The sequence below is a fragment of the Glandiceps talaboti genome, chromosome 6, assembly GCF_964340395.1.
Source record: "Glandiceps talaboti chromosome 6, keGlaTala1.1, whole genome shotgun sequence".
In the NCBI taxonomy this organism is placed as follows: Eukaryota; Metazoa; Hemichordata; class Enteropneusta; family Spengelidae; genus Glandiceps; species Glandiceps talaboti.
Genome location: NC_135554.1, coordinates 19,246,263 through 19,318,351, shown reverse-complemented (window position 1 = coordinate 19,318,351; position 72,089 = coordinate 19,246,263). Strand labels below are relative to the sequence as shown.

General features: G+C 35.3%; 5 protein-coding genes and 1 pseudogene across 6 annotated transcripts in view; 3 read left to right on the top strand and 3 right to left on the bottom strand.

The window, feature by feature from the left end:
- Positions 1–5,253, top strand: part of LOC144436766 (muscle, skeletal receptor tyrosine-protein kinase-like) — a 23,041-nt gene extending 17,788 nt beyond the window's left edge. For both annotated transcript variants that reach the window (XM_078125625.1, XM_078125624.1), the window contains exon 10: positions 1–5,253. This exon is cut by the window's left edge and continues 3,797 nt beyond it. The gene's annotated coding sequence lies outside the window, so the exon portion shown is untranslated.
- A 9,020-nt stretch (positions 5,254–14,273) lies between these two features.
- LOC144436163 (E3 ubiquitin-protein ligase RNF220-like) lies at positions 14,274–59,817 on the top strand. Its single transcript, XM_078124870.1, has 15 exons — positions 14,274–14,412; positions 15,183–15,834; positions 27,938–27,961; positions 38,270–38,382; positions 45,756–45,786; positions 48,096–48,194; positions 52,637–52,679; positions 53,194–53,390; positions 53,897–54,005; positions 54,351–54,534; positions 54,995–55,056; positions 55,720–55,792; positions 56,210–56,324; positions 58,153–58,227; positions 59,056–59,817. Exons 2-15 carry the CDS (start codon positions 15,232–15,234, stop codon positions 59,125–59,127), a joined length of 1,800 nt encoding a protein of 599 aa, XP_077980996.1. The 5' UTR covers positions 14,274–14,412; positions 15,183–15,231; the 3' UTR covers positions 59,128–59,817.
- A 3,493-nt stretch (positions 59,818–63,310) lies between these two features.
- The window catches only part of LOC144436382 (uncharacterized), a 10,283-nt gene continuing 1,504 nt past the window's right edge, over positions 63,311–72,089 (bottom strand). Inside the window, exons 2-6 of the mRNA XM_078125175.1 lie at positions 71,577–71,644; positions 70,685–71,122; positions 70,072–70,092; positions 64,809–64,921; positions 63,311–64,345 (exon numbers count right to left, since the gene is read on the bottom strand). Of these exons, the coding sequence (XP_077981301.1) occupies positions 64,848–64,921; positions 70,072–70,092; positions 70,685–71,122; positions 71,577–71,637 (594 nt within the window). The 5' untranslated portion in view covers positions 71,638–71,644 and the 3' untranslated portion in view covers positions 63,311–64,345; positions 64,809–64,847. The remainder of the gene's footprint in view (positions 64,346–64,808; positions 64,922–70,071; positions 70,093–70,684; positions 71,123–71,576; positions 71,645–72,089) is intronic.
- On the bottom strand, positions 65,753–66,064 carry LOC144436583 (histone H4). The gene has a single exon (XM_078125407.1). The coding sequence runs from the start codon at positions 66,062–66,064 to the stop codon at positions 65,753–65,755; it is 312 nt and encodes a 103-aa protein (XP_077981533.1).
- LOC144436204 (histone H2B, gonadal pseudogene) lies at positions 68,428–68,796 on the bottom strand (annotated as a pseudogene).
- LOC144436164 (histone H2A) lies at positions 69,159–69,536 on the top strand. The gene has a single exon (XM_078124871.1). It carries the CDS (start codon positions 69,159–69,161, stop codon positions 69,534–69,536), a length of 378 nt encoding a protein of 125 aa, XP_077980997.1.

Genomic DNA, 72,089 nt, shown 5'->3' with positions numbered 1-72,089 from the left:
ATAAAAGGGGAAAAAAACAATATCGGTCGTTTGTCGATTTGCAATGTTTGGTCGTTACACATGTACCAAGGAGTGAATTACATGACCTAAAACCAGCCAATCTCAACCAATTGTTCAAAGTATTTTGACATTTTTTTGGTCAATATTCTAGATTTGTGGTGTTTTTTTTGTCGTACTGCAATGTTTGGTTCTATGTGTGTATAAGCTTGTGTTTGGTGAATTTCATGACATAAAAAGTGGCAGATTTACACAGGCTGTAGCAAGTGTTTTTTGGTGATTTTGTCGTGACATTATAGCTATGTACATGTCCTTTAATTCATGTCAAATTGTGTTACAAAGTCTTCATTCTGAAAAATTGTGGTTTGGAATTTGTGGTATGATATTTGATCTCTCAATAATCCAAATTATGATGTTGTTTGTTTCCTATCAAAAATAAAATTAAGGTGAATCAAAAAGTCAAAATATCACAAATTTTATCAAATTAAGAATTGTCAATTTTGTTTGTGCCTGGAAAAAGTCTTACACTTTTGGGGTGTCAAGTTCCAGTGATTAGAACCCTCATCATCCAACAACTGCAAATATTTTACAACAAACTTCTCCTCAACAATTACCAGTAGATAGTATGAATTATCAGCTCACTTTTTGTACAACTTTTATTTTTAAAATGTCAGCGTGGCTTGACATATGGAAACCTAAAATCAAACTCTACCGACAAAATTGTGATAATTTTATATAATTATTATTAATTGAACAATTACATGCAGATGCCTTTTTTCGGAAACTTGGCCTCCCCAGGCTTACTTACAGCAAATTATTCTGTGAATATTTTGACCCTTTTTTTTTTGAATTTCGGAAAGGAATTCCCAAAGTACCGTGTTACCATCAACAAATTTGTTTTTAGTCAAGTATAAAATAGCCAATTTACATCATTTTCCGCTAGAAAAACTTGCTAGCTGAATTCGTCTTTCTATATTCATGAACATGTTGCAAGTAGAATTAGAATAGAATAACCCTGTAAGACTTGACATATTTATATACTGTCGAGAGAAAAAAAAACCGTGAGAATTGTGCGATTTTTACATCTGTCATTCTAGGAAAAAGGCAAATCTATAATGAATTTTTGTCTTTTTTAATTGTCCAAATTTTTTCAATATTTCAGAGTAAATTTGACTGACTTTTGCAAGGTTTTCATTTTCTGATTATTTATTTCCATTTAAAAGCTGCATTGCAGAGAGTAAAGTGTTCAACTCTAGCCAAACATCAGTCAGTCAGTCGGGCATAAAAAGTTTCCTCAACTCGCCACCCAAAGAACCAATTATTTATTTCAATTCAAAGGCTGTATTGTACTGACTAAAGTGTTCAACTCTAGCCAGACATCACTCACTCACTCAGTCAGTCAGTTAAAAAGTTTCCTCAACTCATCACCAGACAAAGACTTGCCGTGAAGTTGTGTAATTTCTGTATAAATTTACCAAAGTTTGATAATTTCTAGAGACAGCTAACATGAAGGATTAATCATTATTCTTACAATATTATGTTAGATAGACCACAGACAGTGACTACAGAAGTATATTCACATTTGTACATATATAATATTATTTGACAACAATATGATCTCAGCCATACACTTCGTTTTTTTTCTGTGTATGTTTTATTATTTTATTTAGACGAAAGTTGAGTTTTTGTTATATGAAAATTCAAATATGCTCTAAATGAGTTGTAATTGTTCAAATATTATGTGAAAGAGTGAGAATGATTGAAAATTAATTTATAGGGTGTGTTGTCAGAATTCGACACGTTTGTCTGTCTGGCACAAATCTGTGAAAGTTCACCTGACTTTGTACTACTTTTCTTCATTTGTAAAAGAACTGATTTTGAAAACTAAGCAATGTACTGACAAGTATTTTCATAAAATTAAGATGCTATGCGCCTTTCCAAAATTTTAGAAATTTTGTTACGAAAGATTCCAGTGTGTGTTTTTATTCAACACAACAGGAAAGGAATGAACTACGAGTGAAAATTTATAACTCGTCAATTTGCTGATGTCACCAAATGCGATTTTAAGCTCACTTGCTTATATATGCTGGAATTTTAGCGTTCATTTTCCCCATCAATTTTCCACAAACTTGAAACTTGACAACTTAATTCTTTGCAGTGAAAGACTGCAATATATTTTATTTGTGCTGATTGTTTTATTTTTAATCTCTTTTATTTCCATCATTTCTTTCCCTTATGGAATTTACACCAATAGAAACACAGTGTTATGATTTTAACTTCAAAAATGCCACTCTATTGCAACAAGAAAAAGTTTTCAGATATACACAGCTCAGTGCGTTTTCCCGCCAAAATTGTGTTACAGAAATTGTCGCATATCTGCTGTTATTGTGAATGTCTATCAAATTTTTTGACTTTATATAGATATTTTAATATTTCCAGCAGGTTGTATGAATATTTATACAGCTTTCACAGTCTGTGTGTCAAAAATGTCACATTTTTTGCAGATTTTGTAAACTTTACTTCAGATTTTGGATTCTGATGGCAGACATGTTCAATTGTGTAAACTGATAGATATGTTCACAATTTTGTTAATGTCTACTCACATTTTGGACTTGTGTAGATGAGACCTGACCAAACTTAAAGTAGGGAGGGGGAGACTAAGAGAGAGAACGCCCATTGAGTGAGACCTAAATCCAGGCTTCATCTTTTATTGGTGTGTGTATCTTTTTCCATAACAATCATGGTGATGTTATCACTTTTCCCAAAGAGACATTGACTATCATCTCATTATACAAGGAAGTGAACTCCATTCTGAAAGGTCGTGGAAAGTCCCATTTAGCTCACTTGTAATTACAACTCTGACAGCTTCTACAACTGTGCTGTCAGTGAAGATGATAACGACTGTCAATTTGTCTCCACGATGTCTTCATTTTGAACCTTCAAGTGCTGAATTCTTTTACCAAATTTTCTCACTTTAACACAATTGTACGAAATTTTCATGAGAACTGATTGTTCAATTTCAACACTTTCTTGTAAAAGTTTTGCAGAGAAATTGTACCTTAATATTTTCCCACCAAACAGAAATTGTCGTACAACAAAATTTTCCCGCCAAATGTTACATCAACAAAAAAGTGCCGGACAAGATTTTCCCTCCAAATTTTGATAAAATGTAAAATTTTATACTGCTAGAGTTCCTGACTCAATTTTTCAAAAATGGAATTGTACTTTAATACTTTCCCCACCAAATTTTTCCCCAACAAAAAGCCAAATTTTGATATAATATTGCATACAACGAGAGTTAGTGTCTAAATTTTACCAAAGTGGAATTGTACTTTGATACTGTCCCCACCAAAGTTTACCCTATGTTGTTGTATTATTTCCTTCTTGCTTAATTTTACAAATCAAATTAATAATATGCAAGCCTCTCATAATTTTACCGAACAAAAAAATGTACTTTGATGTAATCCCACTAAGTAATCCATTTTCAGACTTACAGCAAAATTTGACACCAAGAAATTTTCTTCTGTAATTTTGAGTTTTATTCAGTTTACACATATCTGATAGAAGCTATTCAAACTTTGAATTCCTAGTTGAAACTTTCTATTTTATCATATGTTTTCTTGATGAAGTGTTGCTGTAACCCATCAAAAAATACACCAAACCTTTACTGGGAATGGTTCAATCCTTTTGATTGATGGTACTGTGTACACTGGCTTGATGTCCATGTGTTAAAAAGTGAAAATAATGACTCTTCAACAAACTGTATCTTATTGGAAGTTGTCAGGGTTTCATTGCTTAAAGCAGACTGCACCTCAGAAATAAACTCCATAAACTTTGCTGTTACTTTGTTCAAGAAAATTCCAACTTATTCTCAGTTCAAATCTATTTTCAAAATGTGGGGTCACCATACAAAGTTTTGAAATATACATCAAAATGATATATAAAAAATTGGTCATTTTCAGAATCCAAAATGGCCGCCAAATACTGTGTTAAGTCTATGGGGAAAATAAAAGATTGATGTTTCCTTGAAAATAGGGCAGTGAACCTCAAAATGGCTTGTTATTATTTCAAAAGGACCAGGAACAAGGTTTCAAACGGCAAAGTTTGGAGAGATTTTTAAGGACTTTGTTTTTCAGTGAAATTCATCCCCGAGGTGCATTCTGACTTGAATGATTGTTTATACATGTAGAACAACCATCAACCATTTACTTGGACTTGTAAACAATTTTACGATATCACGTAAAAGTCTAGGGACATTGTTAGATAGTACAAACCACATTATCCTTTCATCAGGAATTGTATATTTGTAATTTTTAACCATTATTTGATCTTATTATTGATATTTATTTTATGACTTGCCTATCTACCACGACGTATCACTTAAACTGGCACAAATTGCTTGAATTTTAATGTGTGGAGTTGCCAGAAGACAAGTTAGTAACAGCATATATATAATGGCAACTTTATGGGGGGATGTTTGCAGAAAATGAGTTGATTTGTCTGTAGCCAAAGCCAGATTTTTCGGGGGAGGGGAGTGCTTACAAATTGTTCAAACGGTGAGTGCTTAAGATACACGAATTGAAATATTCTTTTTGTGCAGCTTAGAGCAAATTTCTTAAGGGGTGAGTTCTGGGGGGGAGGGGGGAGGGGTCAAGCATGCAAAAAATATCAAATGCTCAAACATTTTTTTTTATTTTAATTTTTTGTCGTATAGAGTGTCTGTTATCTATCAGGTATTGTCAAACATTGAGAAGGAAGGTATCTTATGTTTTCAGTACTGTGTACATATTAACTCAGTCTTCAGTTCTGTGTGACATATTCATAGTCAGACGGTAGGAAAAAAAACAAACCCTAACAAGTATAGTTTATCCTGTGTTCAGAGAAAATATATAATATATATATATTGTCTTCTTTTTTTTCTATGTGCTCGTATTTAGCCTTGTATGGTAACGATGCAACTAGCTTTCCCTTACTGGTGAAATGGGGGTCAAGTAGATGTCCTTTCACTTGAAAATGAAATAGGTAGAAAAAGTATTTGTGGAAAAAGAAAACTGCCATGTACATGTATATTGTACAAAAAAGAACCCAGATTTATTGTGTAGCCGTTTTACAAAAGCTTTGAAAAAGTTGCATGTTTTTTTTTTTTTGAGGTGACTGTTGTACCTGTATATTTGAGAGCAAAGACAAGATGCTCACACAGTATATGTACAAAAAACACTCAGTATGTTTCCATACTAAAAAGCATTAAAACTACAGATGTTATACTAGAACCTTAGTGGACTTGTTTATTTCATGTGCCTCAGCTGAACTGAAGTGTTCTGTTGTGTAGTGCATACATCATCAGAAGTTGTGGATGCGTGTGTGTATGTATGTATGTATTGTGTGTGTGTATGCATGCAATGAAGTGAGGGGTTGGTCTCTGTGTGTATGCATGTATATATTTGTGTGCATATGTATGTATTATGTGTATAGTCTATAGTGTTTATAGTGTTGATTCTGAACGCAGTGTGTATGTATGTATGTATGTATGTATGTATGTATGTATGTATGTATGTATGTATGCATGCATGCATGCATGCAATGATGGGATGGGTTGGTGTGTGTGTGTGTGTGTGTGTGTGTGTGTAAGTAAATTAATTAATTAATGTGTGACATTGCAAGATTGCCACTGTCCAATATCATGATAGAGACATACCTCCATAATCACAGTATATAGAAAGAAGACAAGTACCTTGAAGAAAGTAACCATAAGCTACTCCATTCTTATTCTTATTATGATATGTATTTCTTATCGGTTAGTTTTTAGCACAACTGAACTTGTTCAGTAGTGCTATAGGGATCGCCCGGCGTCTGTCTGTCTGTGTGTGTGTGTGTGTGGATGTGTGTGTGTGTGTGTGTGTGTAAACAACTTAAAGTCAAAAACCGCTGAACCGATTGCCACGATATTTGGTGGGTCCATTACTTTGGGTGTCTAGTTGGGAAATTGTTCAAATCAAAATGATCGCATCACAGGTGTGTGATTTGGGTCAAAAAATGTGATTTTTGGTCAAAAAACTTAAACTCAGAAACTACTGGGCAGATTGGTGCGAAATTTGGTGGGAACATTCTTAAGGGGGTGTAAAGTAAGATTTGTTCATGACGGGATGATTCCATCAGTGATATGCAAATTAGGGCTAAAAATGTGTCTTTTTGGTTAAAAATCTATAATTCTAAAACTACTGAGCAGATTGGGCTGAAATTTAATGGGAATGTATCTAGGGATGTATGGACGAAGAAATATTAAGCATACCATGATTCCATGAGTGATATGCAAATTAGGTGTAAAAATGTTCATTTTTGGTCAAAAACTTATATCTCAAAAAGTACTTGGTCAATTAGTCTGAAACTTGGCAAGATGTTTCTGAAACTGTTATTCTGCAGATTTTCTTAAAAACATTTTGACAAAATTGGCCCTAGCAACCATGACCACACCCTTTAGCAACAACCAAATGACAGTATATTTTGGTCAAATAACAACATCATCTGGTAAGCAAGTGAGTAAACATTCAAAAAATGTATGCAAATACCCTAGCAACCATGACCACGCCCATAGCAACAGCCAAACGGTGGTGTATTTCACAAAGATAACAATAGGGTTTAATAGATAATTGAATAAACATCCAAAAAATGTATGTAAATTTGCATAGCAACAAGACCACGCCCATAACAACAGCCAAATAATCACGTATATTGCAAAGATAACAACAGGAATAGAAAGACAGATGAATAAACATTCAAAAAATGTATGCAAATACCCTAGTAACCATGACCACGCCCATAGCAACAGCCAAACGGTGGTGTATTTCACAAAGATAACAACAGGGTTTAATAGACAATTGAATAAACATTCAAAAAATGTATGTAAATTTTCCTAGCAACAAGACCACGCCCATAGCAACAGCCAAATGATCACGTATATTGCAAAGACAATATCAGGAATTCATACACAAGTGAACAAAAACATACACAAATGTATGCAAATATATCTAACAACATGACCACGCCCATAGCAACAGCCAAATGAGAGCATTTATCGTAAAGATAGCAACATGGTTGGATAGGCAACTGGATAGTTATTCAGCAAATAAACACCTATTGTTAGCATAGACTAGCATATGGATAAACATTTTTAAAAACTACAGTTGTGCTACAACGCCATTGGCGGTATTTTTTAAAAACAAAATACACACTCAAATAATTACACTTGAAATAAACATTTGATAGAACTATCACGACGAATCAATGGATTACATGTAAGTATCAAACTCTAAACGTACGTGTATCAAACAAGCAAGCACAGCAAGCACATCGGAAGGTCTATCCCCGAGAGTGTGGATCGCGCCCTCAACGGCAAATACAGACCGAGCGCGAGTACGATTTCTTATCTATCTCGATTGCATTTGTCGTTTTCGTAATAATATTGCTTGAGGTTGGCGTACTTCCGAGTAATCGCTATTTTGATCGGTATTACTAAAAACTAACTTATATTGCAATATTCAGATATCGTAGTAAAAAAACAACTTGGGGCGATATGATCAAATTTAAAAGAGCAATTCTAAATGTAAGATTAGCACCCAAAGTTCCATTATATTTGCCAGAATTATCAAAGGTGTTTGTAGTAAACGTTGTCCTGTCTCATGTTGCATTGCTTGCATTACTGTTTTCAGGTGGTAAACTTATTTCAGTTAATTTGACGAGTTTGACTTTAATCCCCGCTTTCCTTCGATGTTTTATTTGGGGTTTTTACTATATTATTTTTTAGTGCTAACCCCCTCGCCCCCCCCCCCCATTATACTAACTACTGAACGTATCACAAACAAATGACAAAATGCACTCAGAGGTCTCTGGTTGTTGAATCTATCGATGATTCATCAAATACTAATAAAGTCGATGATACTAGATTCGACTCACCCATACGGTATACATTGGCTGGCATAAAATACTAGCAAAGAGACGGAAATCTTGACATCATCTGATGGTGTATAAGCCTACTAACTTTGATGGAAGTGATTCACTGCACTCACTATATGTCTCGAAGGAATAATTAAAGGTGTTTCTATCGCAGTATTTCCCATACTCTTTCCTATCACAATGATTTGAAACAATACACACACTTCAAGAAGCTCGACTCAAGATAGTTTTCCTGTCTTAATGGATTGAAGATACTATACTAAGATTTCTTACAACGCAGACACTTTCTTATCTGTTATTTAGACATCTATTGAGCAGTATTATCATCTCAATCGTAATTTGAAGCTGGCTTTATCAAAACAAGGAAAATTATCTCAGAATCGCTAATGTTGTGGGGAACGTTGACTTCATATGCTGGCGGTAATGTTAGCAGCGTTCCGAATACGATCAACATAGTAAATGTGTACTAAATGATTTGGAAATATTTTGTGCATTAGATAAACTCATCAACCATTAAGTTGTGTGTACGTATTATTGTTTTTATTTTCTTAGTCTATATAAATAGGACTGAGAACTGTCAATTCAAAAATATTCTCTCTAAAAATACCCTGATCAATGAATCAATCAATCAATCAATCAATCAATCAATTGATCGATCGATCAACCAACTTTATTAACACACACACACACACACACACACACACACGCACGCACGCACGCACGCACGCACGCACGCACGCACGCACGCACGCACGCACACACACACACACACACACACACACACACACACATACATACATACATACATACATACATACATATATGCACTCATTTTGATATTATATCATATATTCATTCATTTCAGACGAAAAATGATGAGTAAGAAATTCTAGTGGATATGATATACACACAGTTAGCTTACAAACCAGTTCTATATACATTCAGGTTGCTGTCGTCTTTTTTTGTTTTATTTGACTTTAAAAACTAAGCTAACCTGTAAGAAATTTGTAAGCTGAACTTTGAGAGAGAGAGAGAGAGAGAGAGAGAGAGAGAGAGAGAGAGAGAGAGAGAGAGAGAGAGAGAGAGAGAGAGAGAGAGAGAGAGAGAGAGAGAGAGAGAGAGAGAGAGAGAGAGAGGGGCAGACAGACAGACAGACAGACAGACAGACAGACAGACAGACAGACAGACAGACAGACAGACAGACAGACAGACAGACATAGTCAAACACAGGGTGAGTCAGAGAAACACAGGAAAAACGTCGAGTTACAATTCTACGCAGAGATAGAATGCAATTCGACCTCATTAAACCTTGTATCTCGACAATTTGCATCTGTAATCCGTGTTGGGAGATTTTTAAAACGTAAGTTATGTGCGATACGTGGATTAACTGGCGGTTTAACCATCACAGTTTGACTAACATGCAACGATTGAGAATTCTTCAACTGAAGTGCGACAAAAGAGTTTCACATAATATATACACGTATGTGTCATACGAAATCTTTCGGGTGGCTGATAAAGATTTAACGCTAGTCTGAATAAACGTTTATCTTTTCTAGCAACATTATATTACTTTCGTTAAGTCCTTGATAACGGTCATAAATTGCTGGGCGATGTTATTACAAGAAAATGTAAAATAAAATCGTAAGTGAACTGGGTGTTAACATGATTTCACGGTCGATTTGTTACGCAGTCACCGGATAGGAAATGATGCATACGGAGTCAAAAAAAAAGTATAAACATCGAAATCGCGTAATTTCTATCGATGTTAAATCCCTTTGTTGTTAAGAGTTAGAGAGAAAAGAAGTTGCACAACCGCAAGTCTGTGATCTTCCGAGTAAACAGCGGAAAAACCTAGGAGTTCTACTGATCGCTGCGAACGATTGGAAAGTCGACAAACAGAGAGTGATATAAAGTGGGCCTGGACACTTTTACTACCAAAATGGAATAATTATTATCTTAATGGGGTAATGGTAATGGATAGCAGTACTGATAGTCCCCATGGACCCCTCTAAACAAACAGCATTTTGAGTTATAATAGGAGAAATCCATCATTCAGAAAATGGTTTTACGCTATCTATGAAGATAATCGGCCACGGAGACTCCAACAGAAAATTGGTGGAGATGGGGAAAAGGTCCGCTTAGGCCGACTCTCTCTTTTATCATGGATGTAGACGATTTCCTCCGTGTTTACTCTGGCTAATGGTTCTTACTCTTTCTCGACTTAACCGGAGACAGCGAGTTATTAAAAAAAGTTGCTCTGTTTACTTAGTCTTAAAAGCCCAGGTTTGTGTAGTTACTACATAAATCTGAAGCCAAAAGACTGTCTCGCTGAGATAGCAAGTGTATCAGCTTTGAAGGCCGTGTATTTTCAGGTGAGCTGTGTACGTCATTGTGACTCGTCTATAGCAACTTGGAGTCGTATAACTGATTAAAAGACTTCCTAGTCTTCGAGTCTCTTTGGAACTTAAATACGGGAATAAATGCAAGGGAAGAAATTATACCATTTTAAAAAACACAAAATTAACACGTTTGACCAATTTACCAATAAAATCTAAATTTTGACAAAATTTGGGCACTTCTTTGAAATATTACGTGGTAGTATATCATTAGTAGCAGAATCACTCATTACAGTACAGCCCACACTGAGATTATTGTGACACGAGGTTAGACGAGTACAAATCCACACAACCAGTAAAACAGACCACTAATTCATTACCTTATACGTCACCTAACACTGTAACAGTTAACAAAACATCAATACATATGAATAAAACGTAACGAATAAAAATAACACCTTGCACACATTTTCCGAAAAAGAAACTACATGTAGTTTGATTTCATAACCCACAGAAGAAAGAATTTTCAATCATTTATTGAACGAACCGAGTGAATTCTGAAAAAAAAAAGTTTGAAAATTCTATGACCGAGAAAAGGTGCGACATTGAAGACGATTGCTGAAACTTTGAGAGGGAAGAAAAGAAGGAGTGCAAATGAAATTGGGAAGGAAAGATGAAATTTAAAAAAGGGAGGGAAAAAATAATAAAAACATCGTTCCGTCAATACAAATCGACTCTCGGTAACTTGTATTGGGAAAGAAAGTTTGAAATTGAAGGCAATGTATGTAGTTTATTCATTTTGGGTAGAATTTGTGTAATATGTATAAACGGTTATGTCGTTTTCTGATACAACTATGATTACATAGGCCTAACGTAATTTTTTTGCGCATTTATTTCATTAGACATATCACTATAATGGAAACCAGTTATTATAAGTTGAAATAAATCGTGGTCTGGCTTAACAAATGTCTTACTAGCATTGCTACATTTTATTGACTCAACAAATATCTTACCAACATTCCTACATTTTATTGTCTGGCTCAGCAAATATATTACCAACATTGCTACATTGTATCATCTGACTGGCAAAAATCTCACTGACATTGCTACATTTTATCATCTGGCAGAACAACAGTTAAAGTACAATAATTACATTTCCATCTATTGACATACCCCCCAGAAAAACAGTATATGATTTGGCGATGATCTGCCAGGATAAACGGTATAGCTAAAACAAATGAAAATGTTGAAAATATTTGTGTCATGCTAGGCGATGAAAAAAAGCAGTGTTAACAAGATTTTTGTCAAGCCAGGCAACATTTTGTTTCAGTTCAACTGGCTTCCACTGTAAATCAGTTGAGATCTTCAAATTTATGTGTCGGAAAAAATTAGTGACGCACACACCAGGGTACTAACTTTTGATACACGTGACAGTATTTCAATTTACTGTGACGTTCTCGAGTCAAATTACACAATTTGAAAAGGCAGCACTCTTGAAAGAGAGTAATTTCAATCGATTTATATAGACTCACGGACCGAGCACTGTCATTCGCCACTGCAAATAACTTTTCATATTACAAACAAAAAGGTTCTGATGAATTGATGGATGACTACATGCACGCATTAAGTGTAGGACCATATTGGCGACCTCTCACGCGTTATGTATTGCAACTGTACGCGATCGACACTATCATTTTTCCACGTACAGTTCAATGCTTTATTATTATGAGAGACATATACCCTCTTTTGTTCACTTTCAATGAAATAAGCACTCGACCAATTTATTATATAGTGAAATAAAACATAGATGGATAGAGCGATTCACTTTTCTGCTCATACTCATAGCGACAATATGGTTTAGCGTTCTGCCTGGCTGCTCTGTACAGTGATGACGGATCCCGGTGACGGATACAGGCCGGTGGTTTCTATACAATGCTGTCGACACTGCTTTGTCGTGTTAATCCCTAGTACATACATATGCTTGATGTCCGACGGTGAATTCTACATAGCTCGAGACTTAAATTCGACTTTTAACATCTTAGACGGCTGTTCCCTAAATAATGCGTCCAAAAAGGAGAGAATAATGATAAAAAACAAGAGAGAAAAATACACAATAAAATATGAATATTAGTATTTGATGAAAATCACGATTTCTGTATGTGTATGGATTATGTTATCGCAATTGTTAATCTACGTCAAGGTGGCTAACTATATGCCAATAGTGTGAATCGAAAAACCATGCACGAAAAATTAGAAGTGTATATATGATAGTTGCGATTGTTTTTCAAGCTTAGCTCTGTTGCCACTGAGTTCATGTTATGATAAAACGAGTCTCGTTATTTCTGTTGAATCATCATCGTGTATAGGATAGCTAAATACCACAGAGGGTAGCGCTCTCAAACAATTATAAACTTAACTGTATATTAGAATAACAATTTTCTTCTCCCCCCCCCCAGTAAAATTATGCATAAAGTGTCGTAAAATCTTCACCGAATGAACGAAACAATTGCAAGCTTACAATCAACTAGAATTTGTTTTAAGCGGGAAACACTGCTAGTCTCAGTCGAGTCTCAGACATTGTCCAGTCCCAGTTATAACGAATTTTATACTGCTCAAACATAATTGTTGGCGATGCTTTTCCCCCGGAGTTGGCCGGTTGTTGAGCAAAACACACTCGTGACATCACTAAAATAAAGCAGAGTTTGTCTTTTCTTCTTCGATTCTTCTTAAATGAGCTGTACTACAATGTATGTGCTTATTGTTGACTTTGAAACTGCCCTTGGTTATGTAAATTAAGCGCAGTTAGTTAGTAGATTTAGTAGATGTTCACTTTCCTCAGTTTATAGATAGATGTATCAACCACTCTCTATGCTAAGTATCCTAACAAGAACATCTTCTACAAAAATCTTTAAATATAAAAAATAAGAAACAAAATTGTAAGTTTTCTTTTAGTGAATTAAATGATAACGGATAGATGTACCTTCGATAAAAGTAGACCGACATGGCTACTGTTCGTACCGTCATCATCAACAACATGTTGTCATGGGCTTTGATATGTCACACGTGTACCCAAGGGACCACTTCAGCACATCACTACCGTCTCCCCTCCTATATGTAGAGCGGCACCATGAATGGGTTTTGTGATGGGTTGGTGGCGACGGTATGTCGAAGCCGTAAAGATGATGCGGGCACGCCCGAACAGGTCACGATTGACCTGCGTCGTGTTCAAGCCGGTGTTTGTATGATAAATGTTAAAAGATTCGTGTTATTGGCACAATCAAGTGAACCAATATTACGGAAGTATTCTTTTCCATTGAAAAACACAATTATAGCTTGTGTGGTGGCCGTGAACACTTTGTCGTACGTGTGTCTCATGTATGCGCATGCACTTCAGTCAATCGTTTCATTCTGGTGGTGTTTTCACGCAGGCAAGTCGTCCACCTCCAAAGATAGGAATTTCTTCGTCAAAGGGATGTATCGCTTTGATATTACAAAAATTAAGATGCTTTATATACCCATCATTTACCAAACATTATTTGATCGCTTTTCTTTCGGAAAATTTTACTTCATCGTTTTAAAAATGAAATTGATGAGCAGTAGATTAAATTCCGATCGGTTGCCCGGGTAACGTTAACAGTTTGGTGAGGAAGTTGTGTGATCCACTAGACCAGAGCTTCCTGAAAACGAGGCTTTTAACATTTGCATAAATCAACAATCATTGATCATGATCGTGTAAGCTTGACTCACCACTCTGACATCCGCGCAGAGCATTGGCATCGTGTGTGTTTTTCGTCCACATCTTCTGTCGCGCTATAGATCGATCTCTCCGCTAGTGATTCAGATAAGTGGTTTCTTTGAGAAAAACGTAAAACTTTCCAGGGTTATCAAATTTATTTCAGTTATCAGTTTTGGATTTAGCGCCATTTTTTTCAAAAGCGTCCAACTTCCGGGATTTGAGTAACACTGTTTACATCGTACGTGTAGACTTGAGGTGGTGTGCGAAAATCGAGTCAGTGCCACTAGCGGCAGCAAACAGGCAGCTGTTTCATACCAACGTCGAATGGACTTTCGTCAACGCGTAACTTTACGATCATAATCCGACTCAGCACCACAGGATAACTTCAAACAGGTTGGTTTTTCCATCAGCGTAAATTTATTTGAGAGAAGTTCTGTTATAATTGTGCGATCGAACTACGGATATAATCTGTCGGAAATTCGCGGGTAGACACGCGTTCACAGGATAGGCGGCACGCCAACGCAAATTACGTTTTCGAAGTTACCTGTAAATCAACGCCCAGGTGATTTTTTTTTAAAACTGAAATTTTCTTTGAGTTGTCTTGTAAGGAAACTGATTTCGTCAACTAAAAAGAAACACCTGCAGTGAAAATGTTCAAAGATATTTTAGACTTTCTTTATTATTGTTTTTTGTGTTAATTTTTTTTCTTGGCTTTTCGCCTGAAATTGTATGTGGTACTACGTCGTCAAATGCATTACTTTACAGCGAAGGCTAGGCAATCAAGCATAGTTTTTTTTTAAATTCACAAAACCAAAGTCGCAAATCATAATTATTTTGTTTCGTTTATAATCTCTTCAAATACGTGAAGCCGTAATATTAGTTAACATAAAAAAATAACGATAAAAAAATTAATAACCTCAGAAAGGAGAAAAGTGAAAGAAAGAAATGATCGTCAAAAAAGCGACCGCGAAAGAAATAACTTGTACCAGTTTTCTTTTGCATTTAATTCGGTTCTTTTGTCAGCTCAGAAACTTCAACATGTGTGTTTGGTGATATTTTTTTTAATTTCCCCAGAAAATTACATTTTTAAATGACAGTGCACTATGATTTAGTTATGGAAATAATTTCAAATATTCATATTATCTTACTTTTATCTTCCTCAGAAACCTGCAAACTTGACTCTGTAAGAGTGTTAAAAAAAGTTGTAAGAGAATGGAAAATTCAACCTTCCTGCCTCAACATTTGGGAACACCAGGGCTTATGGTGTTGGCCTCCACAGCAGAGGCCTCTAGAGATCCAATGCGTCCAGCCTTCCAAGGTGATCAACATCCACCAGGTCTAGACAAAGATTCCTTCCCTGGTTTCCATGCCCTGTTCCACAGGCAGAATATGACTGAATTTTTGTCTCCAAGAGATTTCCCCCCTCATTTTATCTCTCTGCATCCACAGTTGCGACATAGTTTTGAAGCAACTCGCTTCCTCAGTACTGCTGGTGGAGGAGCATTTCGTCGCTTCAACAGTGAAGAACGTGAAAATGTCTATAGCTCGGCATTTATGCCAATGAAAAGATCAAAGCCCAATCATATTTCTAATAGAGAGCTTTCAGCCCATTTTCTTAACTCGGACATTTCACGGGCAAAAGATTTCTCTATGTCTCATGTTTTTGACAAAGAAGATCTAAGTCATAGGGAACGTTCACCCACTGATCTGAAGAAGGAGAAAGATGACCGCATGTCCGTTAGCACATTGGAGATGAGAAGTACCCCAACAGAGTGTGAATCAACCGATCGTTCAAGCCCAGAGGAAGTACACACCGTCAAACGTATGTCAGATCCTACAATTTAATTTGTTTTTGTTGCATTGTGGTGTTTGTGTGTTGTGTTTGATTGATGTGTAAGCCAATGAATGAATGAAAACTTCCCGTAATGAGAAATAGGAAGGGGATTGTGTGCTGAAAACAAGGAAATTAGACTAAAGTATGAATATCAAATAAGGAACTAAGATCGTTTCTGGTTTTTTGCTTTTGTTACCTGTTTATATATGTCTTCCTGTAATCTCTTTTCCTTTTGCTCGTCGACTCTATAGAGTAGTCAAAATAACGGGAAACAGTTTGTTGCAAGAAGGAAATGTTTAATGCTGCATAAGAGGTACTTCTCATTTCCCTCTTCCAACTCACTCGTTTCTTCACCCCATTTGCCTTCCAGTCATTGGGAAAAGAAAATGAGACAAATCCAATATAATTGAGGCTTATTTCAATCTTTTTCCAAGTGTTATAGCCACATTGGAGCCAATTGTGCAGACGTTTTTCCTGTCGTCAGTTCCCTTGCTTTTGTTCAAAAGCCACTTGTTTGTGCATGCACCATTTACTTTCCATTCAACATATTTTAGTCATTCATGGGCTAACTGTGATTTTACTGTGCAGACACCATGCAAAATGGCTTGTAAGTTATATAGTATTCGTCATCGCCCTACCTACCTGTCGTACGTCACTCTAAAATTACATTCATTCAAATCTAACCTACCCTTCTTTTGAGTGCTGTACATACTAGCAGCACTCACTGTGTGCCAGTCGGCCATATTTCTCACACAAACGAGTCAACCAGCTTTCAGTTCTCATCACTCCAGATCACTCTCAGTCATTTTAAGCATCATTTTAATTACAGTTGAAAATTGTGGCTTTTAATAATATATAGTAATTGCAAATCCAATTAATGCTTTACAAGCCACAGTTTCGGAGTCAAAAGGCCATATCAAAATGCCTTCAACTTCCATTTCCATTGGAATATAATTTTTATAGACCACATTGAACAAAAGCCACACATACAAGCCAATATAGTTGGGAATACAACATTGGTTTTCAAATCAGAAATCTTCAGATTGAATCACTCTATTAGCTCTGAAAGCAAATTTGATTTACTGCAGTTCCTAATGACAATTAAGTTCAGATGAGGAATTTAGCTTAGCAGTGTTGCTGATAAAATACGCTTTGTGTTCATTGTCGACTCGTGATGGAAAGTACAAGCATCATTAAAAGTCAGGATAGGCGCTTCTAAGAATATTAAATTCTAACTTAAAACTGTATTGAGACAAAGAGTTAGCCAGTCGCTGTGAATAGGCAGGGAGTTGTATATTCCCTAAAGTCACGAAGGGAATATGTAATCAGTAGTCTCATAGCGTGTACGATATAATAGCTTTAATGCGTGTATAGTTGTCGGGATTACTGTAATGCCTTTTAATGATAACAAAGCCGTACAAGTAGTAGTTTACTGAGAACTCTCTCTGAGCTTCTTGTCGGCAGGTTCTCCAGAGAATCGACGGTGTGTTTCATTTTTCTCTCCAATACATCAGATAAGTTGTTGAATCTCCAACTACAAGAAGTCATCTTGTCTTTTCAATTAACCTTTGAAGCAATCAGACTCTCATTACTGTTTATTCAACAAAATTGAAGTGCTGAACATTAGAATATTTTTGCCATTATTCGGCAAAATCTGATGAATTTGCCAATTATTCTAGGTTAATATTATTCATGGTTTCCTTTCATACGACTGACAGTAATTTTCACGTGAACACTTGATGATGTTGTTAACGGGCAAAAAAATTGATAGACTTGAGAATGATATTTCAGTGAAGTGGAATGCTTTGGCTGTAGCCGTTGGATGTTAGGAATAGTAGAAGCGATGCCAGTATGTGACAGCTTTTGTGTCAGTCTCTCTGCTAATCTGTGGCCTTTGAATGATAAATCATAATGTAGAAATAGTTGATAGGTGTAACTGATTACCCTGGCAGCACTTTGATAAAGTCTGAATTAATCACTAACATTGACAACAATGCTTCTAAAGTTGTACCATACACCTGTCTCAATCATCTCTCCTGCGTCAAAGGAAGACATCACCGAAAGAACTCAACCTCAACTTGTAACAACTCGTTACCAGCTCATCATATTAAAAAAATACACAAACTAGCTGTTAACTTTTCAGCACTATTTTATTTTTCTGTATGTTACTATCTCTAACTCTACTGTTTACTTACATCAGTGTGTAAGTCAACATGTGCATCATAATGTTGGGGAGGGGGAGGGGGGTCAAAAGTAATTTTGGGGTTGTTTATATCGGAAAGACTGAAAATTTTAAACACTTTGTTTTTCTATAAAATTTTAGACACTTTTTGTTTTTCTATGTGTAAAAATGACATAGTGCTTACTTAGATCATCTAGTCAACATGTGAACAATATTTTTTGGGGTAAAAATAGTTTCGAGTTCATCTGTATCTGAAAGACTGAAAATTTTACACAATTTTGTTTTTTTCTATGTTTAAAGATGACTAGTTCCTCTATATAGTGCTTACTTAAATCATTTAGTGCATAAGTCAAGATGTGTACAATATTTTTTGGTTAAAATAGTTTCGAGTTTGTCTGTATGAGAAAGACGGAATTCTTATAAAATTTTGTTTTTTCTGTTAAGATGTCTAACTCCTACTGCTTACTTACATCATGCAACATAATCTAGTGTATAAGTCTACAAACTTGTGCATCACATTTTGGGGTAAAAAATAGTTTTGAGTTCGTCTGTATCAGAAACACTGAATTTTACACAATTTTGTGTTTTCTATATACATGTATAAGAGTCCTCTTCTACAGCTTACTTTGTACAGCATGTGATATTATCAAGTATAGACCACGAGCCTACCTTGTTTGTTGTTTTGAAAATAGTTTTGGTCCTCCTGCATGAAAAAGAAGTAAAATTTTACCTACCGTAATTTTGTTATTTATGTTATGTAACGTTCGTGTTTAAGATGGCCGACAGTTAGTCGTTTTCATCTTATTAAAGCATGTGTTTGCTTTGGTCATCCCATTTTACATTACAGCCCACAAGCCTGGGCCCAATTGTCTCCGTGGTTTTAGTGTTTGTATGTGAAAATAGTGTTGTATGGTTTCAATGATGAAGACTGACGTTCACAATACATGTTGTATTGAATCTGTCACTTGACAGACACTAACATGTATAAAATCATTTGTAGCACTCTGTTATCATTAGGTACGACCAAGTAAAACAAATGGCATACTAGATATTCGACCCTACTTAGGTTTTCCCTACCGACCCTAAACCTTTTACATAGCTGGAAAAATTATCATGAACGTAACATAAAATAAAAAAATGAAAAAAAAATGCAGACAACAGAGATGTCATCACCAACAAAAATTTTAGAAAAAATGTTATCTCAATATCAACCCTGTCAATTTTTAAAAGGTATATGATCAGAATTTGATGTTGGTGTATTTTATAAACACCAGTTATTTTCTACATATATTGTGAAAAGTGTTGTAAAAATATTTAAAGAAATTTATCAAAAATGTTATTGACTAAAGTATGAGATGAAACTGATCATTTTTTTGTGTGTGAAGTGGCAATATGAAGCTATTTTCTCAAAAATTCATAAAATTTAGGTTTTTCAGGCATAAATGTACAAAATAGGATGAAAATAATTTGTTAAGTTTGAAATCAAGACTATATTTTTTGTGAACTACTGAATAAGCCCCCTTGCACATATGTATGTACACATACAGTTAATGGAGGCTAGTATTGTATATATGTACTCACAAAGGAGCACTCATTCATTCCACCATTTTAAATATATATATATATATATATATATTGGAAAAAAAGATATTTCAAAATTTCAACTGTCGACTTCAACAGATTTTTTGAGAAGTGTATTGTATGTTGTTGAGTTGAATTTTTATGAGCTACAATAACATGTGGTTACAGCGACTGAGATTTCAATGGAAATTTTCTTTAGTGCTACACTAATTGCGTGTCATTCACACTAACTCAATTTTAATTTGGGTCGCGATATGACGTAGTATAACACTCCTGCTGATTATGAACTTTGGTCGTTAGCATTTGCAATAAACAAATTTACTTTTTGATATTACTCCAAACAAATTACTTTATTAATTGAAATGAATGCTCTCTGGGTGAGGGTTGAACTTCCAATAAAACGTCGCACACAATTAACATTCAATCAAATTATATCTTTGTCAATTTAATCAACTCTTTTGTGTTGATTATAAAATTTATTTCTTATGCAAAGCATTTTAATATTTAGAATAAGTCCATGTTGTATTATCTCTGAGCCTCAAATTTAACTTAGTCAAGATTTATAGCCACTGTTTCAGCTGAAATTTTCCATTGGTCTAACTGTATTAATAAAGTGACAACACTATATAGTCATACACATGCATTGGTTATTTGATCATGGATCCCCATTGTAATTTTTGTACAACTTTTGGCAGACACTTGAACTGGTGGGTGGGGTGGGGGTGGGGTGGGGGGGTTACAGAATATACAAAATATGGATTGGAAAGAACAGTATCATTTTAAGAATTATTTATTGATTGAAATTTGTAAGAAAAACAGTATACTTAATAAATGTGTGTACTCGACATAGCCAAAACAACTCGTCAAGGTTGACAAATTTTGAAAGAAAATTGCCGGGAGGAATTCCCAGCACAAAAAAACAAAACAAAAAAAAACCCAAAACAAAAAAAAATTTGAAAGTTTTACATTATAAATTGAATTTTGGACATATTTCCAACTTTCGTGAAATCTAAATTCTTTCTTAATTTGATGTACTATGTAGTTTTACTGAGTGCCATATCTGTTACCCGAAATCCTGAAACCTGCTTTTAAACTGTGACAATGTACTATCAAAAGCATGACATCTTCACCTCTGAATTTAACAGTAGATTCCAAGTTGTCTATTTTTTTCAGCTTCTTTAGATTGGGGATATTTTATCATAATAAGTTTTTAAAAATGTGAACGTGAACTATTACAGTGTATAAGGCTACTATTATGATATATTACTTGATCAAAGTTGAGTTCTGGAGTGGATTAAGACTAGATAAAGTTCATTTTCCCACCTTGATTACTTCAAAATACACAGTAACTACATCTAAGTCGTTCATATGAACACTTAATGATAAGACTTCACCTTATTAGTTTGAGATTACAGAAAATATGGGGAATGAAAAAAAAATGGAACCATAAAGAAAAAATTTGACCTGCACCCAAACAGCTCATTATATTTAAAAAGCTGGTGTAAACATACAGAAAAAGAGTCAAGTGACTTTTAAAATAAAAGAACTGTTGAATGAATATTTTGAAAATCATATATCCATTTTGTTGACACAGTGTGAAGTTGTTTTTATCAGTTACTGTTATGTAATAAGAACTAACTTGGATATAAGTTTTGTGATAACGCAAATCAGTTTGAGTTGACATAGGTATTGAGAAGTGGCATGGCGACATTGTCACAAACTGTCTGGATGATTCAAAACTACAGGGTAACATCGGAATGCTATTCAGTATCTGTCCTCCTATCCTTACTATCATAATACCATATTAGCAATGTGTAGGCTTAAAAAACTTTAGTTCATTTTATGAAGATTATCAACAAAAATGATGTCTTTCTGTTCTCCCGACACTACTAGTAGTAGTCACATTAGTTTTAAAAAATAGGAGTTTTGGCCATTCATTCACTTTTAATGTTGTGGGCTTTTAGGCGGGTTTTAATTGTTTTGTCTCGACCATAACTGCTGTAGAAGCTTTTAAAGGTCTGACACGTACTTTAGGGGTATCAGCAACAACAAAAAAATGACATGGCCTTGTTGAAGGGACTATTTTAACTTGTCCACGCCCCCTGTTGAAAGGCTTAGTAGTTAGGGGCAATAGAATGTGACAAGTGTGCTCTTGAAGTCAAGAAGGTGGAAGCACTTAAGTTCAAGTAAATTTTTGTTGTACTGATCGCTGTGACTATTAAGTCCACTTGGCCATAGTGTAGTGTCGTTAGTGAACTAGCTCTTTTGGCCTTTAATCATCAGAATGTAATAAACTTTATTCTGTGTTCTCGTTGCGTTTAATTTAAAACTTGCAAGTTAAGGTGGGCACCTCAAATGATTGTAAATAGTTTTGTAGGTGTTATAAAAATTATAGGGATGGCTTATAGGGTTATGTGGAGTCAGCTTGTCCTTATCTAAAGCTCTACTAGTAAAACAGAAGCACAGCCAATTGAGAAATGATTTTCAGGACTCACTATAAATTTGATGAGATGTACTTTTGTCGTGATTTGATTGTTCGCCTCACTCAGTATTCATAACGGTACATTACCGAATTGGCAGCTAATGCCTCTCCTGGGGGGTGAGATCAGCCGAGTAACGACTACCCGCATTTCAATGTGTGTGTGTGGCGGCTCTTTGTTTTGTCCAACGGAACAAAACAATTGCATATGATTCATGGTAAAGCACTTCATAAATTTGAGATTTGCCAAGGCAAACCCCATGACATATTGTACGGCTGCCACTAACTCCGAAGTTTTTAGTTTTTGTCCAGTCATACGTATCCGTAGGTTGCGGGGATGCGGCCTTAACATCCATCATCACGGAGACAACTCAACAGTTAATGTACATTCATAGTTAGGGTTTCTCAGTAAATTATTTCTGGTCTGTCAAGTGAATAATAAAGAAGGCAAGTAAAATGTTACTGCCTTTCAATACAGTTGAGGTCGTTTTGCGTAAGTGTCCGTACTTGAGATAGTGGTTGTTGTTGGAAACAAGTGCATGTGTACCGAGGGATCAAGCCAAGATACTCTGTCAACGTAGAGAGACTGTATCAACTGTAATAATACCAGTACTAAAGCCGACAGCCTTAATCTTTTGATGGCAACACATCGAGCCAGCGTTGTCATGGTGAGCATTTTACAATACAGAAACACCGAAACTCAGTAAGAAGAACGTGACGATTAAGTCTTTTGGGCTAATTGGACAGCTGTCACCTAGTATTTAGGTGTTTGGCTGGGTCTGAGTACCACAATTTGCTGTGCTTTTACAGCAGATGGTGGGCGTAATCTACATCAGCTTCAATGCCCATCACGTAAGGTAATGTACACAGCAGCAACGCAATCACTAACATGAAAACCTATACTCTGCAGTGTCCATCAAATGGCAGGGCCCCCCAATCAACAGATCAACATTGAATGAATAAATCATCCTAACACCTGTGTGGAAAAAGAAAATGAGTATTTCACCTTTGTCGTGGCGATATTGAGTGGAAAAAAACACCTATTAATAAGATCGGCTACAGGCTATAAAGATCAGCTATTCTTACCAAACCTTTCCATTGTATTTTGTTTACTTAGACACTGAAGTAGGAAAATAGAGTTGGGCTGTGTCCCACAGACAAATCTGCTGCCTTTTCTTGTCTTCAAAACATTCTATGAATTAATAATCAGCCTGTCGTAGACTGTCAGTTGATGTCAAAAAATTGTATTGGAGTTTTTTTAGGTAGTATTCTGAAGACAGTTGGGTGTGATTTGTATGTGTTCAGAGATGAAGTCCTTACTCTGGTCACGCATGCATTAATCATGTGTGGCTTTCCTTTGATAGCAATTGACTTGTATTCAGCATGGATTGACTCACCACTCCAACTCCCATTGTCTTTCCTCTAACCTAAAACTTAAGAAGAAATCTGTGTTACAACTCACTGAATAGCTTGATATAGATTCCCGACCACACACCTGTGTAAATGAAATGTGATTTGGTGTGCAGGCACATTAAGTTTTAAGATTCTCTTGTGGGGGGCAGTGTCAGTTACTGCAAGTCAATTCGTTTGGAATTTCCCATAAACTGCATGAATATCATTCACACTTGTAATAATGCTTACTGAATGTTACAGTTAACTAAATTAACATTTAAATAGTGCCACCGCCTTAATAGTGGCTATTTGCTACTTGATCTAGAGGCTAACACTCAATTCATTATAAACAAGTTTCGTTTTCACACCTCGGGGCTGTCTTTGGCAACGACGTAATTGAGGCAATAACTCTAAATGGAACTGATTGTCAGCTTTAAGCCGCTAGCAATTCCCTGTTGTTTCGCCAGCCAATATGTCAAATCTCAGACAATATTAAAATGACGAGATGATGAGAGATTTTACTAGCTTTTGAACAGAGGAGAAAGTAGCCTATTTAACATTAGTCATCAGCTCAATACTTAGCTACAATGTAGCAAAAATGTACCCTCTTAAAATCCAGTTAAAACAGATTATTAATATGATACATCAATTATGTTTCATTTTTCTTGAAAATTTTTTTTTTAATCTAGGAAGTGTTTTAAAATCCCAAAATATTGTCTTGAGAGAGAATCTCCTTCAGTACTTGGTTGATTTAAATGAATTTTTGTTCTTAAAAACCCAGTTAAAATGGCTAATTGAAATGTATTTTTGTCCTTAAAAACCCAGTTAAAATGTCTTATTAGTACTATACAGCTGAAAGATTTTTTAAATCAAGGAAAAATATTTTTGATGCGTTTACCAGGGTTTCATGTACAATTATTGTTTTATTATGAATACAGGGAATTACCATCGGAAACTTGCTGGTACACTTCTCAAACAATATTTTTATTGGCAATTCTTAAGTAGGTGAAAATCTAACTAAGTTCCGCTACACATTTTTAGTTCCTTATTTATATTATATAAACAATTTCTGAAGTTTACCAGATTTCCGATTCAGCAGAAGGAATTCCAAAAATGAAATGAAATACCATGTAGGGTTTTATTATAAAAGCCACCAAAACATAAGCATTGTATTTTGTATAGTGAATACTTGTAAAACTGTGGGTATGCAAAAGATACTGTGTTCATTTAAATTTTTTAGTTAAATGACATACATGTAGTAAAAGGTAGTTATTTTACCAGATTTTATACTTTGCTACCCGGATTCTTAGCTGCTACATTTTGTTATTATTTTGTTGATCAGTTTTTAAAGTAAATAAGTGTAAGATAGTTACAGATTCAGCTATTCGACAGGCTTCAAGATTCTAAATTGCGAAGGAAGAAATGTATTAAATTTTGTCATGATTCTGTCAACTCACTGAATTCACCACTTTTGTGACTCTTTCATAATTCAGTATTTGAACGTGAATGAGTGTAGCAGAGTCACACAATAGGACAGTATAGATAGGCTACAGGTTACTAAAAATGGAAGGAAAAAACATGTTGAATTTATCATGATTTTTGTCAACTCACTTGAACCTGTGAATCCGCTGCTTGCGGAACTCTTTTGTCATGCAGTATTTGAAATTGAACGAGTGTAGCAGAGTCACAGATTCAACAGAGTAGACAGACTACAGAGTTTACAATAGAAAGGGAAAAAATACTCAATTTCTAAAACCTTAGGAACAACTCTGTAGATGTAAAGGCTGAAGGCCGTAGTGTGGCTGACATCGTCTACCAGATGCCTTGAATAACGAACTCATTATAGTTTTACAAATGGCTGTCACCTTTATGTGTAAATGAGGTAATTTTCCCCTCAGGGCATTTCATCGGCACTTGAAATATCATGCTGTTTTTTCCTGAATTTGTCATATAGCTTATAATTTTGTTCATCACAGAGCTAAAATATAGGGACTATCGGCCAAGTCTACCTTGCTAATTTAATCAGTGCAAATTGTTTGAACCCTATTTTAGTCACTTTCATAAAATAGCTGGCTAAACGTACTTTAGCCCAAATATCTCTTAAGTCTGTTAAAAGCTGCTAAATATATTTCAATTTAGTTAAGCTTTGACGTTTGAAAAGAAGCTTTTCCATCATTTGATCATAGTGACAAAGCAGTATATATTTTCTGGAGTATACCATTCTTTCTTTGTTTTGTTGTTGATCTGGTATCGATATATATTTATGTACTCTACCTGGTAAATTTGTCAAGTCCCGATAAATATTATGAAAGCACTCTTTCAGATATGTTAGTTTTGAAAAAAAATGATTTTGCGTGAGAATCCGTAAAATACATAGTAATTATATATTAAGTTATCTAAAATAAAATAAAATAGAATAAAAATATCTTTTAAAATTCAAATTCAACGCAGTAAGAAAATGCCATAATTTAAAGTAAAGGTTTTCACCTAAATACAGTTTAAAAAAAAAAATTGTACGAGTTTATTTGTGAACAAAAGAAAATACACACTATTATTTACAGAAAAGAAGAAATTATGAAATAAAAATTAATATAGGATATAGTCATAACACTTGAGGAATACCATATTATATTACCATTGATTCATATGAATGTAATATTTTATATACAGCCAGACTATATTGTCATTTTAATACATGCATTTTTTGTAATTCAAGGTGTACAGTAAGGGAGAGCTTGGTTTACTAAATGCATTTTGATGAACTGAAATTTAAGGAAATATTTTCCAAACATAAACATTAACCTGATATTGTCTAAATGCACGTTTTTTGGCAACTTTTATGAATTTCAGATTTTTCATTAAAGTTGTAGCGTGTTTGATAGTAGATGATATTCATTTATTTAGTAATTTTGTTTATTGTTTACAGACACTGATATTTTTGGCAGTTTTATTTTGTTAATCTGTGGTGGTAATCACCCTCTAGGGGACAAGTACTCGGCAACACAACCATATATGAAACAAAAATTCACGCACAGAGACCCTGTATCAAACTATGCATTAGGCTTATAGGTACAACATATTTTCACTATGAGTGGTGTATTCCAGATATTCCTTGCGTGTCCTACGCTATCAGTATGTTTAATAAGTAGACAGCCACAGGACATTTACACAGCAAAACAACTGAAAACGAACAAAAAATTCACACACACACACACACACCCCTCATCAAATGAGTGAAACAGATTGCACGGACCACTGGATAGGTCCAGGTACGACATCAATTTGGAGTAATTTAAGTAAGCTCTCTGTTCGCATTAGGTTTGATTTGGATCGAAAGGTTAAAAGATCAAAACATTTCAGTAATCTGGGTAGGTCCGAAATTACACGTACACACTCTGTAAAAATAAGGATCAATTAGTGGTTGTTAGACTCTAAATCAGGTGCGTAAGTATGTCTGGCCTTGACATGATACAGTGTCGTTTTTTTTTTTGCCTTAAACAGACCAAAGAAGTCGAATAATGAAGTACTCTGAAATGAATGACGGTAATTTGCGTGTTTGGCAATTGTGGGTTCTAATCAGCACCACACACTGGAAGTTACTTTGGGGGATAACACGCAAAGAGGGTAATTGACTCTGGGACCAGACTTGGTGTCTTTTAAGTCACCAGCCACAACAAAAACTCCGTCTGCTCTTGATTGAGTGTGTGAAGACAGACAGACAGTGTTAGTCTGTGGCCATTAAATGCTGCTAGGTAATATAGTGCTGGCTTAGTAGGTTGGCAACAAAAGCTTTGTCACATCTGGTCATGAAAAACACTGATTTTTACCCTCGACCACATAAAAAGACTGACCAATCTGGTCCCTAGTGGTTACTCAAGTCTCTTACATCAATTCAATAATTAGTAAATATTCTCGTTTTGAATAAAAATTCATCCTTGGATCAACCTCGGCTGTGTATAAGTAGTAACCAAGAGAAGTAACTTAGGTTGGCTTTTACACACTTATACTGTAGCAACCAGACACGTTTGCTGTTTGGTGATAAACATGAGGGCTGTTTTCGATAAACATCAAGGTAGTCTATATTCAAGTATGTGAGGGCTGGAGCCATCATAATTAGTTGGCGACAGACCATAAGGTGGGCTGAAAATTGCACCACTCATCATGTTTAGGTGGAGTGGGTATTGACTAACGCAATTGTCTGAACCACTCCAAGTCAAGATATGCTAACAGGAAGGGTCCAAAGTTACAACACAACATGCCAAACCATGTCAGTGGTTTATACGGCAATGCCTACACACACACACACACCAATCTCTATGGGGCAAAGGGGAAAACATCTACCAAGATTAGAAGTAACAAGAAAATAATGACTACTTGATTGGTTTCCAGAGATTATTTTTTTCAACTTTTTTTAATGCCAGAGTAGTAAAATTAAGTTCCCATTAGACAGAAAATGAACATACACCTACATGTAGTTGTATTTATGATACATTATCGATTAAATAATCTCTTAGATTGACTTTGAAGGATTTATGAATGGTGTGTATAAGTCTGACTGTTGTATGTTCATGTGGACTTCTTTTACGGATGATTTATTTCATCATATACAGACTTTTATATCACTGAGAATAACTAAAGAATATGTACAGGAAAAAAACAACATGTATGCTGTTTTAAGTATTGAAAAACAGTTTACATATCATTTTTTAATCAAAATTATTTTTAGACTCAAAACAGTTTGTAATGGTGGTTTCATTCACAGAATTAAACTTTAAAAAAAATGTTCAAAAGAGAAAATTATGTAAAAATTAAAGCATACTCTATGAAATCACTTTTCTTGATATGCATGTATGTGATTGTAACAGTTTAGCAGTTTTAACAGTGCTCTATCTTTGTACAGTGTTTTCTTCATCAAGTTGGAATGATTGACTTCAGGAAATGAAAAAAAAATACTTTGAAAGGACTGCTTTATAGGAGCATGTTCTAGAGAACAAATTTTTTTCTTTCTTTTTGGACACATATCTTTGTATGCTTTATTGATAAACTAAATGCACTATACATCTGTTATATTTTGTGTATAGCACACACACAAAAAAATGTTTCAATGTAGGCTAAAATAAAACCACGGAAGAAAATTCTGTCTGTTTGATGTCGAAAGAAACTGCTGTAGCGTATCCAATAAAGACATGTAACATTGTAAACTTGTAAGCGTTTCAAGATTAGTGTCTGAAGCAGCACTAGAAAGTGGAATACATTGACATTTTTGGCAAGTCCAGACCTACTCATATACATGTAGTCTTTACAGGCCTAGTGATGATGTCTATGGTTGAATTCTGTTGACTGGCAACTGTTGCCACCTCATGACCCTCTAATAGGTGGTGATAAAACTGTACAGAAAAATATTTATATGTTTATACCAAGCTAGATAAGTTACCGCACGTAAACTGAACTCAAAGGTTTGACCAACAAATGTAAATGAGAGAAAGATAGACAGACATTGATAGAGGGAAGGGGATAAAACTATAAGGAAAAATACTGTCATTTGTAATACCATCCTAGATATATGTAAATTTACAGCACATACAGACGAGAGAGAGAGAGAGAGAGAGAGAGAGAGAGAGAGAGAGAGAGAGAGAGAGAGAGAGAGAGAGAGAGAGAGAGAGAGAGAGAGAGAGAGAGAGAGAGAGAGAGAGAGAGAGAGAGAGAGAGAGAGAGAGAGAGAATGGATGGAGGATAGATAGGTAGGTGGGCTAAGGTAGGTAGATAGACAGATAGATGAGAATAATTCTCCCTTCAGTATTTTCAGTACACATCACTGAATAATAACACTGAATATATGTAGTAAAATTTACATTGTTTCCTTTACCGGGAAGACAGAGATATAAACAGAGACAGAGATATAGACAGACAGACAGACAGACAGACAGACAGACATATAGACAGACAGACAGACAGACAGACAGACAGACAGACAGACAAGAGACACAGGTAATGTATCCTGTAAATTCAAGTCAGAAGCTTTAATTGCTTGCAATGTAATTTCCGTTATTCAGTTATTCAGATTGTTGGCTTTTGAAGTAAACGGAAAACAAAACAACAACAAAAAATTGTGTCACTGAATCTATTTCCCCCCAAGTATCATATCTTTAGATGAGTAGAAATGTTAGTTTTACTGGCAGGTATGAGAAACCAACAATCCCTAGAGATTTGGGTGTTTTGAATGTAGATTCACCTTGTATACGAAGGTCATCAGAATTGACATCGTAAATGACCAAATAATATTTTGATCATTATTCTAAAGCGCCTCATTCTCATTTCTCAATTATCCTTTATTGGCCTGAAATATTACTGCCATTTGCTAAATTTAAACAATCCCGTGGAAATAAAGTTTCATGAATTTTGCATGATGTGCTGACAATTCATGAGTTGTACATGTATTTTTGATGGCCGACTCTTGTGTGTTGCCGTGTGCAGTTGTCAGACTCGACGTTGAGAAGAAACGCGATCCACATGTAGATGCACATCGACGAAAATAAAAAAAAAAAAAATTGTTGCTATAAAATGAAAAAAAAATTATCTGCTTTTAAGTTGTTTATTGTTTGCTTCTTGCCAAAATCTGGCGGCAGAATACATCACATCACTTTCAATAATAATTTGCTTTTTTTTTTATCATTTCCGACATCCTAAAAAGCTGTGCGGTTCCATTATTATTTCAGAGGCAAATAAAATTACATGCAAATTTCATATAAAAACATCAAAAACATTTGTAATTTCACAAGTAGACGATATTTTATAAAAATGTTCAGAATTGTTTGCAATGTATGACTGATTTCTACTCCTAAAAAATTGAACACAATGATGGAAAGAAAGAAATTTTAGAGTTGATGATAAATATTCACTTACCATATGTTATTTTGACATTTACGTAGAGTTATTTTAAAATGTAATGATACGGGTAGATTTAAACTGAGATGAAGGCATAATAAATCATCAGAATTTTATACTCCAGTAAAAACATAAATGTTAAAAATCATGGTATTTCTGCAAATAACCATTTTTTTTGTGTGTGGAAAATACCAATAATGTGTAGTGAACTAATGTTCCTCCATGTTGCTAAAGTGTTGTAAAAGTGTTAATGCTGTAGAATATTATCGAGTACAAAAAAAAACTTCTTCATTTCACACCTTACAGCATTTCTACTCAGATTTGGAAACCTGATAAAAAAAGGGGGAAAACTGGTAAATTTTGCATAGATTTCCAACCAAGCATAATTTTTATGAGTTACCCTGGTAACAGAGGAGGAAAATCTGGTAAAACTTGCAGATATTTTCGATATTTTTGTACCATAATTTTTATGAGGAGCGAACTCTGGTAATAGAGATGGAAAATCTGAAAAATATTTCCTAGATTTCTGTATTTCATAGATTTCCATATTTTGTATCATAATTTTGGTGGGAACCATGGTAACAGAGGAATGCAATCTGGTAAACCTTGCATAGATTTCTAACCAGACATAAATTTGATGAGGAATCCTAGTAAATAAACCTAGCAGAGGTCGACTAACTTTTGTCTATTTGCTGTTCTTAAACAACAAGCATTGAATGAAAGTTGTGTTTCTACATTGTGTTATCAATGCCCTAAATGTGGTCAGAGTAGAATTTTGATCAATGTAGCTTCCTTTTAGATTTTCATAGAAGCAGTGATTTCATTCCACAACATTTGTAATTTATTTTTGCCCAGAAGGATAAGTAAATATGAAATAATGGCCGAGTCAGATTTCTGTTATTGATTGGAACTTATATGTGAAATAATGACTATCATGATCTCAATTAACCAGATTTCACAGTTTGCTAAAACTACTGGAGGTGAGCATATTTGTATCACTAGAAACCCATTAACATAGACAAAAACCTTCCTGACGCCCACCTCAGGTAAAAGTCAGGATGATTTAGGTGTCCATATAAATTTGATATTGTCCTGAAATTGCCCTGACTAAGGATCGACACCTACTGGAGGGAGGTCATCTGTAACTCTCCCGAAATCTCCAGACTTAAAGACACCTATAAGAGGTCGTCTGAAACTACCATGACTTAATGAGGACACCTGGGGGAGGTCTTAAACTGTCTGGAAACTACCTAAAACTTGGTCAATATCATGTGAGAGTGTAGATAACTCCTTATCATATGCCATCCCAGGTGTAAATGTAAATGTATCCTACCTGAGGTACAATGCCTCTGGTTTTATAGCATGTTAAAAGTTTTTTTACTGGAGGGTTGCTTTAAGAAAATAATTAACCCATTTCCCGTCCCCGAGTATATACCAATTAAGGTTTCCATGAAAATTTTGGGTCAATAAATGAATTAATATATTAAAACTATATAAACAACGACACTGTACAATGGATTATTATAAAAGTTTGCTAACTTGAATGTAAGTTATATGTCCAAAAGTCATTGGGTATTCAACTCGATCAAAAGTCAAACTGTTTGATGAGTATAGTTTTATAGATATTAAAAAACTTATCAAATATAAGTATTTCATAGGTTGAGAAACAAATGATGGATATTCCTAAGCTTATCACAATTCAGACATAGAAATCACTGAGCTATTATAACTTGTCACAGTTCGTTTTAATAAATGTACATGTGTAAGCCTAGAGTCTAGTCTTCTGGTACATACGTGTACATTAAGTACTTGAGTATATGTACAGTTAGGCTTGTTCAATATACCCGGTAGCTACGAACAATGAAGCTAGCATAAATCTAGTATTTCATGAGTATATAATACAACAACTGCTATTTCTAAGCATCACAATACAGATACAGAAATCAGCTCCTTGCCACAGTGAGTCTTAATAAATGTACATGTGTAAGCCAAGAGTCGTATGTAATGTACGATTAGCGCTTGAATGTGCAGTTAGGCTTGTTAACGTCGAACAATGAAAGTAGGGGAAGTCAGCGGTATCGTGAATAAGCCCTCAAACAACTGCATGACAGGCATTGTACAAGTCCGAATGGAAACCAAATCAAGTAGAAGAAAAAGTATATAATAGGATAAAAGACTGGAAAAAAACTTGGTGAATGAAAGTGCCACACTCTGATGTGAAAGACCAGATTTTGTAAAGCCTATTGAGGCAGTGCTTATTGACAGGGGTTTGGTGCATGTGGTCATGCCATCAATACCCGAACAAATTGTAATTGTATCCGTATTGATTGCGTGTGAGAGGGTGTCAAGCCAGAGTGCCACAAACACTTGAGTTTGGAAAGACAGGCCAGTTGTGGATATTGGATCCAATTCATTTAATTAAATATCCAAAGAAAAATGGTAAATAATAGATGAGATGTTGACTGGTTTGATCTCTAGCGTTTGTAATCGCAATACTGGGGTTGTGCTGGGAAAGACACACATGTTGTTCCGATCAATGTAACCTGAGTCTAATTTTGTGGCTTGCGTTGCCTATTGTCATACAGCACACATCGATGAAATCATCCTTGCTGAAAATAATATTATGAAGAGACTGTTGAGAATGATTTCCAATTAATAAATGTTTTCATGGTGCATCCATGTGTAAAATTATTACTTTTTTTCATCAGATGTTCCTTACTAGGCATTGTTATGGCAAGCACCGTTTTTGTATGGATACTTGCTACCCATCCATATTTCAAGTAATAACTTGTATTCAGTGTCACTTCCCTGGTTGTATGTCATTTCCCAAACTAGCGCTGTTAGTCTTAATACCATCAATACTGTTTGTCTATTCTTTTATATATATATATACATTACAGATTATCAATGGTCTGACCGTCTGTATTTTTCAGTAATCTGATATCTCTTCAACAAAGTAATAATACTCCAGACTTGTGTTATATTGATTTCTGTATGTCACTGGATCATGTCACTCTGTCATACACACGTTCATTTTCCGTGTGTAGTAAAGTTACAGATCCAGTTGGTAGACATGCAGGCTAAGCATTGTAAATATCATAATGTCTGTTTTCTCTTTTCTGTAAATATTAAAAAATTAATAAAATTATCACAATCCATTCTGATATACTTTTGTAGATTACATAATGATCGGACTGTGCATGATTACTTTTTAGGTGATAACTTATGTAATTCAAAAAATTATTTGTGTTTCATTTACTTATTTATTTATTTATTTATTGCATCCCTTTTGTATCAGGGACTCACTAAGATTGTTAGGAGTAGCACTAACAAAAATTCAAATACATACACTACTAAAAAAGACAAGTAAAAATATACACAGGAACAAACTAAACAAAACAAACGAAAGTGAGGTAAGACGATTGATAAAACGAAAAAAAAAAAAAATATGCTTCAAATGTTAGTTTAGTATTGTTATAGTTATCTGTATTCATAACAAGTATCGACAGTAATAGTATTGTATGTTTGATACACAATTGCAGCGATGTTAATTCATAGATTGTTATAGTGCATTTTCTAAGGTTTGATATCTTCGTTAACAGAAGGGGAAAAACCTGGTAAACTGTGCATTGATTTGCAGACCTCATAGCATAAATTTTGAAAGGAAACCCAGGTAAAAGATGAGAAGAAAATTTGTCAGTAGTAGAATTTGAATAGTGTTTCATGCCTAAAAAAATGTGGCCTACCCTGGTAATTAACAGACAGGGAAAATCTGGTAAAACGTGAATAAATTTCTATACCTTGCACTATAATTTTGAAAGGAAGCTTTGTAGGTAACAACACAGACAAGGACTGAAGCTTGGTAACAGACAGGTGAAAATCTGCTAAATTTTGCATAGATTTTGTCCAAAATTTGTTAGGGAACCCTGGTAACAAAGTAGGGAAAACTTGCAAATAAATTTCTATACCATAATTTTGGTGTTGGGCTGTCCAATCTTATGTATTGTTCTCGTACACATTCTTACAATGTACTCTATTTCAAGTAAAAAAGCTCACAACAATACTACTTCAATGATTGTTATATAGTTGAAGAGAGTGCCGATTAGGACAGAATAACACGACCTATCTTACATCTAGTACATGTATGTGGTACTGTTTTTCACTGCCACTGTGTAGCACTGCTACGGTAGTATCATAATGATTCTAATACACACATTGCATGCACTATAATGTTGGAACTCTCCTTATTTCTAGTAGTCAAATACATTAATCTACACATCTTGCATTGAAAGTGTTAAATTCTAAAGTACCGTAATACATGTTGTACATGTACTGTAAAAATAGATATTTTCACTACTAAAAAATTTCCTTCAGCTAGTTCTTAAAGACCAATTTTCTCATATTATCAGACTTGTACATTGTGTTCATGTGCAAGAAGCCATTTCAGTCACTACTTATTTTTGCGTTTTTGTTTTCCATCAAAATTAAAGTGAAAATAAGTCTTCAGTGAAAATGTCCAGTTTTTCAGTATATGTTGTGTTTTCCTAAACTGCTGAATGTGTGACATTGTCATTGAGGTTACTTCTAATACAGATTTTGTACATTATTATTATAGTGAAGGTGTCTCTATTCCATTTAATAAATCACTCATGAAACTGGTATTCAAAATGTTCAATTTTGTACTTGATAGCACATGTATTCATGTATGTCGTCAGTTTTCCAAACTACCACCGTCACACTGCCACGGGAACATAATTCTATTACCCATTTTGTACGCTATTATGGCATAGCTGTCCCTATTTCATTTAATAAATAGCTCATAAGGTTTGTATTCAAAATGTTAAAATACTACCAGTACTTGATGGCACAAGTATGTCGCACATACGTCAGTTTTCCAAACTGCCTTTGTCTGCGGCTAACACTGCAACATTAAGTGTCGTTAGTCACACGTTTTGTACACATAACTGCCGCGTTTGATTTCATCTAGTCCATGCATTTACAGCTCAATTCATCGCCATAGTATCCTTACACTATTCATTCGACTCTTTCATACATTTTGTACTTACATATTATATATCTCGGTGAACCCGATCCATTCGTATTCGAAATGTAATTCCTACTCAGAATCATTTAAATGCTAACTAGATGTTTCTTTTCCCAATTATATCTTGGAGTGGGCAATTTTGAATGTTTATGGCTGTTTTTGTGCTATTTTGATCGTGACCACTTTCAATCATGGCAAAAATAAAAGAGAGGTGCGAGCCCATTATGAAATTGACAAAGTGAGAAAAGGTATTTTAATTAGAAGATAAGTATATTGGCTTGTAATCAGATTTTCACCTGTTCACGCTTACTATTATTTGCCTCTTTTGTCACTGTTTTTATTAACCATTTGTGCTCATTCTCACATTTTCTCATGACAGTGCCAGAATCAATCAACACGGACATTGGCAGCCGGCCGTCTCTCATTATAATGCATATTACCAATGACTAACTCTTCCTGCTGACTAAAGTGCTTCTTTGAAACCAATAACCGCAAAAAAACGAGACTTGCTTATTAAATGTCAATTCCAATATTTTTGTGTAATTTTCGTCAGAATTGCTGTTTCCTTGATTGTAAATCGTAATTAATTTCGAAATTTGTTTCTGTCACTTGCTTGAATAGAGATCAAGTAAATGGATTGTTATTTTGTTTGACTGTCGTTTTGTTGGTGACCGACCGCACTGTATTTAATTTGAGTTTTGTTTTCACAACTGAACGATTGATGTATCGTAACAATGAAACAACTTCTCTGTACAACATTCATTTATGGCCTTTGTCAACTCTTTGCCTTTCCCGCTGCAAAAAAAAAAAAAAATTATACAGAATACCTGAACCTTTCCCTGACGAACATCAATAAAAACTGAAGGGGTTGGGTGTTAATGATAGAGATTGGGGATTTTCAGGAACAGAAGGAATTCTAGCAAGTAGTTGACTAATTTGTTTTTGGTTGACTAGTCACAGAATATTTTAAACCAGTAAACTGTCCCTACCTGATGAAATTCATTAAAAATAGAATGATTAGGGAGTTCATAGTAGAGAATAGTGATTTTGAAGAACAGAAAGAGAGTTAGCAAGTCTTTTTTTCTGTTGCTAACAGTCAGAAGACAGAATTATATTTTTATAGACAACTTGGACCCTCCCTGACAAACATGATTAAAAAGAGAGAGGCAAGGCGAGGGTGGAATGTTGATTATGGAGAATGGTAATTTTTAAGGATAGCGAGAAAGTAGTGTTATTTCTGTTCACAACAGTCACTATACAATGTACATAGGGGTATACATTGATCTCAGTCCCTCCCCAACAAACCTCATTAAGATAAAAGGGGTGGGGTGTTGATAACACAGAAAGGGGATTCTAAAGGACAGATAGAATAATTACCCGTCAAGTAGTTGTTTTTATTGAGCTACATGTACATTCATGATATGTCCAAACAAGTTTTTTTTTCCAGTGGAATAAACAAATACAAAAGCGTTATTGTCCTTAGGATACATTGTAGTAAATAAGTTTGAAAACTGTATACAGTACTCTAAGTCTAAATTTCTAAGTCTAGTAAACATGGTTAAATTAGTTCTTCCTTTAGTGACTGTTTCCATCTTCTATTGTATGACCTGGTGAGCATAAATTGACGGTAGATATTTTAAAAAAAAGAAAGAAAGAAAAAGAATGTAAAAGTTACTAATGAAAATTCCTACTCAATAAGCAAAAAATGTCTTGGACGTGAATCCTAACATTTCATCAGCATCTTTATGGTGTCATTTGCTTCCAAACAATCTTTTGACTCTGTGGGTAGAAATTTTCATTTTAATACCTGGAGCCCATGAACATTCATCCTCGTATCTTAAATATGTTCTTTTTGAAATTTTGCGCAATTTTTTAAAAAACTGTTTATTTAAGACAACTTTCAAAAAGAGAACTTAATATGTTTAATTTTTGGCTCATTTACCACCCCACCCCACCCCACCCCAATTTTTCAGTGAATATCTTTTTATCTTTTTTTTTTTTTTTTTAGTCATTAAATCTCATTGAAAACATTGGATTTTTAAAAAATTGATAGCTGACTTCCTTGATGTGTTTTGGTTCTTCTTAAAATATGATGCAAGGAAAATGTCTGATATTTGAATCCCTTAATGAATAAAACAATTCTTTGAAATCTTTGTTAAACCAAATATTTAATGTGTGTATGTAAACAAAGCTCACTGAGAAAATGCAGAAGTTAGTATGAAAATGACAAAATGTCTAAATGTAATTTGAGAGACAGAACAAATATTAATGGCAAAGTGGTACCTAGTACCTTTATGTCCTATCTATGTTGCATGTTATATACTTGGCAGGTAAATTTACAGGTAAATTTAATTCAAGTAAATTTGAAAAAGAACTGCTTCCTCTTGTATTTTAACGGCTGTTGTATGGTATGATTATGTTTAATATTTGATTTGTCGTAAAAATTAAAAGGAAAAAAAGGAACATGAATTTATCTAGCATAATTTATAGTGGGTTAAAAAAAAAGTTTGGCTCAAAGTTTTGTTTTTTTCAGGAAAAGTAACAAATTGTAGCGTTTTCCAGGAAAAGTAACAAATTGTGTCTTTTCCAGGAAAAGTGACAAAATTGAAGGATTTTTTTTGTGGTTTTTTATCCTGGAAAAGTAACAAATTGTAGTGTTTTTTGCAGGAAAAGTAACAAAATTGAAGAATTTTTTCTTTTGCAATTTACAGTAAAAGTGAGGTTAAACCAAAATTGTAAGGGTTTTTTTCAGGGACAAAGTAAAATTATATATTTGTATTAGCCATACAGTAGAAAAAAACCACCTGTTGATTCAAATTCTATCATTTTTTTTTATCTTTTAAAACAGACAAGCGTTTGTATGATGGACAGAAACCAGTATGTCCCATATGTGGTATGACATTGAAACCAGGTGAAGTGACACGTCACTTTGCAATTGAGCTCGACCAGCTGAACGAAACTGGCAGGTAAGTCAATAGTTTATGTTACTGTTTACTAAGATACAACTTTTGAAGTGTTTAAAGGAAATCGTCAAGGCCCCTGACTTTAAGATTAATAGACAGATCGCAACACACACAGAAAGCCTTGAGATGAAGACATAACTTCTCCTCCTCTACTTAAGAGACTGGAGTCGGTCTCTGTATATAATACCTTAGTCTCAAGGTTGGCTCCTGTTTATGTGGTAAATATATAAATATACAGTTAGCTTCAAGTGCTTCTGTGTGCATCCACTTTTTAATAGAGTCTAAGTGTTGCACTGAAAAAAATGGTGTAAACAGTCACAAAAAATGTAATAACGGTATTTTGTTTGTTTTAATTCTTGTTGATTATGAAGTCGTTGTAAATGCATCGTTACCTTTTTTTCACATTTCTTGATAATGTAGGTATTGCCTGACGTAAATTCTAAATATTAAAACTTACTCTGGGTCATTTACCAAATTGAGTTTTTCTGTGGCTGTTTGCATTATCAACAACCGTTCCCATTTCCATTAAACATTGTTAGCTTTCTCACATTGCATGATAACCAAAGTATTCCCTAGCAGATTTAAAAGTGATCATTTACTATGGTTTTTGCTGTGGTTCGGGAATCCTTAAATGGTTGAATTTAGGTATATTTGTATAGATTTGCATACCTTGTAGAATGACTTGGTGGTGCGTGAACTTTGGTGAAACACCTGGTGAACTCTGGTACATCTTACCTACCACAGTACTTAACTGCCTGTAACCAAAACAAATGTCTGGTTCAACTTCCTCCTAAATAATATTTGTCAATTGCTGGACAGAATTACGATGAAAAAACTATAGTTTGGGATGAAAAATATAGTCACTTGCCGGATGTTGTAGTAGGAATTAAGGAAAATAAAAGAAAAAAGAAATCGAAAGAAATATGAAAAGTATGTAGTAGTGATAGGGGAGGAAATATCCACACATATGCATTGGTATATTGAGACAAAGAATGAAAAATTAACAAAATTGAGGAAGCCAGGTAACATGTACATATACATTCACACACACACATTGACACAAACATACACACACACACACACACACACACACACACACACACACACACACAGACAGACAGACAGACAAACATACATACACACTGACACAAACATAACCAGAGACAGACAGACAAACAGACATAGTGACACATAGTAAGAACAATCTCAGAGTTTGTGATGAAACATGAAAATATTGAATTATATCATTGTCTTCAGGAAAATAAGTGTAATTTTTATCAGTTGTTAGTCCATGTACATGTAGTATGCCCGGCCAGAAGCCTAATTTGATGAGAAATAAACATGACATCGGTAAAATCTAAAATCCTGTACAAGAATAAGAAGGACGTTGTTCGCGTCTGTTAGTTTATTTAACATAGTTGTTACAAAAGGGTTCCACCTATGTACTGAACTGTTGAACCAGTTTGACTACACCCAGTTGGTAGCTTATGAAAAGAAGCATTCCATGTCGTAACATTTAATACCAATTCACACCATATCAGGACATACACCCACCATCAAAGCACCATTGTCTTGTACGTACTGCAGCAAGTCGCAAATTGACAAACTTCTTTAAAATACATAACTGTACAACTATTAAAGACAACAATGCATATTTTGTAGGGTGGTTTAGACATTAAATGAGTTCCCGCCTCATAATCAAACCGCTGACTTTGTTAGTTTTTCACCTTCACCACAGTCCATTTTTTAGTATGCTTAATGTTAATGTAGCACAGAAGATCTACTCCCCCCATCAGTATTTATGTTGTCAATTTATTACAAAACAGATTGGGCCAAAATACTAGGATTGTGTACACTTCTCTCGGCAACTGGTTGAATGTGGTACCTAGCAACTTCTTACACACATGTATGTCAAAAGGAATTAACTCGAATAGCAATCCTTGCTATTATGGGATTGTCAAAGTCGATGCATAGAATACGTTTAATCCACCTCATATATCATCGGTGTTTAAAACATGTCCCCTTGATCCCTCCATAATAATAGTTCAACAATTAGTTTTTAAAAAGCTTAGTTTTTAACACGGAGAGTATAAATCTCGCCATTAAACGACAATGCTCTTTTCTACCTAATAACTTGTTTGCCACGATTTGAAGGTACTCGGCAACAGGAGTCAGGGACGCTACCATTTGTCTAGCACCAACAGACTTAAAAGATTTAACTGACTAGGCCCAAGTATCACCCTACCCACTTAATTGATATGGCCCAGTTGCACTATCAATACCCATTTTATGTGGACTGTAAGGATTGTACCGCAGGTCAAGTGTCGTTATCAGTTAAGGTCAACAGTTGCCATGGAAATGATTGAAACATTGCAACATTATGTTTGCCAGCGTGCTAGAAAAGTCTGTGTAAAGTTACTGCACATTGGATAATAGCTCAAACTGGGTGAATGACAGTCCCCACAGTGTTAATTTTGTGACTGACAGATATGTATACAGACAAATCACCGCTAGCCGTTATGAAGATACACAATTCAAAATAAAACACACACAAGGAGAAATTTACTTCACACTTGAATGCAGATTACAACGTTATCTCTTCTCAATAAAATGAAAAATTCTTAGAATGACTCCACCTTTAGTTGTTGCTGTTTTTTTTATTGATGTGACATTATAAGTAACGAGCATTTCGTGATTTGCCACCAAATGAAGACTGATAACAAACCGAATATGATTCATTTCATCTTTTTTGTTTGTTAACATACAAATATGGTCAAAGTTGTATGATCTAGTGAATGCGATATACTGTGCTATTCTTAAATCTTGTCAACAATATTACATTTTCAGCATGACAAAATGAATACATGTATGGTCTTGTTCAGTGCTTGACTATTAACCGTAACTTACAATCTTGTTCACCGCTTTACTATTAACGATAACTTTACGTCGACAATTATCCTGCATCCAAGGGTTTCCGTTCGTGAACGACCAAGCATGCGGGACAACAAAGAATGTTGAAAGCTTTGTTGTTTTCAACTTCCCATTTTTAGAATCCTCCTTGTCAATTTATGTCTTGTTGTTATGTTCAGATACATTCTGTCTATTGACAAGACAGAACTTACGAGCAAGGGTGACGTTACTGTGTTCATTACTTCGTAAAATAGTACTACATTTTGTTCCAGCCAATTGAACAAACTCAATTGGATGCTACCATAGGACTTGAAAAACATGATAACTGCGAGATAAACTGAATGAAAAATTACCCATCCAAAGCAAGACAGATCATAAAACAAACAACGCAACCATTTTGATGCTCTCAAGAATGCAAGTGTATTTACCTGTATGGCAAAAATCATAGTAGAAACCATGTCTTATGGGAGTGACAAGACAAAAATTTCAGACAATCGTGAATGAAAAAAATACCCATTCAAAGCAAGACAGATCATAAAACAAGCAACACAACCATGTTTACACTCTCAAAAATGCAAGTGTGTTTACCTGTATGGCAAAAATCATGTCTTTACGGGAATGACAAATGTTTGGATGATTCCAAATGAAAAAAAAAATCATTCAAAGAAAGACAGATGATAAAAACAAACATTTAGCAACACCCCCCCCCCCCCCATTTTTTACACTCTAAGAAATGGAAGTGTACATGTATATTTACTTGTACTGCAAAAATCACACTAGAAACTAAGTCTTACCTGAAAAAATAAGTTTACTTACTGTATTTGGGAAAATATATTTCTGTTTGGAATTTAGTCGGATGTGTTATTGATCAAAACCAAATTGTGTGTACGCAATTAAACTCAGGTTCAATTTCACAGTTAGAAAACATTGATGTTTCTGTCAGATTTTTACATGCATCCAGAAAACAACAAAAAATAGAAAGATATATATTGCCCTTAGAAATATGTCTACATTTGTATTTCTGTCTGTATAAATATGTGGCTAAATATAACAAATAGTGGTTTTTCTGTACAAACTTTTAAAGTTTTGAAGAGAGTATAAGTCAAATTTCTGCTGTTACAGTTTGATGTTATAGGAACTCATCGTCATTCAAAATTGGGAACTTATAAACCCGCCATGTTGAATGTTGCATCATGGGAAATGTGATAATAAATACTAATGAATCAGTAGTGTAAACAATAGTGTTACATTGTTTGCAACCACGAATGATCAAATCATAGTTACCCTGACAATTGTTGGAGGTTTTTTATTGGTAGCGCCAGATTAGGTATTACGATAACCACAGATAATCCCATAGTCCTTTGTGTCTGAGCATGTTCAGTCTGGATTGCAAGTTCCCTATTGAGTTTAGACCAATGAACTTGAAAATATGTGAATTTATTCACAGTTTTTGAGTTGTTATTGTTTTAATGTATGATAATCTTTTTATGCTAATATGTGCAAGTAATTCAAAGTACATAGTGCTGAATTTAAAATGGTTGAAAATATGTCAACTTTCTGCCATTGCTGAGATGTTATATTGTTCTTAAATCTTTTCCACTGAAAATATATAGTAATGTATCTATATGTGTAAGTCATTCAAACCTAAAGTTCAAGACATGAAAATGGGTCAGTTTTCTGTCATTTTTGAGATATTTGAAATCAATATTTGTTTGCTATAAGAGATACATACGTGCAAGTCATTCAAACTGAATTCAAACATAAAAATGTGTAGTAAAATAATAACACCTCAACAATGACAGATAACATAATTTTTTTAAATGAAAATTCATATCTATACGTGTTAGTCATTCAAACTGAGTTCAAAACATGAAAATGTGTCACTTTTTTGCTATTTTTGAGATGTAATATTTTTTAATCAATAATCACTATTTTTTTTATTTACACACAAATTATACATGTTTCTATAGTTGTAAGTAATTCAAACTGAGATCAAAACATAAAAATGTGTCACTTTACTGCTATTGTTGTGGTGTTATATTTTTTAATCGAGAGAGTAATCTTTTTCAATGAAAAAATGCATATCTATGTGTATATGTGTAAGTAATTTTGCTATCATCACATGCATCAGTTATCTCGTGTTCAAATATATGCAATTGATAGATAAATTGTCATGGGATACTAATCACGAAACACACTCTTAACCTCTGATACCCATTCCAAATTTTCTTTCAAATGAGAAATTTTTAACACGCATGTGTAGTAAGGATGGTTAATATAGCTACCCCAGATGACAGAGAAAAAAATCAAACTCAATGCCATGTGCAAGTCATACCACTATTAAATGTTAGGAAGGTAACAACCTGAAGACAGAGAGTTAACTTCCCATTCAGTGCACCATGACCGTACTTTGTAGTCAGGAATGTAGCTAACCCAGAAGACAGAAAACAAAACAAAAATCTCAAAAACTCCATTCTATGTGCCCTAGCTACCACTACTGTCAGGAAGGTATATCCACCCCAGATGACAGGGGGAACATCAAACTCAATTCCATGTGCCCCACCACTACTGTTAGGAAGGTTAGCCACCCCTGATGACAGAGAGAATATCAAACTGAATTCCATGTGCCCCACCACTACTGTTAGGAAGGTTAGCCACCCCTGATGACAGAGGGAATATCAAACTCAATTCCATGTGCCCCACCACTACTGTTAGGAAGATAGTCACCCCTGATGACAGAGGGAATATCAAACTCAATTCCATGTGCCCCACCACTACTGTTAGGAAGGTTAGCCACCCCTGATGACAGAGGGAATATCAAACTCAATTCCATGTGCCCCACCACTACTGTTAGGAAGATAGTCACCCCTGATGACAGAGGGAATATCAAACTCAATTCCATGTGCCCCACCACTACTGTTAGGAAGGTTAGCCACCCCTGATAACAGAGGGAATATCAAACTCAATTCCATGTGCCCCACTACTACTGTTAGGAAGATAGTCACTCCAGAAGATTCAAACTCCACTCAATGTGCCAGTGAATACGACAATACTGTCTAGTCAGGAAGGTAGCTAATACCCCAGAAGACGGAGGAAGAATCAGAACTCCATTCCACACAAGTATATGCAGGTTTCCTGTCGCCATGTTTCAACATACAAAATATAACATAAATTAACCTTTAACCACCTGCTGCACTATTCCTGTCAACTTTGAAGTGTAACAACTGCTACGAAATAACGCACACACAACCTTTCGGTCACAGCTTTCGTAGTACGTAAAATACCCACATTTTACTGGAAAAAAAAACTGAAGTAGAAAATAAATATGCCACTTTGAGAGTTATGTTTAATCTTATGATTGAACAGACGTTGTAGCAAGAGTTGACACGATGTTATAAGTTTTTATGATCTTATAAATTTATGAATTTATTATATGTAAATCATTAATGATATAAACAGATAACAGAAATATACCAGTAGCATTGGATAACAAATGAATATATTGGTCCATAAAAAGAAATCGTTACTATGGCAAAAATTAAACCGACGCATCGCTAGATCATCACGAAGGAAATAGACTGTTGATTTTTCAATTTTTAATTTAAATCGAATTGTGGACGATTTATCACAAAATGTAATAAACTCCCAGTGATGTGACTTTGTCATAGAGATCACTTTGATGGATAGGTAAACTCAAAAAGAAACCCAAGAGAGACAAAAACTTCCAACTGTCTGATTGATAGATGTATAGTGTACTGCTACAACTATCCATAAATTCCTGGGAATGGCGCTCGGACTCAATTTATGCTCAGACCACATGTGGTTTGGAAGCTCTAACTCTATTAATTGCATTGGGGAGTTTGGAGTGGCTTTCATGATTGTTGGCGTTACCGAGGGGAGTGCCTTCTCCCGGCAGCAAAAATGTGCCGCCAAGTAGCTTTGTGTACAGAGACTTTTGTTGATGTCTTTTTGAAGATGTTAGTGTGAAACCCAATATTAAAGTCAGACTATTGGATTTTCCTCATTCTTACATCTCCAAGGGGTGCTCTAATTGCATGATTCTTTCAACTTATCTCTCGAATACACTTTCAAGTGCAATTCGAACCGATTCAGGAATTAGAAATCTATCGTAATTCAATGCTGTTGTTTTGATACTATTTCTATTGATCTACATAATTATAGATTCCTTTTTAATAATACTAATATCAGCGGTCATTTTTTTCTTTTACACATTGTTACTCGTTGCCAATTTCACAGCATACCGGAAGTTTGTTTGTTTTGTTGAAATAACCTGACACAGCCAGTCAATAATAAAAATGAACATTCACTAAAAACGGGCAACCAAGCAATGTAGGGAAACTTTGTAATAAAGTAACATACAGCTGTGTTAGACTAACCATATGCAGTATTGTTTGGTTTAAACACTAAATGTTTCTGCCTTTGTTTTCTTTTCAAATTAATAACAGAGCCAGTCGGAAGAGTCTCCAGGAAAAAAAGGTAATTTTACGATATTACTTTTATTACAAAATTTCAATTTGAGACGTGAATAGCTATATCTTTTCATATCCTGTTGGAACTCATTATCGTTGTGAATTTTTGTAATAAATGTTGGGATTTCCCCCAAAACCGTCTCAAATATAGGCCACTGTGATTCACCGATGCATTGTACCATATTTCTTCTTCTTGGTAATGCCTGTATTTCTTTGTAAATGAAAACTTTGCTACGTCCCAAAGCAATATAGGGAGATGATGATATAGGCTTGTTTTTATATTAATTTCTATGTTGCTAAATTATGCAAGTATTTACTTGGGTTTGTCGGTGACTTTTGTTGATGTGTGTGGTGAATTTCATCATAAAAGGGAGAAACTACTAAGGGGAACAGTCAAAACCACCAAAAAATTCAAATACTGAGTGGGAAGAATGTCAGGACACCTGTTTCAAACATTGGGAAGTGGAAACAAAACAAAATTATTCCATACTGATTGCAATCCTCATGTAGCAAATTTGTTTGCGACTATTTGACCTTTGCATTGTCAACTTTGACCCAACAGTTGACCCCAAATCTTTTTAGATACATTGGTTTTCAGAAAATTTGATATCCTCCATGTATCAGAAAACAAGCTTTTTAATTCTGAAAAAGTTTCTAATGGTTCAGTTTGAAGAGTAAAATGGCATAAACCTCAAACATGCACAGATATGACTGGTTTAGCAGAAAAAAAGGAATCACACAGCTGAAATTAAAATTTCCGTAACATCGAATCCTTTTCAATGTTGTAACTTTATACACGAGAAACTTTTGAACTTCACAAATAGCTTTACTTGATTCGTGGAGAATTTGATTAGTGAAGTGATGCAGTGAGTAATGCTAGACTAGAAGTTGGATTTGTAGAGAGTATCTAATATTAGTAAATGAAATGTGGTCAACTTGTATAACGGAATGAGTAGTCAGGTACTTAGGGAGTGGTCTGTTATCAAAATTATTGTTGATTTTACTGAGCTGGATAAAACTATTACAAATATGTGGTTGAAATATATACCAGAATTTAAATCTATACCTAATTCTTTCAAACAGTTGGAAGATAATTGCCATAGTGGCTATTTGCATTATTGAGATGGGGAGACCTGGTAAAATGATTCAGGAACTCCGCAATGAATCCTCTCGCAAAAGACAAAATTTTCATTGTGCGTCAAAACAATGAAAATTTGGGGATGTCTTGAGAATCACCACATAGTCCCCAAATTTTGATGTGTCACAAGAAATTGCTGTGAGTCAGTAGTGTAATTTGGCTTAGATTACAAATACAGGACTTCACTTAGATTTTATTTATAGTTTTGACAAATCTTTAATTAAGGTTTTTTTAAATACAAAATAATGTACGATAGCATTTCACTTCCAGGCCCATTCAGTTTAGTTCAAACTTCTTGAAAAAAGCCCGCTCAGGTGTAAAACTAATTTATGATTCAAGCCATTTTTTGAACTGAAATAGTACAGTAGAGTTTTGTCAAGTCTTGGAAATCCTGTGAGTAACAGAGAGAGAAACCTGATTTTTGAATATATTCTCATACATTTTATCAAAATTTTGGCTGGCAAACCTAATGATACATTTTATTGTAATTTTGGTGAGGAACGCTGATAAAAACATCGTGTAAATTTTCATACACTTTACTGTCGGTTAGGCGAGAAAATCTGACAAAATTGTGAGTTCGGATATTTTCTAACAGTTTTGGTGAGGAACCCTGATGAAAATCTGAAAACTCCCTCAGCAAAATGCAGAGAGGTCTAAACAATATATTTTTATGTAAAACCATGTACAATGTCCGTACTACAATGTTGATAAATCCGTTTAAAAGTACAGCACAGTATTATTGGACCATGAAGTAACAATGTATATAAACTAACCAGTACATTTACACCATACCTAGTTCTAATTTATTTGTTGACTTGGTGTCACGGTACTCCTGTTTCACCTAAATGCCAAAGCTTTTACATCAACTACTTTGTTCTAGCAGACCTCCAAGGACCTTTCTCATATTATGAGGGCCACGCACTTAACCTGTACAAGATTGCACCAATTTTAATAGTCCTCAGGGGTATTTCAAAATATGATATGCCGCTTTCAAAAATTGCGCAAACATTTTACACACATTATTTTATCTTCCTAATGCATCAATATAGGAATCCAGTGGGATTCCTTACGGCAAAAGTCGTTATAATCTAGAGACAAGGCCCCTACATTGAATAAAAATAGAATCTAAGTGTTTGATAAATTTTTCATTTTGATATTGCTTTTTTTCCCCCTACCAGGTATTGCATATCATCAGTCAAACTGATGATACTGGTATTGTTGCAAAGAAGACCAGCAAAGATGGAAACAGTGATCTACCATCGATGACTAGATTTGAGGTATGGACTATAGAGGGCGCTATTCAGATAAAAGTCACAGCACAATTTCAGTATTAGTTTGTGTTACAATTTTCACTCAAGCTTTGCTTAGATGTTGAGTTTTTCCATTGCTTTTCCACTCGTTTTTTCCCCTTTTTTTAAACAAAAGAATACATATCAAGATATCTAATGGCAAATTTATTGCTAGGAATTCAAAGTATAAATAAACGTGATAGTGAATGTTTCTGAGTATTAAACTTTGTTTGCAAAGATACGCTTACAAATTACAATAGAGATTATCAAAACTGAGTGTGACATGTACTTTATCACATGTTACTTTATCCATCCGAGGAGAGAAATTTTGCTGCTAAGTAGTAAACTTCGCTTCTTTCCATCGTCTAGCCTGTAGTTCAAGTTCACCAATGTGTACATTTACAGTTTAGAAGTGATGAGATTCTAGTATGTAGTCACATAGACCTTGAGGGTTTGTACTAGAGGCTGTGATGCTACGATGAAAACATAGATGGTGAAAAATTCTTAGAAAAGTAGATACATGGTTGATAGAGAGTCATCAAACCATTACAGACCTTGATCATATCCTGGATACAGTGTTTTTCGCTGTGGAGGGAAGTTTGTGAAATCGGATCCACCACAGCTTTCAAGGACTTTTCTGTAGAAAGGGGCTGGGGACATTGTTTTGACTACAGGGGACCCGGGTGTTGCCTGGCCCAGGCAGTAGGAGAATAGAAGGACAGGATTTGACATTTCCAATATTATCATTAATTCTACAGGAAAAAGATTTTATGATAATATTCTCCCTCTGTTCGTGTTACTGGGTTCTGGAACCTGGAACAGCGAAATACAGAAATAGACTGTAGTTGAGTTCATTAAATCATGTGATGCCCATTATTTCAAGGTGATGAAGATTTGACCATGACCTTGTCGCAATAAAAATAGTGTACAATGTTCACTTGCAAATAATAGTTTCCTTTGGCCTTGGTCTAGGAGATTGTAGTCATTAACAAAACTGTTTTTTGTTTTTACTGAAATCAACACTTTTACAAATAACACATTTATCTCAGAATTCGATCTCTGTTTAGTGTTAGTCAGTGAACAGACATTAATAATAATGTTGGTTTTTATATAGTGTTTCCCCACTCTGTGCTCAAAGTGCTTTACAATTATTACCCCTGGCTTGGATCTATATCGGCACAACAGCTCTTTATGCTTCCTCAACTCCCTGGGGAGCATACAATCCATTACAGCCTTTATAAGTGCATAGGATTAAAGCATTCACATTGCAACCTCAATCCTACCAGGTCCCCAATTATACAGCTGGGTTTACTTTGGCACAATTGTGGTTCAAATCTTGCCCAAGGACTTTAGCCATTCAAAAACAAAAGACAGTGATAAAGCTCCAACCTGCAACCTGCAGATTCCAAGCTGGCCTCTCATTTGACAATCATGATTCCACATTAGTATATAAGAACATCCAGAAAATACATGGAACATTTGGTATTTGATACCAACGTATGTTTACAGACCCGTATCAAATAGGATTAAAATTTAGAGTTTAAAGAAAAAAATTAGAGTTTATAGAAAAAAGTTTATCCCAAATATGACTCTTTTGACAAGACAGCACAGACATACCAACATCTCTACAAAGACTACATGTTTTCAAAAAAACACAAATTTACTAACATTTACAGAGTGTAACATGTTTTCAAAATAATTTTTTTACTTGTATGTGTACCTCTAATAAAAATTATGACAAAAAAGCATGAAAATACAGATATACAAACATTTTACCATACACTGCAGGTACTCGTTACAACAAGTGCACATTTTCTTTTTTTCTGACATTGATTTATCTGTCAAAGAAATGTAAATAATGATTTGTGTAAAAACCATAACAACAATACATCAATGGTAACTATAATTGTAATTGTATTTAACTAAACAAGAAACTGTCAAATATTGGAATTCTCAAACCATATGTCACAGGTCTTATCTAAATTGATCATCACAAAATGTTTGTAAAAGCCTTGATAGAATAGATAAACAGCTGCCTAACAACTTTCCACTTACAAGTGTATGGTTTTGGTATTTTCTCTTCTGCTCTTAATTGTCATGTACAAACCATATTTCAGTATTATTTCGCAATTATTGAATATTTTAGGATGTTTGCATACTCTTTCTATGATAAATACAGCCTGACTCATTACATTGTATTTCAATAAATGTTGCAATGCATGCCATTTTTCCAGCTCCAGCTCGTTTTCATTAGTTTTACTCAAGTTTTAGTAGCTCGGTAATTTACACAATTTCACATAATATTGATCTCCTTGTTTGAGAGGAACATATATATAATTTTTTTATGGGACTTTGAGTGGATATTACCACCTGGCTATATGCCTCAGCCCTGATAAGAACTGTTGGTAATCGTAACGCTTGCAGCATATGGAAAGTACATGTACAAGACTTTAAATTTTCTACTGGTACGTTGGACAAGGAAATCTGTCGTCATGGAAGTTTTAAAAAAAAATGGCAGTGTTTTCAATTTCAGTTTCTGAATGGAAAGCTAAATTTTTCAAAGACAAAATTTGAGCCTCTGACACTGTAGGTCAAAGTTCACCAGTGTTGCCTAGGAAATATTGTACATTATTAGAGAAGCTGGATTGGGAACTAAAATAAACTTTCATTTCGGAATATTAGTGCACTTTACTGTAACAAATAATTATAGCTAAATATACCACCATCAAGAATGGGAAAAGTGTGTATGTGTGAAGGAGGGGGGGGGGGTGCTGGCATGTCATGCATTCATATTGGTTGTATGTATTTCTGATTAATGTACATCATAACATTGTGCTCAGGACTGCAGTCAGTAAATTGAGAAAGATTTGTACAGGTCTTTCAGAGAAAGTATTTCATATTCCATCACTTAACAACAACTCCAACACAATAACTGAACACTTTACATCAATTCAAAATCCCTAGTCAGTTTTTAGGTAAATTGAGAAAGATTTGTACAGGTCTTTCAGAGAAACTATTTCATATTCCATCACTTAACAACAACTCCAACACAATAACTGAACACTTTACATCAATTCAAAATCCCTAGTCATCTTACAAGAGAAATCACCACTAGAGGGCGCTATAATAAAAATGTCCATCAGGTTAGGCCTCCTGTATAATTTACTGTCATCTCGTCCACTAGCAAACATATTGTTATCTGCTAGGGTGCCAAGTTATGTTTATGAGAGGTTTAGAAATGGGATCAAATTGTAAACATTACTATTTCCATGAATATAATTTGCTGGAACAAATTTGATTACATATGTACGTACGTGTACATGAAATGAATGATGGTTACCAAAGAATCTTGCAAGAGAAATGTGTACAAATATAACAGAATCGCTGTATTGTTTGTTTTGCTTTTCCTTAAAGAACAGAACTTGTCTCCAAAACCCATAGTACTTGACACAAAGAACGTGTTGTTGTCATCAGTCCATAGTTCTTCTATCTGATATTACTTCTACAGAAATTTTTACTAAAAAATTATCATTTTTAAAAGTTTTATGTTGTTTTATTTACCTGTGTTATTTAGATATATTTGCCTTATTTATACAACTTATAGAAACTGTGCAAAATATCCGTTCTTATATATATATATATATATATATATATATATATATATATATATATATATATATATATATATATATATATATATATATATATATATACATTGTACAAGCGATGTGAAGTAAAACAAATTTAGTCATTTCCTGAGTCAGTTTGTTTCACTGGCCGTTAGGGGGCGGTATAACCACTCGAATCGCCCAGAATGTCCAATTTTTAAATAGAGCTCGTCAGAAGTCATTCATATTGAAATACAGTCCCTAAGAAGAGGGGCTGTCATCGAAACAAATAGTGTAATTGAACTGCTCCTCTCAACTGCATATTTAAATGTGTATTAAAAATTAGAAGTCAGTGTGGTGATGTATAGCATTTTAAAAAAAGAACTTATTTTTGTGCATTCAAAATAAGTAAAAACGGAATGGCTTTTGTATACATGTTGTTTACCACCAAATGCAGTCTAAATATTTGAGTTTTCAAGTGTCTTGCTAAATTTCTGTCCTTCATTTACGATGTACTCACCGACGCGACGGCGGCGTTTTGAAAACAGGAAGGCTCGATCGTACGTGCAGTTTGATGAAGAGCACATTTCCCATGTGTGCCACTAGAGGGCGCGATATATCTGACGCATTGGCTGTTTTGCATTGTTCAGTTTGTACACAAACTGTGTTTTTCCATCAGTTGCATCCAAGCCGTTCACCCCCAATGACGTCACCAGACAAGGTATTTTAGGTTTGTTTAGTAACTTCAGCATATGCAAGTTAGGGTTTTGATCCATCTGTTTCGATCGAATATGGCTAAATGTGCTAATTTTACTGTTGCAGAATTTCCAGCGGGTGAGGTCAAACCGTCAGCAGAGATTACATGGTGAGCTGTTGTTTACATCTGTCAATCTTTGAAACTATTCATAACATACCAATTTCAAGTTGATTGTGCCAACCCGTGGGCATAGTAATTCCAAAATTTGAGATTATGTCACCCAACTACTTGATGTGTGTTTGTGTACACACATATATAGGGAGGGTGTCTGCTCCCTGAGGGGAAGGGGCACTACTACCCCGGGGGTGAAAGATCTGTCCAGTGAGTTCTGTTTAATTTCTTTTTATGTGAATATTCAAAACTGGAAATGATCATGTATAGATGACACTCCAGAAATTCAAAAGAAAATGACAGTTCTCTATAAACAATAAAGAAATGTGCAAGAAATTTGTACTACAGTGTGATAAGTTTGTTTGTACAGTACTACAGCAGAATTGCATGAGAAGTTGACCCTGTTGAATTCTGGCCTTCTGTCATGAGTTCAGATGTTGTTACCATGGATACAGGGAGAATTGTAATGCTTGCCTCTGACATTTCTTGTTCTATACTCGTGTCATTTCAGCTGCTAGAGCCAGGAAGAAAAAGCGTACTTCGGAAGAGTTCGGTGCGTCGACTAGTAGTGATGCTAATGGTATGATATGTGGTAACACAGCCGCCGATAGTGATGTTATAGCAGAGAGTATGTGTCCTATATGCAATCAAAAAATCACTGGAACCTCAGAGGAAATTAATCACCATGCTGAAGCTTGCATAAGAAAGGTAATTGTAATATCAGGGGTGATGGAGTTCAAAGGTCAATAGGTCAAAGGGGAACATGAAGTTAAAACCACAGTAGTGAAATATTGCCAATTGATGTGTGCTTTCTTTTTATAAAGGTACTATTTTGGAAAAACAGATATTCATGCAATTACATGTGTACAAAGTGTGTGAACTGCGTAATTTCATACATGCATATTATATGTATTTGCATAATATATTATATATGTGTGTGTGTGTGTGTGTGTGAAATGATGAAGAAAAAAAAACAGTTGAGCTAAAACCAGCTGTACTATAGGTACACTTGTAGCATACCAGTGCAAACCATTTGTGGTTAGTTGTGTTTTAATTCCTCTTTCTGCTTGGGGAGGGGAGGAGGGAAGGGGGATATTTGATTGTACAGAAAAAACTACAATTTGGGAAAAAACGGATTAAAGTATGATTGAATTGTAAACCAGACAACCAGCTGATAATCAGGGGTTGTGGTTTTTTTTCATCTAATGACACAGAGACAATCTCCAGGTCATGATGATGATCACATGGAAGTGTTTGAAGAATACGAGTGGGCTGGTCAGACCAGGATAAGAGCTACTACAATGTTAGAAGGTGGATTTGCTGGTAAGTAAACTTTTTTTACAAAGTAGTGAAACTGTAATACTGAACCAAAGGAGCCTGTAAATGTGACTAGCTTCTGTTGGTTATCGGATAAATATAAAATAAATAAATAAATGAATACTGGTAGGTTGGAAACTTTGATAAGTAGACAATTATATAAATGCTCGCGTTATTGTATCTACATTGTACTGAAGAATGTGGCCAAACCCCTCACCCAACCCCTCAAAAAGGGGTCCTGTTCATGTTCAATAGAGTGCAACAATTCGGTTGTTCTGTTTCCGAACACTATTATGATGAGGTTCAGTACTTTGATTCTGTTGTTAATATCGACTGTACTTATTTTGATAGGGTCTGGATTTCAAGTCCACAAGAGAAAAGATGATGGCGATAGTGATGTAGATTTGAATGTTGATGGTGATGAGAGTGTGGTGTATGGTGCAGCACAGTATAGTGAAAGAGATGTCATACCATGTACATCAGAAGAACCTAACGAAGAAAAGGAAAGGCGAGCTCTCAGAGTAGCAGTTCTCAAGTAAGACCTGTGTTTTGATGTTGTGTATGTCGATGATTGTCCAGATGTGTTTTTTAAAGGCCAGAGTTTCAATCCCAGGTTCTAATTTTAGTGTTATATTAGCTTATCTATTTGTTTCTAGATTACTTTATATCCATGTTTACAAATGTTTTATACATTGTTACATGATCACTCACATACTCTGTATGGTACACCGTGACAGGGTGCCCTTACACATCAGTCAACCGACAAGGAAGCCGGTGAGGGCGGAACAGCACAGCATATCTTACAGGCTAATGATAACGTTGTTGACTAGATCTACGGAGGAACACTTGTTTTGTATCAACATTTCTTATCAACAACTTCTTTAGAAAGGAGTGTATTGATCAGTTCCTTGACTTCAGCAGTACTCTCATTTAGTTTGTCGTTCAAAACCAACCTGGACTGATTGTAAGATTTTGTCAAATTTTGATATTTTCAGAGCAGAAAGACCACCTCCTGTTAATTCACCAACAGTTGATAGAACAAGATGGGAGTCTTCAGGTAGGCGTAAAGTAATGATATTGTCAAAATCTTCATTTTCAAACAATCCCATATCCACCATTTTGCCAGGTGTTATTTTTTCAGAGATTGTAGAATGTAGTGATATGTAGAAAAGAAGGGTGTATTTATCATACAGTCACATGCTATTTTTGACTTTCAGTTCCTGCACATTCTAACTTTTGGTTTCGATTTGTGGGCGGGTGTCCTTTGCAGAACACCTGCCCTTCTGGAGAAATTGAAAAGAGATATACCATAAACCAAAGATTGTAAGGCCAGATAAGCAGCCTAGTATGTGCACAGCAAAACTCTATGTACAGTTTGTGTGTAGAGATGATTACATATTTTTAGGTTCATTTGAATATAAAATTTTACCCATTTCAGTCTCTAGTTATTTTATTAATTGCCAAGGAATACATCCAAAACATATTTGTCATGAATGATATGAAATAAAGTTCATAAAAGAGCTACTTTTTAACCCAAGAAATATTTCCCAGCATACACTGTCCTTCATTTGAATATTTTATTCATTTGATTTGCATACATTTCTACCTACATTTTCACTGAGCACACCTGTTGGTCTTTTGTTGTGTTATATAAATTTGCTGCTAGTTATTCCATATCAATTCACAAATTGTCCTCTCCTTTTATCATTAAATCATCTAGAGTCAGCAAAACAAGTTGGGGACAGTGAAAAAACAGAGGAGCAGCAAAAAACAGAAAATTCATCCAACAACAGGTATGGGTCGAAAATATTTGAATGTTTGGATACACTTGTTACATACATTTTGAAAGTTGGTGAATTTTTATTTTCAGAACACTTTGTGTTCATTATTTATTATTTTACAGTCGATTTTGTTTTTGAAAAATGATTTTAATATTCCCAAGAGTTAAATCACAACGTTTTTCAACAAGAGCTGACAAACTAGAGAAAATCATGGTTGCTAGTTTTTAGGCTCATGAGTGTGTCTCTGCCAGTGGATGCCTCATTTTGAAGGCCAAAATGAGAGTAAAATTTGGAAGGGTATTTGATAGGGGTATTTATCTATATTTGTTGATATTTTCTTTCATATATTTCTCTATTACAGTGATGACAATAAATTAATATTGTTATTTTCTATGTTTATTAATGTTCTGCATATTTTATCAATTTCAGTGATGATATTGATGTTGTGAGTACACCAGAAGATCTTATAGCATCGTTGAAAGCTAAAGTCAAAATGTTAGAAAAACAGTCAAAACCCGATAAATATAAATGCCTCATTTGTATGGTAAGTACTTCTTTTCGTAAAACTACCCAATATTTAGAAAATATGAGTGATCTAAAATGGCCTTGTCCACTATTTGTTTAGTGAACCCCCAGCCAGGTTATGAATATTTTCCAGATGAATGAAGAAAAATGTAATAATTATACCTCCTCAAGTATAGTTTGGGGGAGAATAGTGATTTGGGACACTTTACTTCTATTATTGAGCACCACAGAACTAATGACATAGACACCTTTTGTCGTGATATAGAACAACCGGGATATAAAACCCATATTTATGTTCTAACGCGTTCAACCTGGCTTGTGTGTGGCTGACTTTATTACATCCCAATCCAGTGGTTAATTTAAAATGTTACTACTACTCCCCTGGCTATTACCAGGTAGCTTACATCTCATATATATTCCTTCTGAAATGAAATGAAAATAAAATTCACGTCTTAGTAATATTTTAGAGTGAAAATAATATTTTATGAAATTGAAAATGTAAGTTTAGGTATCCACAGTCATTATACCTATGCCCATATAAGGTATCCACAGTTATCAGTATACCTATGCCCATATAAGGTATCCACAGTTATCAGTATACCTATGCCCAAATAAGGTATCCAGTTATCAGTATACATTTGCCCATATAAGGTATCCACAGTTATCAGTATACCTATGCCCATATAAGGTATCCACAGTTATCAGTATACATATGCCCATATAAGGTATCCACAGTTATCAGTATACATATGCCCATATAAGGTATGCACAGTTATCAGTATACCTATGCCCATATAAGGTATCCACAGTTATCAGTATACCTATGCCCATATAAGGTATCCACAGTTATCAGTATACCTATGCCCATATAAGGTATCTACAGTTATCAGTATACCTATGCCCATATAAGGTATCCACAGTTATCAGTATAGCTATGCCCATATATTCTTGATTATGTGAGCATTAGAAATTTAACCAATACAATTTACATAATTTGAAAAGCTGAGAGATTTTGACTGCAAACTGTCAGTCCTGGGGCGCATTCGATTTGCTCAAACATGATTGTGATTAATCTGACGTCATTTCTCGAAACGAGGTTGTAAACAAAACACTCGATCACGATCATGATTGCTTACATGTAAACATTTTTTTAAAGTTTCACATATTTCCCATAAATTGAATGATTTTACATCGTCAAAATTATTACAATGATAACAAATTACCAATCAGACCGAACACAATTTATGTACATAATGTTTTCCGTCATTTCAAACTTGCCATCAGCCATGGGCGCGCGATCCCCCAATTATTACGTTGTCCGCCATCTTGTAATCACGGCAATCATGGTTCGGGGCATGATTACTATGATTACCAATCATGATTGTGATTGGTATTTGTCAAACGCAAAATCATGATTATGATTGATAAATCGTGATCATGATTGTGCAAATCGAACATGCCCCTGTTCTCGCTATGATAGGTGGCGCTGTTCATTATGAGAACAATCCCATAGATCTTGGGGAGAAAGTGTCATCCTTCATCACTTTTCAAGGTTGGGCAGTTCTTGATGTATATAGCCTCCTTGATGCTGTGCCTTAGCCACTTAGTCTCTTTAAAATACAATGATAGGTGGGCGCTGTTTATTATGAGAACTTTCCCATAGATCTTAGGGAGAAAATATCGTCTTTCATCTCTGTGCAACTTACTTGGACAACTCTTGATGTAAATAGCTACCTTGATGGTGTACTTGACCCAGTCTCTTTGAAACTCTTTGCCCCAATGAATTGATTTCATTTGTAATGTTAACAAGACCCCTAACTTATATCCATTATTATGTGCCATTCCAGGAAATGTACCACACTCCTGTAGTTTCAGTACAGTGTTGGCATGTCCATTGTGAAGAGTGTTGGCTTAGAACATTGGTAAGTTGATACTTAAAATTCATCTCTCAAATCAGATACACATATCATATTTTATACCACTACTGGATGTATTTCTATGGTACAGTTACAGCTGTCGACAACTGGTGTACAGATAACAAGAAAGTGATGGACTACCTGTTAGATTTCAAAGATAAAACTAACATAGTTGAAATTGAAAATCTGGGCTAGACTATCATTTATTTACTTGTCAATAAATGTTCAGCTTATTGTATGTTGATATGATTTAGTCATTGGGCAATCTTTACTAGTTGTTGATGTCACTATATACACTGGCTTGATGTCTGTATGTAAATAATCTGGACCAGTTGTAAATTCGTTGGATGCTGATTGTGTTTGATATCGCTTGGCAACCATTCATGCTTCAGCAAGTACAAAAATGTATTCATGTATAATCAGACATTATTCCCCAATATTTTTCGTCATTCCGTCAAGGAAAGTACAAGTGACCTAAGGGGCCTTGTCATTACGAGTCTCTAGACTCAAAGTGACAGACCCTGAATGAAGAAAAGTATTGGGGGAATAATATAATTATACCTCCTCAAGCATAATTTATGGAAAATTAGGAAAAATAATGGCAATTTGGAACGTTTTGACTCATAATTTATCACCACAGAACCAGCGATGTAGACATGGGTTGTCTGGGCATAGAACGACCAGGGTATATAATCCATGTTTTATGTTTGAAGGCAATAACCTGACTCGTGTGTGGTAAAGTCAAATTATGAGAGAGAAAACAGATACTTGCATTTCGAATGAAAGACTAAAAGTTGACTAATTTGTAGTATCTTTATTTTTTCCTTTCTTCAGGGCGCAAAGAAACTTTGTCCGCAGTGTAACATGATCACATCACCAAGTGATTTAAGGAAAATTTATCTTTAGAATGTGTGGACAATCTACAACTCTGTAAGACTTCCTGATACTGGTGAAGACGTACTATATACTAAGTTTTTTATTTCATTGTTTTCACTTCTCTCATCTGTTGAGATAGCTAAGCGTCTTTTTTTTGTAAATTTCACTTGAGTCTGACCAACGGTAGAAACCAGTACAGTTTGCCGAACAGATAGACATGAATACTTTATTTTCATTCTCAGAATTTTTGCCATTTGTGTTAGGTGATTTAAATCACAGCGTAAAATCTTCGTAATACATACAAATTTTTTGTGTATTTATTCTGAAATGAGTTGAAAATGAAATTGAAGTAGAATGGTTAGGAATGCTTCACAGTGTAAATTGTATTAAATGAAATCAATGTATTCACAATATAGTCATGAAAAGTTCATATCTTTGAATGCTGCCCTCTTGTGGCAGAAAAAAAAAACGAGTTTCATTTATCAACTTCAGTTCTTTCTCTTCGGCATTCTGGAGAGTTGGCCTCTGTTTTAGCAATAACCCTGTCTCCACTTGAATCAATTTGAAACCAATTCAAATTGAATCAATTCAGATAAATCAGTTCAGAACTTTTTTTTTGTCACTGTGAGAAAACTGAGCATTAGATTTGAACTGATTCACTTTTGTTTTGTATTGGTTTTAAATCAATTTACTTTGAATTGGTCTGAAACAACCCCACCCCACCCCCTCACCCTCACCCCCGAGGTGGTTTCAAACATTCAATTTAATTGTTTCAAACAAGTTTTACTGCATGTGGGGACAAAAGAACTAAACCTGAATTGATTCAAAAATTCGATGTGGGGACAAGGCTAATAACAGACTACTGTACCTGTACTGTATGAAAGTTTTTGAAAGTATACAAATGTGCTTCTGTCAGTATTTTCTTGTCTTTTTTCTTCCAGTTCTTAAAACAAAAAAAAGTGTAAATAGATATCTTAAAAGTATTCTTTACCAGTGTGGGGAACTTGTCTCATGTTTATAAATTTCTATTCTCTATGTAATGTATTTTAACATTGTAGTGAGGAGATATGCCTGACTAGTCCCATATGTGTGTGTGTGTATATATATAAATGTATGTATGCTGTTACTTCTTTGAGGCCATTCTATTTATATTTAGCATAGTGAGTATGAACTCAGTTAAACAGCAGTAGTTATGTACAATGTAGTTTATAATTGGTAAACTTTACATCTTTCAGACTTGTAGATAGACTGGATGAGTTGCCGTTGTTGTTGGCATGCCTGTTTAAGGGGAACTTAATTCCAGGAAAGAAAGACATTCTCAGAAATATTGGGTTCCGGAGAGTCATTTCTTGATTTTTACATCAGTTACATTACGTGTGACTTCAACTTGATGTTTCTCTGAAATTGCGTGTAATGTAGATGACGTAAACTTATGAAAATAACTTGCCAGAATGTTTATGAAAATGTCTGTATTTACTGCGAGACTTCCTTTTAACCATAAGCAGAACAATGACGACTCTCTCAGTGTAACCGTTCAAAGACAAGCGGTATAAAATAAACTTATACTGATGTCTAGGCTGTAAGGTATGCTTTGACGGTGCGCCCTCACACATCAGTCAACCCTACTACTGGTGAGGACGGAACGCCACGACGAATCTTCGTCTAACTTTTGTCTTGTTGATAGCAAATGATATTAGGTGTTGATATCATAATTCAAGTTTGTATTTTCTGAAAAACACATACTGCACATTTATTTAGATACAGTTTTTCAGGACATCTGTAGTGTAATGGACTTCTTGAAGTCAGTGGTACAGATTTGGGTCGTGTTATGGTGCCTTGCCCCCAGCCTTTAACCTGATCCTGACTCCCTAAGTTTGTTGTAATTGTTTTTGGGTCACAATCTCTAGTTGTATTTTTATTCTTCCAAGCAATGAAGTTTACTACTTACCTTTAGCAATAATGGCTGCATTTCAAGGCAACTCAACTTGTTATATTCTTCACCTTCTAAATGAATTAACATTATAAAAAAAAAAAGATTTCTTGTACAGTTTTCACTTAAACTACCAGATATTGTCAGATCGAGGAAAAGGTGTGTGCAGGGCGTCCTAACATAGTATAACTTACAGACTACCTAGTTAACCACCCTTGACATAAAATAACACTTCTTGAACAAAATGACGAACTTATCAATTCATCTAGACTTGTAATTTCAAACATGTTCACGGACATATAAAATAGTATCAAACAGCACCCAGATGCAAGATACCTGCAAAACAATGATAGCCCTCAGGGTTTCGTCAACTGTATATATTTATTACATTCTAATGATTTTGATAACAGTAACATGATATTGTTTAAATGAAATGTAAAACATTCAGTTGCTGTATATAGAATAAACATAGTGGGGTCCTCTAAATAGTTCATGTCCTATTCTTATAAACATACTCTGTAATGAGAGAAAGTTATTTAAAACTTTTTTTTTCTCATGCCCTTTATTTCGTAAGGGCTTAAAATTTCACTGTCATCGAATTAAAATTATTTTTCAATCAGATTACTAAATAATTGAGAATTGTTACAATACCTATAATTAGACATTGGACATCTTACTCATTAGAGATCGATTTTACAGTAACAGGGTGAAACTATGATCACGTTTGGGCGTTTATTTTATGGTGTGGACCCAAAAATCAGTTTGATGGGAATAATGTACAATGTCATGTGTAGCACTACACAAATACTTTTACAAACAGGTGATTCAATACTTTTCAGGGTGTACAATATTACAAGCTAGTCAATTATATATAACAAAAACAGTTTCAAAAAACATTTTAGTTGCAGCTCGAAATCTGATAGGGTTAAACAAGACCAAGTCTTGTGTGATAAGGTGGTAAGGAAGTGGTACAGATACAGAAGTCTATATGAATTTTCCTATTAAATGTACACAAGCTAGAATTGGGTAGATTTATTAATTATCGTCGTTTCTTCCAAAAAAAATTATGAATTTACTCTATCAAGTGATAGATTTTATTAGTTTAACAAAGTGTATGCATGATTCAAAGACAGTTTTCTCATAAAAATTACTACATCAGTGAATGGTGTTGTCACTGAATAGGGCAGTCTGTAACTTCAAGAGCCTCCAGTCTTTTCGTTTAGATGAAGATTCCTAGTTGAAGTTGATTTGTTGAGTCGATGTCTTTTTTTGTCGGACTGATACAAGTATTGTCATTTGAAATTATGTAAAAGTGATTCCAATAACATTTTATTGGTATAAAAAAATGATATGACTGGATCACTTATGTGTATATCTCTAGACAGTCTGTAAGATACAATATGTTGTGCTGCCACCGCTACACTGAACAGAGAAGGCTGATTGGGGAGAAAGACACAATGTATCCTTCAGTGGAACGATATGATGTACGTTACAGTCTATTAGGGTGAAATGACATGACGGTATATTACATTCATGACATACCATATCTTGCGGTCTAGGACCGATTGTGGTTGAACAACAGGATAGTGTACTGGTTAATCTATGAAATAACATTTTATAATCATCCTCTGATTGGAATGTTGTCACAGAATGTCACTGACATTGGTAATTTCTGCCGAAATGTGATAACTCATTTAGAATATCGCTAGCAGATTTCATACAGTAGTGAAGTTATGCCTAAACTGCTGTGGATAGTGTCTCTGTATATGTTATGCCTTTACATGTTAGTTTTAACCATTAGATGCTATGTATATACTACTGGGTAGATTTGGAGCTTATTCCATGATGTGTAAATCTTTACGTTACAAAATCTTGGGTTTTTGAAGTTTGAGAAAAGTACAACATGTATATGTTATTCTTCAACAATTAAATAAACAGTTATAACAACATTGCTTTGTGTGTCTTTGAAATATTGACTGGATGGTGGTGGAATTTGGTGAGCAGTGTAGCATTTATGTATGTTTAGACTTGGCCAGCTGAAGACTGTCTGGGGAGGAGAACAAGTGTTCAGTTATTCAAACTTCAATTTAAAATAATAGTTTGGATTTCAATATCAGTTGTGCACAACATCAATGGCGCTATTTTTTAGCACAACTGAACTGTCCCTGCATAACCAGATAATCATTTCAGACACCAACCCTTTCTGTGATTTGCCACCTTAGTCAGAGATGTTGGTAACTTGGTTGTAGAAGTCAATCACACACAGACAAGATATACCATTCTTTTTGGCACCTTAACTACTATTTACTGTTTATTCAATTTTCATTGATTTCTGCCATCTAAAATCTAGCAAGTTATACTTCAGATCAACCACAAATAACCAATATTGATATAATTACAACAACAATGAACTTATCTGTTTATCAAAAGAAAGATGGTTTGCCACATTAGCAAACTGGAAGAGCGCCCCCAAGTGACCATGTTCAGTTGACGAGACTTGCACTAAAGTTCACAATTACAAGTCTATTTTGCCAACAGGAAGTGTTCGAATTTCATTGTGTCATTTCACTTTTATCTGAAAGTCACTGTAATTGTGCCATTTTATTGTCATTGGGTGTCATTTCACTTATTATTTGGAAATTACACGATGGTCTTTTATAATATTTTGTTCAAATTGACACACCGTTCTAATATGTCGAAAAAAAAATCAAGCAATGTCTTTTCTAAGGCCATAAGCTATGTTGTAATAATGATTCCAATTATTGAGTTTACCATCAATAGTTACAAAGCAAAACAAAACTGCAGTTACTGTGATACACTTATGACTAGTGGCAGATACACTAACCATCATTGATATCCGTGATACACAACATTATAAAATTAACAAAGTGATATAAAATATTCTCATGATTCTTCGAATGGAAACTAACCATACAAATTAATGGCGTTAGAAATAACAGGAAATTGGTGCAAGAACGGCACTAGACTGTAAGATACGTCGTGTCGGTGTGTGAGGGCGCTCCCTCACGGCGTACCTTAACAGACTAGAACGGTACTATAATATCCTTTAGCTGTCATAATGTTGACAGTGTTTGACATGTACGGGATTAGTATACTTCCACTGGAGCTGTAGTGATAATCTGAAACTTTTGTGTAGCGGGGTATAACCAACTCTCGTGGAGCTTAGTGTTATCAGCTGTTGACTTGACTATCTATTGCATGCCTTGAGCTACATTACTTATTCTCACTGTTTCCGTATTTGACTGAGTGCAAGTTTCACATCTAAGCCGAGACTCGGTGGCAGCGCATGCAGCATGTCTGAAAGGAAGAGCGGTAATGGACAAGAATATCAGTGTAACATTAAACTTCACTAAAACAGACAAATTTGTTTAATTAAAAGTACGCATTTGTTATTACATATTTCAATGACAATGCGGGTTGTGTTTGAAGAAATGGGCCATATGACACAAAATATCAGGAAAAAAACGTACACGGTATTAAATACACGACATATGAAAGGGATTGAAAATGTCGAATAAAGTTTGCCAAGTGTAGGTACTGTATAGTACCATCCTTCACCGAATCTAAGATACCACGTTGGCATATAGACTAATAGTCTGGTCTAGTCAGATAGCCAAGTACATGATATAGCTCTCATCAGTACACTTTCTACAAATGCAAGCTTCTTGACATGAAAGGGGGTGTTTCCTTATTATATAACATTAATTTCTTAAGAAGAAGTGACACGGGGTAGTTGTGATTTCAAATTATATCAACTCACCTCTAGTATTGCTCGGCTACTATAAAAGGACTCCAATATCTACTGAAGAAATTTACCAACAACTGACAGCAACGCTAACGACAGAAGCAGCATATATGGGCCGAGTGTGGTGGCTGGAATTGAAATAAGACAGAAATGTAGCATACAAATTGGTCTTATGTCAATGCAACAAGGTCGCATAAATTGGGGAAGATGACATGGGTATTATATATTCGCCATCAAACGATACTTGACATAGAACATTTGGCCAATGGTCATGGTATAATACGTATTCTTAAGAGATCTGAGGTTAAGACCGTGATAAAGCATAGACCTTATAGGTCTATAGATAAGTAGGAAATATAAACACTAACACTGTAACAGCGAGAGGAAAGTTATGGTGGCAATATAATTGGTAATACAATCTTGTATTGGATATTCAAGAAGGGAGGTGTACTAATAATGACCTGTTAATGGGGATCATGTGTATCTAATGTTAAGTGTTGTCAATGTTGTTGTTTTTTGTTTGTTTGTTTGTTTGTTTGTTTTTTTGGGGGGAAGCGAGTTGACACAGATTTTATTATAATATATTAAAGCAGGGGGTTCTACTTCCATGTTATAAGTCAGTGTAACTATTGTTACACGGTTGGGTGCCCACTGAACAGGTATGTCTATACGAATACTGCCTGTCATTTGACGACTTAAATCTACCTTATACAATCATTTAGTCTGACTAGTCACGCAAGAGGGTTCTCATATACATGGATACCCACAGCTGTATTAACGCTGGAGGCTTGGCTATGTCGCATGACAATAAGTATATCGCGCAGATAACCAAGTCTAGTCGCCTAAAAAGTTGCACCTATGCTAGTAAAATCCACAACGGTGAATGGTAGTTCTCTTTTTGGAGGATGTGGTGGCCCTGAAAAGGGCCGTTTGGTTTGGGTTTTGTTGAAGTTAGAAATCTAACCACCAAATCCGTACAGAGTACGGCCTTGGCGTTTCAGAGCATAGACGACATCCATGGCGGTGACGGTCTTTCTCTTGGCGTGCTCGGTGTAGGTGACGGCATCACGGATGACGTTCTCCAAGAATACCTTCAGCACACCACGGGTTTCTTCGTAGATGAGACCAGAGATACGCTTGACACCACCACGACGGGCCAAACGACGGATAGCGGGCTTGGTGATACCCTGGATGTTATCACGAAGAACCTTTCGGTGACGCTTGGCGCCTCCCTTTCCTAGACCTTTGCCTCCTTTACCACGTCCAGACATATTTTCTGTTTGAAGTTATGCTAACTGATATTGAGTGTAGATTTAGTTACCGTTTATATAGGCTGAATGCGAACGTACTAACGAACATGATACGTCCATTCAAATTCACACAGTGTGACTATGTAAATTAATCCGCTTTTGTAATTTCCCGCGTTTTCACAAAAAAGGCTTCTCATTGGCTAATTTTGTTAATATTTCACCCAATGAGCTACCGTGTCATGCCGCACCAGGATCCAATTTTTGCACAGTCTACCTACCTCCAACTGTTTGAGCTTTTTCTTATTGGGTACAAATCTCGAACGCTACCAGCAATCTTCTGTACCAAAAACTGCATTTTATCGAATGACATATATACCATGGAGGTAGCACGCATTTTAGTATGTTCGAAAGACGTCTCTCCTAATATCGCTCCCCACCATGGATCTATGTATAAACTAGATCCATGCCCCACCCACCTGTTGCTTCTGTTGGTCATTGCCCAGGTTTCCGAAGTTGTCTCTTGCAGATGCAATTATGGTTAAAGTTGACGAGTTTCATTTTTGAAATGGAATAAATGTGGTTTAAAATAACGATAACTTTACTATTACACTTACTATATCGTTACCGGATACAATATTGTTAAGAATGCACCATATAATACATCTTTGGTATAATAACATTAAGTATGTTGACTGTTATTATTATTTACCTTACCCTACTACCATCTCATGGCCTAGAATCCAGGCGAATGAGGTTTTGAATTTTGATTTCCCCATAAAAAATATTTAGGAACTCCCTACAATGCAATGAACTGAATTAACAATGTCAGAAGACAACTGTAATGTTATAATTAGGGCCAAGGTCAAAAGTTCAATGTAGGATAAAAGAAATTTTTTAGTTAGGCCTCAGACCCGGTACCCCAGGATGAGAACTAAAATAGCTCAACCCCCCCCCCCCGTAAAAGAATTTATTGATCTCGCCCCTAATAGAATCGTTTTAAAAGATTAATCGCTCTTATTAGAAAAGTATATATACTTGAGAAATAAGCTTATAAACTCAGCTTATGTCTTCTTTGACGGTGGCTTGTGCTAAAATCCTCAAATCTGGTGTTGTGAAAGCGGATAGATGTCTTTATTTACGTATATTTCCATCGTGTTGTGACATTTGTTTTGTTCCGGGTGATCGCCGACATTCATCTAGCCGCCTTCACAACATCCGATTTTAATCAGATTGAAAAGAAAATGTTCACTTTAAATTATGGAAGTATTGTGAGTGATAATTCCGATAATTCGTACCTCGCTTTCTTACTGTCACAGGCATGTGGAAACTAACACTGAATTGCTGGTATACTTTAGAAATATATTTTAAGATGTCACAACATGGAATTATCACCATGGTCACAGTAAGTCGGTCTTATCATCAGGGCTAAATCCCTTTAGCAAATGTATAAAATGTTACTGATCGAAGGAGCTTGGCCGGCCAAGAGCCGACCATTTGTCTCTTTGTATCTATCGCAAGAAGCTCTCTACATGGGTTTCTCTCCAACGTTTGTGGTGCTACTAAGTGCACAAGCCTTGGCTTGATGCAGAAAGCATCTTGAGATACAGGTCTCGGGGCTAACTTTTTCGCTGGAGAAGCATATCAGTATACTTGAGAATAGCCAACGCTCCGCTATATATTCTGCTATGATATTTTTATAATGACATGGTAGCGAAAATTCAAAATAAAAATGTCAGTTAAAATAGCGGAATAGTGTATGTAGTAGCGATAGTGGTTCAAGTTTGCAGGTAGGTTAGCATATATTTTCTGGCCCTAGGTTGTTGTGTAGACAGATTTTATTGTTGACAATATTGCCTATTGTGACGTAATAAGCTTTAGCATCCAAGTCGATTGGCACTTGTCGCATGGGCTAATATTCCTTACTGGTGGTGTTAGCTTTTGTATGTTCGTAATAACGTCTTTAGTTTGTATTGTGACCAGCTTGAAGAGTTGTCACGTTAAAATATTTCAATAAAGTTAGAAAAGGTAATGACGCGAAATCTTTGACACTGTAACCGGCTATTTGGCACATCCCATTGTAAACGACTGTGTCTTCTTTTCGAATTTCTATTCAGCATAAGTCATGAAAATTAAAGCAAATTAAAGTCAAGAAAACGAGGGACTACAAGTTTTGCATACGAGTTTTCAATGTCTCTTTTAATATCCCTTTATTTGTTTTTCTCCCTTATTTTAATATACTCTATAAAGTAGAGATTTCGAGAAGACTGGGTATGAGGTTTCGTTTTCTTGAATATTTGAAAAAAAAATGGTTAGGTAGTTCTCTTTTTGGAGGATGTGGTGGCCCTAAAAAGGGCCGTTTGGTTTGTGTATGCTGGGCATACGATTTACTTGGAGCTGGTGTACTTGGTGACGGCTTTGGTACCCTCGCTGACGGCGTGCTTGGCAAGCTCACCGGGCAGCAAGAGACGTACAGCAGTCTGGATCTCTCTGCTGGTGATGGTGGATCTCTTGTTGTAGTGGGCAAGGCGGGAAGCTTCAGAGGCAATACGCTCGAAGATATCGTTGACGAAGCTGTTCATGATAGACATGGCCTTGGATGAGATACCAGTGTCTGGGTGAACCTGCTTCATGACTTTGTAGATGTAGATGCCATAGCTTTCCTTCCTTTTCCTCTTTCTCTTCTTGTCGCCACTACGGGCGGCTTTAGCCTTACCGGCTTTCTTGGAAGCTTTTCCACTTGTTTTAGGAGGCATATTGAACGTCAGAGTGAATAGTTCGATATGAGTGTCAACGCAACAGACGCTGTATTTATAGGCAAAGAAATGCAAATGAAGGATCCTAGCAGAACAAGAAGGGAAGTTTGTGATCCGTTGACAAAAGCAAACAAGGACAATCGATAAGGTCTTACCTTTTGTCCAGAGCTTTTGTCAACGACTTAACCTTTTTTTGTATGTAGATTATAAGCAGTTATTGGTCGGTAAGCTACTAAGTACTCCCCCATTGACCTTGATTGGTCGAAGTTCGCCACATTCGGAATCCTGGCAAAGGCTATAAATACGGACTGTTGGGCGGCAATTGTCATCTGTTTGAATCACACATCAAGCAAATAACAAAAATGTCTGGACGTGGTAAAGGAGGCAAAGCAAAGGGTAAGGCAAAGAGCCGTTCCAGCCGTGCTGGTCTGCAGTTCCCAGTCGGCCGTGTGCACCGTTTCCTTCGCAAGGGCAACTATGCTCAGCGTGTTGGTGCTGGTGCCCCAGTCTACTTGGCTGCCGTTCTCGAATACTTGGCAGCTGAAATCCTTGAGTTGGCAGGAAATGCCGCCCGTGACAACAAGAAGACTAGAATCATCCCCCGCCACTTGCAGTTGGCTGTCCGTAATGACGAAGAATTGAACAAACTTCTGGGAGGTGTCACCATTGCCCAGGGTGGTGTATTGCCAAACATCCAGGCTGTACTCTTGCCCAAGAAGACACAAGCCAAATCCAAATAATTTGTATGCCCAAGCATACCCAAACCAAACGGCCCTTTTCAGGGCCACCACATCCTCCAAAAAGAGAACTACCAAACCTTAACACCTGACGTTTGTTTCAGTTGTAAAACAACATAGAAAAACATTACGATAATAGTTTGTAATTACTCTCTTGCTGATGCTTGTCAGTATTTATTTATTTATTTATTTATTGTTTGCTGGTTTTATTTATTTATCTGTTTTGTTTGTTTGTTTGTTTGTTTGTTCTCGTAAACATAACTAACTAAGCCTGGGTGCCCTGTGGTTAAAGTAAGCAGTCCAATTGAGTGTAGGCGCAGTTTCACGTGGTGATGATGATGATGACGATGACGATGACGATGATGATGATGATGATGATGACGATGATACATTGTGTATGACTAGTAGTTTAAGATCTTACCCCAGGGAAGATATTGCAAACGCCAAACCAAAAGTTTCTAAAAACTAACTGACTCTAACTGTGAACTAACCATAGAACTAGAAGTATACAGACCCACAACTAAACGTGAAGACTTACCAGAGTCAGGCTTGTTGTCGTCTGAAATTAAAGAAGAAAGAAAATAGAATGAACAATTCCGGGACCAGTACAGTAAACTGATTCTTGGAACGAGTGGATACGCACTAGTTAATACAATATCTGTGGTGGTACTTTTTCACTTTTACGTAGAAAAACATATGTTTGATATTCAGCTAGATCGACGATTCTGCGAAGTGTGATGATGCATGTGTTCAATATTTATTTTTTGTAATGAGAAGTAACGTGATAGAGGACATACTCCGCATCAGTAGACTGTCGACAGTCTACTGATGCGGAGTATGTCCTCTATCATCAGATGTGATTTTTTTCTAATAGTTAAGCACGATCTTTTGAAAGAAAAATTTCCCTCGTTGTGTGGCAATGAATTGTTTATTAATACACCATTCCTCCCAAATCTCATTTTTCTTTCACACTACGCACAAGGACAAGTGGAGTGAATAAACTGATAATACGATATAAAAGGGGCGAATCAAAGAATTTAAGTAATGTATGGCATATTGCAAAATGTTATCGTTTGGATTTTAACACATATACATCCCTACCAATCCCGTCAATCCAATAGGTGGTCGATACACAATAAACATTCAATTACCTACTACAGGACACGATTCTATAATGCTGGCCTGAATACCATCTAATAGCAGGCAGGTATCATCGTCATCGCTACTCTCTTCTGTCTGTGTGTCCGTCTCCGAATGCTGGATAACAAAACAGATATTTGTGAAGCCTGAACATAGATTTTTGTCCACCCATATCGACGCTCCGTTTGCAGCTATTTTGAATGATTCTGTAGCCGCAGGTACCGTCACTGCTGCACTCCCCGCATCAACCACTGCTACAATAGGGTCTGATATTATAGTGGCTTTTTCATATTGGTCCCGGTTCGTCAGATAAACCTTGATACCGGTTATGTTACCTTCGTTCTCCCGATCTCTGTTGCCAACAGCCATGTTAAATATGATATCGGTGGGTACATCCACAGAGTAGTTGCCGATAGGACTGGTGATGACAACATCGTCAGCAAATAAATCTAAGGGTTGATTTATGAAAATGGTACAATTCTTATGTATCTTGGTATTCGAGTCATATTTATATAAAAGTAACAGTAATTAAAGTAATTTTATTTTTCAACATTAATTCTGCATGATAAACTGATCGAACAGTATTATCGAATTCCATATGAGTAATCCCCCTGCCAACAATTTAAACCGCGTTCAACTTTTGTGAGAGAGAGAGAGAGAGAGAGAGAGAGAGAGAGAGAGAGAGAGAGAGAGAGAGAGAGAGAGAGAGAGAGAGAGAGAGAGAGAGAGAGAGAGAGAGAGAGAGAGAGAGAGAGAGAGAGAGAGAGACTGGGGCAGTACAATACATTACATGTATATTAAACAATAATACACCCATGTTGTAATAACCACAAACACTGAAGTGAACTCTTTGGTCGTAACTTACAACCACATGATTTATACAAACTCATTTACGTCACCTACCTTGCGACTGTACACATGTCATTGTAAAGATAAGAACAAGACCACCTGTGAAGTACTTCATATTTTAGCTGTAAATTAAAAAAAAAAAATTCAGAAATTTAAAGTTGTGGGTAATGATGTTTTTGTTTTGAGTTATGGCTAGTTAGACAAAATGAATTACCATAATTCATAAGGAGTTGAAATTCAAAACTAGCAAAAGGACACTAATACAAAAGCTGAGAAGACCAGCCACTGGCATTATAACTATATATTTTCTGAAAGCTCTTGGTCCGCTCTTTTCAATGAAATTGGTAACATTTGGTTTTATGAGATCAATGGTAACCACAAGCATACAATGACAATTACATTGGAATTATAACAACAGTATAAACAGGCATCCCTTGATCACCTCGTTTAATTCAAGTGCAAAAACAGTGCTCATGAGTCATTGTAAAAGCAAAACTCAAAATTCTTATTCAGGCTGATGCATTGAGAAGGGTTATAGAACGAGAACGTACTATTACCTATACCCAA

Bases quoted from the DNA above. Each gene is read 5' to 3' on its own strand.
- LOC144436163 (XM_078124870.1), top strand. From the start codon at position 15,232: ATGGAAAATTCAACCTTCCTGCCTCAACATTTGGGAACACCAGGGCTT. The intron at 38,383-45,755 runs GTAAGTCAATAG...AATTAATAACAG, and splicing joins CAGCTGAACGAAACTGGCAG to AGCCAGTCGGAAGAGTCTCC. The intron at 58,228-59,055 runs GTAAGTTGATAC...TCCTTTCTTCAG, and splicing joins AGTGTTGGCTTAGAACATTG to GGCGCAAAGAAACTTTGTCC.
- LOC144436583 (XM_078125407.1), bottom strand. From the start codon at position 66,064: ATGTCTGGACGTGGTAAAGGAGGCAAAGGTCTAGGAAAGGGAGGCGCC.
- LOC144436164 (XM_078124871.1), top strand. From the start codon at position 69,159: ATGTCTGGACGTGGTAAAGGAGGCAAAGCAAAGGGTAAGGCAAAGAGC.